This window comes from Peromyscus maniculatus, chromosome 7 (assembly GCF_049852395.1).
Source record: "Peromyscus maniculatus bairdii isolate BWxNUB_F1_BW_parent chromosome 7, HU_Pman_BW_mat_3.1, whole genome shotgun sequence".
Lineage (NCBI taxonomy): Eukaryota > Metazoa > Chordata > Mammalia > Rodentia > Cricetidae > Peromyscus > Peromyscus maniculatus.
Genome location: NC_134858.1, coordinates 15,863,056 through 15,935,144, shown reverse-complemented (window position 1 = coordinate 15,935,144; position 72,089 = coordinate 15,863,056). Strand labels below are relative to the sequence as shown.

At 36.5% G+C, this 72,089-nt stretch overlaps 3 protein-coding genes and 1 pseudogene across 3 annotated transcripts; 1 reads left to right on the top strand and 3 right to left on the bottom strand.

Moving 5' to 3' along the window:
- Positions 1-17,030: 17,030 nt before the first annotated feature.
- Positions 17,031-18,765, bottom strand: LOC102925295 (tyrosine-protein kinase Yes-like). The gene is given in 1 exon segment (XM_016005591.3): positions 17,031-18,765. A coding segment is annotated over 1 exon segment (1,446 nt). The 5' UTR covers positions 18,616-18,765; the 3' UTR covers positions 17,031-17,169.
- Positions 18,766-34,370: 15,605 nt separating this feature from the next.
- On the bottom strand, positions 34,371-35,366 carry LOC102918808 (olfactory receptor 7D11). Its single transcript, XM_006987051.1, has one exon. The coding sequence runs from the start codon at positions 35,364-35,366 to the stop codon at positions 34,371-34,373; it is 996 nt and encodes a 331-aa protein (XP_006987113.1).
- Positions 35,367-55,551: 20,185 nt separating this feature from the next.
- LOC102925614 (protein BEX3-like) lies at positions 55,552-59,926 on the top strand (annotated as a pseudogene).
- Positions 59,927-60,176: 250 nt separating this feature from the next.
- LOC102919113 (olfactory receptor 7E178-like) lies at positions 60,177-61,215 on the bottom strand. Its single transcript, XM_006987052.2, has one exon. It carries the CDS (start codon positions 61,198-61,200, stop codon positions 60,274-60,276), a length of 927 nt encoding a protein of 308 aa, XP_006987114.1. The 5' UTR covers positions 61,201-61,215; the 3' UTR covers positions 60,177-60,273.
- Between the last annotated feature and the right edge of the window lie 10,874 nt (positions 61,216-72,089).

Here is a 72,089-nt window from a genome sequence, read left to right as displayed (position 1 = left end):
TGTTTTTACCAAGTGGGGTTTGATACTATATGGCTTCAATTCTCTGTCCCTCTACCTTTCTCTCCCTCCCTCTTAGATACGTTCTCATGCAGCCCAGGCTGGCCATGAACTCATTATATACACAAGATTGACCTTTACCTCCTGCTTTTCCTGCTGCTACCTTCTAGATGCTGGGATTACAGATATGGGCCATCATTCCCACTACAATTCTTTATAGTCTGTTTTTTTAAAACTCTGACGAGCATTCATGCTTTGAGATACTCTAACTCACTTAAAATCAAAATTGACAATGTTTACACAGAGCATAAAGCTGAGCAGCCCCCCACAAGAGCACCAAAACAAAATAACAAAAGCATCAACTGTGCAGGTCCCCCGATGGTTATGAATGTGGCCTCATACTTTTATAGCTGACAGTATCATGCACTAGGTTAGAAAAACTGGACATCCCTGGGAGAGTGATTGTGAAGCATTGTATGATCCAGAATATAACAGGCAATTTATTTTCTCCTGTCACATGGCCACTAATTTTTGAGTTTAAAACCTTTTCTTACCTTGGAGTTTCTGGGTCATAAGTGCCATCAGAGCACAAACAGATTTTCTGCTCCGGATTTTAAAGTTTTAGTCAGGCCTTTAATCTGTATTTTATCTGAAATTCCTCTCATATGTGAATCACATTTATTATTACAGAATAGAACTGAGGTCCCCATTTTCTTGCTGAGCAGATGACTGATAAGAGGGCCTGAGTCTACCTCAAGGGTGCCCTTCATCTGGTATGGGTCACAACCACACTGTGTGTTATCTAGATCAGCAAGGGGTCTGCTCTATATCTTTCTTAAGTCTTGGCCTGATTAGGACTGATTAGGCAATTTCCTTTGATAGATTCATAATCATCTCATAAGATAACTACATCTTTGGTTAAATAACATGCCCTTGGTAGGAAAGGTTATCCTATTATGGTCACAGGTTCTGTCTGTCTTCAGGTGACATTATCACATGGGCAATAGGAATTTTGGGAGCTAACTTAGATTTCTCATTACTACAGTTTTGCTTGAGTGATTGACATTGTCTGAATTGGTTTGGAACTGGCTTGAACTGGCTTGAACTGGTCTGAACAGGTTTGCAACTTATCTGAACTGGTCTGAACCAGATTGAACCTGCCTCAACTGTTCTGAACCAGATTGAACTGGTATGAACCGGATTGAACCAGTCTGTACTGGTTTGGAACTTGTCTGAACCAGATTGAACTGGTTGGAACTAGTATGAACCGGATTGAACCAGTCTGAACTGGTCTGAACCAGATTGAACCATTCTCAGGCTGGTTAATATATAACAGTCCAGTCTCTCTCTCCTGCTCCTTTCTCTTTCTTGTTCCTCGCTCCTGCTCTCCTCTCTCTCCTGCTCTACTCTGTCTCCTTTACTCTCTCCTGCTCTCTCTCCTCTTTCTCTCCCATTCTTCACTCTCTTTCCTATCTCTCTCCTGCTCCTTTCTCCTCCTCCTCCTCTCTCTCTCCTGCTCCTTTCTCCTCCTCCTCTCTCTCTCTCCTGCTCTTCTCTCACTCCTGCTCCTCCCTCACTACTGCTCCTCTCTCCTCCTCCTCTCTCTTCCTCCTCCTCTCTCTCCTGCTTCTCTCTCTCCTGCTCCTCTCTCTCCTCCCCCTCTTTCTCCTGTTCCTCCCTCTCTTCTGCTCCTCTCTTTTCTCCTCCTCTCTTACTCTCTTCTGCTTCTCTCTCACTCTTCTGCTCCTCTCTCTCTCCTGCTCCTCTCTCTCCTTCTCCTCTCCTGCTCTTCTCTCTCTCCCTTCTGCTCCTCTCCTTCTCTCCTTCCTGGCCTGAATTCACATAGATCCACCTGCCTCTTCCTCTCAAATGCTGAGATCAAAGGCCACTGCAGCACAGCTGAACCTAGGTCTTTTGCAAGAACAGTTAGTGCTCTTCACTGCTGTGCCGTCTCTCCCACCCTCTACTTCATTTTGCGACACAGTGTCTCAATGAACCTAGAGCTCATCAATTAGGTTAGCCTGGCTGGCCAGTGAGCCCCAGGGCTCCTCCTGTGTTCCCCTCCCCTGGGCTTATGGGGTGCTGGGGATTGAACCCAGGAAGACATGAAGTTGGGAAGACGGTGTGTGGAAAGGAATTTGGAGAGAAGAAATGGAACTAGATATGATCATATTTCATTGTATACATGTGTGAAATTCTCAGAAATAATGGAGAAAAATAGTGATGATTAGGGCATAGTGATAATTAGGGATGGTGAGAAGACACTTGCCACCTGTTAGCATTTATACATATTAGGGTCCTAACAGACTATATTGTTGCTGGAGGGCTTCTCTCCAGGTTCCACCAAACCCCGCAGTCCCACAATCCACATATGAAATAATCACTCAGACGCTTATATTACTTATAAACTGTATGGCCGAAGCAGGCTTCTTGCTAACTGTTCTTATATCTTAAATTAACTCATTTTTATAAATCTATACCTTGCCACGTGGCTTGTGGCTTACCGGCATCTTTACATGCTGCTTGTCCTGGCCGTGGCTGCAGTGTCTCTCCCCTTCTTTCTGTTTCCCCAATTCTCCTCTCTCCTTGTCCCACCTATACTTCCTGTCTGGTCACTGGCCATCAGTGTTTTATTTATATAGAGCGATATCCACAGCACTTCCCCTTTTCTTCTTCTTTTTTTTTTTAAAAAAGGAAGGTTTTAACTTTAACATGGTAAAATTACATGTAACAAAACAATTATCGAGCAAGAATTACAGTTACAATATTAAAGAAGATGTCCTATCTATCTTATATTTGTGAGTTTAAGGTTTTATATCTAATTTATCTTTTATGATAACTGAGGAAATTACAACTATCTAGTCTTTAACCACATCAAAGACCTGAGAAGGAACATAATGGTACCTGAGAAATGGTAGATGGATATAAGCAACTTTTGGGAATCTTGTAAGAGTAGACCAAGACAGCTGGCAGCCTGGACAGTCACCTAATGTTTCTCAGCATTGTTGGTGCATTCAAATTGGCTACAGGCCTAGAGTATATGGCAGACCATTTTCATAAGCAGGAATTCTGAAAGACCATCTTACCCTGTCTTTGCAGAGTATGGTGGTCACTTTCCTTGGGTCCTGCTTGTCCATAAAGGACAGCATTGTCTTCGTACTGTCAGGGGTCAAGGCAAGGGAAGTTCTTTGTCCAATAGGCCATTTTGTGCCAAGAAGACAAACTTCCAAATGGAAATGTCTTAGAAGCCCAACATTCTCTCGGGATCAAATTGGTGCAGCCAGGAGCAATTGTGTCTCATGTCAACAGAATTCTAAGTTATTTAAATGCCATATTCTCTAGGTCTATGAAGTGTTTGAAGATTACCTATCTATCTGAAATATATCTATGTATACCTAGAAGACTTAACTAACATGGCTACAATTATGATCTCATAGATGACTAATTATTAATCTATTTCTTAATTATCCATTACAATTTTAAATGAGTTACATAAACATAATACCTCAAACAAGAATAGAAATATATATATATATTTATATATATATTATATAGTAAAAATATATATATAGTATAACAAAATTAACTTCAAGTTTGTATCAATAAACTAAAATTTATACCAATGTAAAACATTTTAAACATAAACTAAAATCTATACCAATGTAAAACATTTTTTTTTAATATATTTTTTTTGGTTTTATTATTATTATTATTATTATTATTATTATTATTATTATTATTATTATTATTTTACAACACCATTCAGTTCAACATAATAGCCACAGAATCCCCTGTTCTCCCCCTCTCGCCCACCCCTCCCCCCAGCCCACCCCCCATTCCCACCTCCTCCAGATCAAGGTCTCCCCCGAGGACCGGGGTTGACCTGGTAGACTCAGTCCAGGCAGGTCCATTCCCCCCTCCCAGACCGAGCCAAGTGTCCCTGCATAAGTCCCAGGATTCAAACAGCCAACTCATGCAACGAGCCCAGGACCTGGCACCAACATTTTAAACAAGTTGTTGTTCTTTAAAAGTAGGTTCATTGCTGGTCGGTGGTGGTGCACGCCTTTAATCCCAGCACTCGGGAGGCAGAGCCAGGCGGATCTCTGTGAGTTCGAGGCCAGCCTGGGCTACCAAGTGAGCTCCAGGAAAGGCACAAAGCTATGCAGAGAAACCCTGTCTCAAAAAAACCAAAAAAAAAAGTAGATTCATTAATCTACCCTTTTTCTTATCATCTCTATATCCTATATATCTATATCATATCCCCTTTTCTTTTTTAGAAAGAGATCGCATTTATAATCAACCTGTTTTAAATAAAAATATTGGTTTTTCTCTGTCCCACACTAGAGGGCTCTTTTGATTTGGGACAAAAGAATCTCAACCATTTTATTTTAAATATGTCTGGTTTTAGAGGGGGAGTGAGCCAATTCCACCTCTAAAGCCAGCATGGTATATTTGGGAATTTGGGCGTAGCATCTCTTACTACTTCTGCTGGAGGGGGGCACTGTATCTTATGGGGACGCAAAGAAAATTTTAGGCCTATGGGGTAGTCCGTGAGGCTGTATTGTGTGAACCAGTTGCCTTGAAACTGCTCTGGATGTTAGATTATCTGGGCCATGGTGTCATTGGAGACCTTTCAGGGGGTCTTGGCTGGTGAAACCTGATGTATCTTAATCTGAAACAAATCCATAGCCTCTGGCTTTCTGTGGAAACAAAAGCAGAACCTCTTTTTAAAAGCAACATAACCTCAAATCCAAATTTTGAAATCAAGGTACCTTTAAAATATACATATTGGTTTAATTCAACATCTTTTTCGATCAAAATTTTTTTTTGCAGTTAAAAATCCCAAAGACAACACAAGCCAGATTCTCTGTGTAATATTTATCTTTATGTGGCTTTTTTATATTAATTTATCTTTTTTTGTCTCTTTCAAGCCTATGTATATTTTACACACATTGTAAACGATTTTATCTGAATCAGTCTTATTATGAATCTATTGGTTTAAACTGTATCATTCTAAGACTGAAACAGTGGTATGGCTGCTGGCTCCGCCCATTTCAGCTTACCAACATGGCGTTTTCTGCCAGTTCTGTGAGTCATCAAGTCTAAGCTTTTATCAAAGCAGTGTGTAGCCCAGAAACCTTTTTTTTTTATTTATTTTTTTTTTAGTACTAGTAAAGAGTAAATCTACCACACAGCGTAATGTGCCACTGGCAGACACCTCATTACCACCATACTGTCGGTCAAACGCAAATGCCAGGAACCTGCCAGTAGTTTAAACCTGCTTTTTGCGGCATCTAGCTGCCCGTATGAGACATGAAGCAGGAACCTGGTTTTGGCTCTGTTTAGAATTGGTTATTAAATATTTTTAGGTTAAGGTGGAAACTCGTGCCCCACATTGGGCGCCATTTGTTGCTGGAGGGCTTCTCTCCAGGTTCCACCAAGCCATGCAGTCCCACAACCCATGTATAAAATAATCACTCAGACGCTTATATTACTTATAAACTGTATGGCCGAAGCAGGCTTCTTGCTAACTGTTCTTATATCTTAAATTAACCCATTTTTATAAATCTATACCTTGCCACGTGGCTTGTGGCTTACCGGCGTCTTTACATGCTGCTTGTCCTGGCCGTGGCTGCAGTGTCTCTCCCCTTCGTCCTGTTTCCCCAATTTTCCTCTCTCCTTGTCCCGCCTATACTTCCTGTCTGATCACTGGCCAATCAGTGTTTTATTTATATAGAGAGATATCCACAGCACTTCCCCTTTTCTTCTTTTTTTTTAAAAAGGAAGGTTTTAACTTAAACATAGTAAAATTACATATAACAAAACAATTATCAAGCAAGATTTACAGTTACAATATTAAAGAAGATATCCTATCTATCTTATATTTGTGTTTAAGGTTTTATATCTAACTTATCTTTTATTATAGCTGAGGAAATTACAACTATCTAGTCTTCAACCACATCAAAGACCTCAGAAGGATATAATATTACCTGAGAAATGGGAGAAGGATGTAAGCAACTTTCACGAGTCTTGCAGGGTAGACAAAGACAGCTGACAGCCTGGACAGTCACCTAATGTTCCTTTGTAAAGTTGGGGCATCTGTCTTCAGCTCACAGGGCTAGAGTCTCTCCATCATTTTTTTTAGTGTCCTGTAGAATGTCTGGCAGTTTTCTCTGTGAAGCAGGAACCTGAAGGACCATCTTGTCAAGCAAAGTTCAGTGGTCATCCTTCCATGGGTCTTGCATGTCCATTCAATCAAGCAGTCTAGGCAAGAACAGTTTCTTGCCAGAATGGCTATCTTTGCCAAGGTGAAGATAAACTCTATATGGAGTATCTTTGATGCCCATCTTCCTCTCCAAAGTAAATCCAGTGCTGTCAGGAGCAGACATGTCTTACTGTCCCAAATGTCTAAATTTTAAAAACATTTTAAATGCCATATTCTGTAGGTCTTTGAAGTGTTTGAAGATTACCTATCTATCTGAAATATATCTAAGTATACCTAGAAGACTTAACTAACATGGCTACAAATGTGATTATCATAGATGACTAATTATTAATCTATTTTTAATTATCCATTACAATTTTAAATGAGTTACATAAACATAATACCTCAAACAAGAATAAAAATATACATACAGTATAAGAAAATTAAGTTTAAACTTGTATCAATAAACTAAAATCCATAGCAATTTAAACATTTTAAACAAGTTGTTACTCTTTAAAAGTAGGTTCACTAATCTACCCTTTAATCTTATCATATCTTTATCATATCCCTTTTTGTTTTTTAGAAAGAGATCGCATTTATAATCAACCTATTTTAAATAAAAATATTGGTTTTTCTCTGTCCCACACCAGAGGGCTTTTCTGATTTGGGACACAAGAATCTCTTAACCTTTTCACTTTAGGAATATGTCTGGGTTTAGAGAGGGAGTGAGCCCATTCTATCTCCAAAGCCAGCTTGGTATATTTGGGAATTTGTGTGTAGATTCTCTTACTACTTCCTGCTGGAGGGAGTGCTATATCTTATGGGGACACAAAGAAAATTTTAGGCTTAGGGGTAGTCCATGAAGCTGTATTGTGTGAGCCAGTTGCCTTGAAATGGTTCTGTATGTTGTCTCATCTGGGCCTTGGTGTCATTGGAGACCTTTCAGGGGGTCTTGGCTGGTCAGATCTGATGTATCTTAATCTGGAACAAATCCATAGCTGCTGGCTTTCTGTGGAAACAAAATCAGAACCTCTTTTCCAAAGCAACATATCCTTATATACAAATTTTGAAATCAAGGTACCTTTAAAATATACATTTTGGCATAACTCAACAGCTTTTACAATCAAATGTTTTTCTTTAGTCATGAATATCAAAGACAACATAATCCAGATTCTCTGTGTGGTAGCCATCTTTACGTGGCATATAACCTTTACTGTTTGTTTAAGACCTTATTTTTAAAATCTATCTATTTGTTTATATAACTGTATATATTCCTTTCTTTGTCTCTTTTAAGCCTACATACATTTTTACATACATTGTAAACTATTTTATCTGAATCGGTCTTATTGTGAAGCTATTGCTTTAAACGGCAGCCTTCTAAGCCTGAAACTGCACTGTGGCTGCTGGCTCTGCCCACTTCAGTTTCCCAACATGGTGGTGGTACATTTTCTGCCAGATCTGGGAGGTTTCAACTGTCAGAAATAGTGGGTCTATGCATCTATCAAAGTAGCGTGTAGCCCACAAAAGTCTCTCTCTCTCTTTTTGTTTTTTAATACTAGTAAAGACTAAATCTACCACACAGCATAATGTGCCACTGGCAGATGCCTCATTCCCACCATACTGCCAGTCAAACGTGTACGCCAGGAACCTGCCAGTGTTCAAACCCACATTTTGCAGTGTCTAGCTGCCTGTATGAGACATGAAGCAGTGTTTTATTTATATAGAGCGATATCCACAGCATTATATGTGATATACCAATAGACTAATTTACTCCTTTTCTTGGGACAATTTTTTTCTAGATGATTTGTTCTTTTTCTTCAGATGTCTTGTTGGCCCAGTTGAAGAAGTTCTGAAGAAGTTGGCCCTTCTTCAGATTACTTAGCCTTCATTCTCCTGAAAGACAAAAAGCAAACCTTTCCCCAAGCCTAGCTTTGGGAGGTGCCCCTTTGGCAAGTTAAATGAAAAGCATTTGTAAGTGGTATAAGTTAATTTAAATTAGATGGTCATGCTGGTTAATAAACTATCACCTCTTCTAATTAAGAAGTCTCTCTTGTTCAAATCAAACCTTTATCAATTTTGATGGTATCCATAGGTTTTCTTCTCCTGAAGAAACAAGAGCAAAACCTTGTCCTCAATGTAACACATATCCTGGTTTCCATTCTGAGGTCAGCATATCTTTAAAGTATATAGGCTGATTTAATTCTGTAGTTTTTTCTATTATCCAACATTTCTCCACAGCTATTCCTTTGTCATTGGCATTGAGAAAATTCAAAGTTAATAGAGTATTATGTAACCTATTTCTAGGGGGTTTTGTTAACACTTTCTGTTTATTTAACATATCTTTTAGAGCTCGTTTTGATCTTTCTATAACTGCTTGGCCTATAGGATTATGTGGTATATTTGTAATTTGCTTTATATTGTAATAAGCAAAAAACTGCTTTATTTTACCAGAGAAATATGCTGGAGCATTGTAAGTTTTAATTTGTGCCACTATCCTCATGATGGCCATGACTTCTAGCAAATGTGTGATTACCAAATCAGCTTTTTAGAAATCAGAGCAGTTGCCCATTGAAATCCTGAGTTAATATCAATTGTGTGGTGTACACATTTCAATTTTCCAAAACTGCAAAGTGAAACACATTCATCTGCCAGATTTCAATACTCTGAGTACCTTTTGGGTTATATCTTGCTGGTAGTGGAGTCTGATTGTAAAAAGAACAAGTAGGACATTTCCTTACAATTTCCTTGGCTTGTTGCCATGTTATGGAAACATCCTTTACTATTGACTAAAGATTTTCATGAAATTCTGAGTCCTCCAGCACATTACCTATCAATAGTTTATCTATCTTGTCATTACCTTGTATTAGTGGTCTTTGCAGACCTGTATGGGATCAGAAGTGAGCTATGTATAAAGGATGCTTCCTATCCCTGATAAAATCTTGTAACTGAAAAAATAACAAAGTTATTTCTGACTTATCAGGGATAAATTCTGTAGTCTCAATATGTAAGACCACTCTTTCAGCATACTGAGAGTCAGTAACTATGTTGAGAGGTTCAGAAATATCCATTAATACCAACAGAATAGCATATAATTAAAAAATTTGAACTGAATTATACGGACTTTGAACCACTTTACTTAAATTTTCTGACTTGTAACCTCCCTATCCTTGTTTGTTTGCTAATGTATAAAAAAATGTACAGGCTCCAGATATGGGTGCTTCCTGAACAATGCTAGGCAGAATGCAATCAGCTCTCTTTATAAGTTGAATTCTATCATTTTTGGGATATTTGCTGTTAATCTCTCCCAAAAATTACTGCAAGATCTTTGCCAAGGTTCATTTTTCTGTCCATAATTTATCAGTTTCATCCTTCATTAAAGGTACTACAATTTCTGCTGGTCTGTTCCTGCTAATTGACAAAGTCTCAATTTTCCTTTTAAAATCAAGTCAGAAATCTCTTCCCCATAAATTTTTAATTTTTTACTCTGTTTATTTGGTAGAAATGTCCATTCCAATATAATATCTTCCCTCTGCATTAAGATTCTTATAGGAGAATGCTTAGAGGGTAAAATAACCAAAATGCAATCAAACTTTGGATCTACAGGAACCACATGTCCTTCTTTTACTTTCTTTTCCATCAGTGACAATTCTCTCTCAGCTTCAACTGATAATTCTCTTGGACTATTTAAGTCCTTGTCACCTTCTTAGGTTTTGAACAAATCACTCAGTTCATCATTTTTTACCCCAACAACAGTTTGTCCATGGGAAATGTCTCCAAATAATCTTTGAAAGCCATTAAGAGTCCATAATTGATCTCTCATAATTTGTACCTTTTGAGGTCTAATTTTCTGTAGAACTTTTAATATCCTAAATAATTAATAGAAACTGCTCTTTGTATCTTTTCATGATCAGTTTGTAATCCCCAACAAGGCAAAATTTTCTTTATTTCTTCAAACATTCTTTCTAAAGTATTAGTATTTGAGTCAGCTAGTAAAATATTATCCATGTAATGATAAATTATAGATTTAGGAAATTGTTTACATATTACTTCCAATGGTTGTTGTATAAAATATTGGCACAGGCTTGGGCGATTTAACATTCCTTGTGAGAGAACCCTCCATTGATATCTCTTGACCTGTTGAGAATTATTATAAGTAGGCACCATGAAGGCTAATCTTTCTCTGTCCTTTTCTTGTAAGGGTATTGAGAAGAAATAGTTTTTTAAATTGATTACTATAAGAGCTAATTAGGTAATGAAGTAGGGAAAGGAATTCCAGATTACAGAGAGGTCATTGGCTGAATTACTTTGTTAATTGCTCTTAGGTCTGTTACCATTCTCCATTTACCAGATTTCTTTTTAATAACAACTAAAGGAGAATTCCAAGGGCTGGTTGTAGCAGGAATCTTAAAAGTTCTTATTAATAAACTCAAACCCGAGGCCAGTTATTGGGGTGAATACTGGAAGGTCAGAGAGACAGAACAAGCCACAGCTATTTCACCTCACCAGTTCCTCAGCTGGTCCTGTTTCCTCAGATTGGAAGCCTCTGAGTCCTCATCCAGAATTAATCCCAGCTGAACTGTGCTGCTTCAAAGCCTGAAAGCTTAACCAGCCGAATGCTCAACCAGCCAAATGCTTCTAGTTTCTGGTCCTGGCCTTATATACCTTTCTGCTTTCTACCATCACTCCCTAGGATTAAAGGCTTGCTTCCTGGGATTAAAGGCATGAGTCACCATGCCTGGCTGTCTCCAATGTGGCCTTGAACTCACAGAGATCCCAGATGGATTTCTGCCTCTGGAATGCTAGGATTAAAGGTGTGTGCTATCACTGCCTAAAGAGTGGCTTTTCTCTTCTCTGACCCCAGATAAGTTTATTAAAGTACACAATATTTCGGGGAACACAATACCACCACGTTTCCCCTCTTTTTGTCTAAAATTAAAGAAAGCTTATAACTAATACAAGAAAAACTATCCAATAAGTATGTACAATATATACAACCAAAAATTACATTAATGATGTCTAGTCCATTAACATTTGGCAGATTCAGATAAAAACTCCATTATATATATCAACAATGTCCAGTCCAGTAACATCTGATAAACTCAGACCAAAAAATTTTCATTACTTAACTTATTTAAAACAAGTAGTTCCTTTTTAAAAGTAAATTCCATAATCTCCCTTTTTTTATCTTATTATATCCAGCTGGTTGATTCTTCAATATGCTGAGAATTTAACTGCTCTAGTAAAGCCTGCAGTTCCTCTGTTGTTAAAGGCCATTGCTGAACCTATACAGGCTTGTCTGTTAACCATTTTAAAGGTAGAGCTGTGGGTGTCTTTGGAAGATCATTAATTTTTGTGCCCTGTTCTTGTGCAATCTTGATGGCTCATGACTGTTCTTTATAATAATACCTCCTAATATTTCTCACAGAAACATGTGTTAGTTTATGGTTTGTTTCAGAGGTTGGAGGAATGTTAATCTGAGTATTTCACTGTTGTAATACATTATGGCCCCCTAAATTCAAAGCTATATTAGCCATATATGGCTTTAATTTTCCTCTCTGTCCTTCTGGTCCTATACAATCAAGCTGTCTTGTGCTCTGTTTCATTTGAGATAATGTTCCAATCATAACAGCTGAACATTTACTTCCAGAAGAGGTCAATTTGGATGCTAAAATTCTGGTGCAATTATTGTAACATCTGTACCTGTGTCAACCAAACCTTCCAAGAGAATGTCGTTTATTCTTATTTTTAATTTTGGTCTTTGTTCATTTATAAAAGTTTTCAAAAAATTATCTTTATATTTTCTCATGAATTTCCTGTTCTCTCTGCTATTGCTGTCCTATCACCCCAAGTAGCCTGATTTATTCCAATAGGCATTTGATTATTTAATTGCTCAGAGAAGTGGTTTCTTCTATGATGGCAGGAAAAATTTGAACTGAATTTGCCATGGAGGCCTGCATGAGGCCCCTCTGGAAGTTTCCCATAGCAGGTGCTAAGTATTACCTTGTCTGTCCCTTGTTGATCTACACTTGTTTGTCTAATGTTTACCCTTACCACATCTTCTGCATAATTCAGAAGGGAGTTGCCATTGTTGCTTGAATAAACATTGTTTCTAGTGGTGCTCCGTTTACACTCTCTTTTCAAATGACCTTGTTTTTCCTCACATTATTTTTCCTCAAAGCTTTTGAAATCACCTCTTTTATCCACATATCATGGTCATGAGACTAAATATTAATCGTGTCCCTGATCCAATCCTCCAGGGGTGCTGATCTGGCCTTTAATGGCCTGATTATTCCTTTTCCTGCCACATTCACATTCTTAAAAGCCAAAGATTTGATTATTATCTGTCTAGCTTCTGAATTTGTTATCATTCTATTTACTGATGAAGACAGCCTTTGTAAGAAATCCATGAAGGATTCTTTTGGGCCTTGTATAACTTTCATAAATGATTCAATTTTCTTTCCTTTTTCCTCAATTCTGTCCCATGCATTCATGGCTGCCATGTGGCATAGAGTTAAGATTTGGTTATCATATAAACATTGTCTTTGTATATCAGCATAACTGCCTTCTCCAAGAAACTGATCTTGGGAAACTTCTACACCTCTAGTCCTACATTGTTATTCAATTGTTTTAGCTTCCTCTTTATATCAAGTTCTCCATTGTAATTGTGCTCTAGCCTCTAGGACTGTTGTAATTATTTCTTTCCAGTACTGAGGGACAATTCTTTTTTTTTAAATTTTTCTTTATTATGAAATTTTCTACTCATTCTACATACCACTCACAGATCCTCCCTCCTCCCTCCTCCCACCCCCAGCCCTCTTTCACAAGCCACCCTACATCCACACCTCTCCCCAATTTTATTGCAAGTTGACCAGAAGTTAAACATCTGCTTTACAAATGAAGAATGCATGCCATATGATACTATAGCTTCTTTAAATCTCCTTAAATCCAACATTTCCACTGGAGTCCAATTAGCTTGTATATACCCTAGAGCAGGTAGTTCCTTTAAGGTTACCATCTAGATTAAGTTTGGTTATTTGAAAACAGGCTGTCTCTCTGTAACCATATAGTTTTACCTTTAAATTCTTCTGTCTGAGTCTGAATTTCTATATGATTAATTTTAACAGGTTTTTCAACATTAATCCTGAGTTAGGTTCACCTTTAAATTTTCCTGAATGGATCTGAATTTCTCTATGATTCATTTTAACAGGTTTGTCTAAAGCTTTTATCTTGGCACATAAATTGACTAACCTTTTTAATGTTAAAATAAAGATGATCAAGCAAATAATATTCATAATTGATGTTACATACATCCCATCAACTTTAATTATCCTCTCATTTAATTGTTCCATTTTCAGACTGCCTAATTTGTTATCAAACAGACCAAACTCCTCTTGTAAAAATGTTTCCCATTTTTTAATGTGGGAAAATTTCTCTTTTAATTTTACCCTTTAAAATATCTTAATTGACTTCCCAAGTCTGTTGACTGCATAGAACAGTAGAAGTCCAAAGGAATTTCAAACAGCTACCTAGTATGTTGGCAGTCTGAGAAGGAAATCCAGAGACAGAGCCCACCTCCCACCAGGAGAAAGAAAGCCAAAGAGACTCTGGCCACATGCTCCAGGCTGAGCTGTACAACTGGCCTGAGCCAGGGGCTCTATAAGCCCACAAGCGGGTTTTTAATGAGTTCTTGCCATGTTCATTGGACACCAGTTGTAGATGAATTTCTAAAATGGTCTTATTAAATAAAAAACATGGAGCCAAATATAGGGATGAAAGCCTTAGAGAGATCAGAGAAATAGAGAAAGCCACCAGCCAACCTTACCTTACCAACTCTGCAGCTTCCAAAAGCAAGTTACTTCCTGTCTACCCACATTTATATGCCTTTTCTGTTCTGTTATCTCATTGGCTCTCTTAGCTCAGTCACATCACTTCCTCTTCCTACATAGCTCTGTCACTTTCTGTCTGTCTGTACAGACCACCAGACCTCTATGGTTGGTACTGGGATTAAAGTCATATGTCACCACACTTGGCTCTGTTCCCTAGTGTGGCCTTGAACACACAGAGATCCTGACTGCTAAATGGTAGGATTAAGAGCATGTGCTACCACTGCCTGACTACTTTGTTTACTTAAAATGCTTGCTATTTCTTCTGATCTCCAGGTAAACTTTATTAAAGCACAAATAAAATATCACCACATGGCAGAATAGACTTCAAACCAAAACTAATCAGAAGAGATATAGCACACTGCATACTAATTACAAAATTCACCAAAAGTATATTAGAGTCCTAAACATTTATGCATCAAACACAAGGATATACAAATTCATAAATTAAACACGACTACTACTATAGCTAAAATCACATGCTAACCCTTACACAGTGATATTGGATGATTCAATACCCCACTCTAGCCAATAGAAACTAAATAGAGAAATTTAGAATTTCAATAACATCATAAATGAAAAAGATCTCGTGATATTTACAGAATAATTCACTCAAACACAATTTAAGTTGTAGAACAGAGCTATAGTAATTAAAAATAACATGATATTCACACAAAAGCAGAAATGTTGATCAATATCTTCTCATTGAAGATCTAAACCTATGACCTATGGATAACTGACTTTTTTTGCATTCAACAAAGAATTTTATTTTAACTATCCACAAAACAATATTTCAACATTTTATAAAAATATTAAGTTTTAGGTTACCATTATTTATTTTAAAAAAGTGTGCTAGAAGGCTGCTTTTGCCAACTTTTCTTTTTTGGTAAGGGTTAAAGTTCCAAGTTAAGACAATAAAGATGAAACTGTTGGAAAAAAAATCTTCAAATGTACAAAACTGTTTTTCTTGACAATTCAAAAATACATAACATATTAAACTGAATACACATTAAGTTAGTGTTGTGTCCTTACTATACAAGTGTTAGTATAAGAACTGCTTCATCCAGTTTATTTAAAATCTAAAGAATTCCATCAACTTTTCCTGCCTTATTTTTTCTGATCAGAATTAGTACATAAACGTAATTTTATTACTCTTTAAAGAATCCTTAGGAAAACTACAATACCATAGTTCACATGAAGCCCTTTAAAACACTCATGTCACAAACTGTAGACATCAGGGTGAATAAGGACGACATTCTTATCAGGAGACCCTCTTGGCAAAGGATTCAGTACTGAATAGGTTAAGTAAAAAGAAAACAAACACAACTTTTAGTACCAGAACTTTTGCCAACTTGCATGAAGTTCACTTGTCACATTTAAAAAGGTTTAAATTTGAACATACTTTACCATGGCACAGATCTTTAAATTTCGTGATTAAAATGATGGTAGTTTAAAATTATATGCTGAAAATAAGAAAACTTGATATAACATTTTAAAGTGGAACTATAAAATACAGCATTTAAAAACATAAATATTATACTTTTATTTTATTTAGCAGACAGTTTTTCCTTGCTAGACCCTTAAACCATTAACACTACTCAATTCAAATTAATATTTCATAATATCTGAGTTAGAAAAGCTCTCATTTTGAATGTTTTACTTCTGCACTTTGAGTGGGCAAAAATTTCCCTCTTTAAATTACTGTTACTTAGAGTAAGTATTCTCCCTCAAATTAATTATATTATGAAAGAAAAATACGATAATCATCAAGTATATCTGAAATGTAAGTGAAATTTCAGAGATTTGAAAATTGGAGTTCTAAAAAGGTTCTGTATAAAAATGGGCCACTGAAATTAGTGTTAAGCCTTATCTTCACTATTTTGAGGATGTAGAACTGATTTAGTGTATATGTTAAGAAAATGAGTTTTACAGTCATACTTTACAGCTTTTAAAGTCTAAAAGTAGCTAATCAGCTCTGAGTGCCAGAAGAGCCATGTTGTCACTCCACAACACCAACATTCAACATTCCATCCTGTCCCAATACCTGTAAAACTTTCCCATTTTCTTCTCTCATATTTATTTAAATACATTTTCCTCTCTCCTATTCTATACTCAATACAAGCAAAGTGCATTCAAGTCCCTGATCTAGTGATGTTTTCTATTGTGGAGCCCATCACCATAAAAACATACTAGCAACACCTCATAGTATACCATCTATTTCTTAAAAATGGACTGCTTAAATGATGGGTTTTTATTTTTCATGCTATGCAAATATTAAAAGATTTTTCCCTTGGACTGGATAGTATAATTTCAATTGTACATTGTCTTTAAAAAATCAATACAACCTTACAAAAGATTAACTCACTTTCTGGTTATCTTATTATTCTAAGCTGAACAATTCAAGAAATGACTGAAGTAAAAAAACAACTGTTTTTCTACTTTCCAGTTCTATGAAGTAAATGTGAACACAGTGTATTATGCTTCCAAATTCCATGGCTGTGATCTAACACTTAATCAAGTTTTTGATGCTGTTTATAATCCATTTTTTTGCTTTTGGAAGACTTGGCCCGTTCCACCCAAAAGGAGATCTGTGTTAAGACTACATGCCAACTGTTAAATAGAAAAACAAAACAAAACAAAAACCTAACTTCTAAGGAAAAAAAATGCAAGATTTTTAAAAACTGGAATGGAATTATTTGGTCTCATGAAGTTCTTTGATTTTAGATTTTACAGCGGTATAACAGCCCAAGTTTCGTCCATATCAATAAATAGTTTTCTTTTAGCAATTCTGAGTTTTGGGAAGAAAAGAAAGTGACCAGTAAACAGTAGTCTTGTTGCTCTTTCTTACGATGCTATCACCCACAGTCACAATATCTTAGCTTTCTTTGGACCCTGAAGTAAGTTGTAAGATGTGTCATTGGTACTTTAGAGTTTAACACTTGGGGGAAAAAGTGGTTTTGTGCAACCATATCTGGAATTCCAGTTTACCACAAGAAACATGCAGAGTGAAGAGTATCTTCTCATTCCTGTGCATGAGGAACTCACACAAGTGTTTTGGCAGATCTGTGCACACAGCTACTTGGATTATAAATTTTCTCCTGGTTGGTACTGTGGCTCTGTAGCAGTGAAGTAGTCTTCCAAGAAGGACTGAATATATTCAAATGTTGGTCTCTCATCAGGGTCCTTCTTCCAACAAAGATTCATAAATTCATGGAGGGATTCTGGACAGCCCTGAGGGCAAGGCATCCTGTATCCTCGTTCCACTTGTTCCAGAACTTCACGGTTTACCATACCTGGATATGGCACTCTCTCCTCTGTCTGTAGAATTCCAAATGACCACACATCGGACTTTATTGTAAACCGACCATACAGTGCAGCCTCAGGAGCTGTCCACTTGATTGGAAATTTTGCACCTTGTCTTGCTGTGTATTCATTGTCTTCAATTAATCTTGCTAAGCCAAAATCTGCTATTTTGCATACAAGATTTTCTCCTACAAGAATATTAGCAGCTCGGAGATCTCGGTGAATGTAGTTCATTCTTTCAATATACGCCATACCATCAGCAATCTGAGCAGCCATATCAACCAGCTGTGGAAGCTTCAAATATTTTCCATCTCCTTCTTTAAGGAAATCTCACAAGCTCCCTTTTGACATAAACTCAGTGACAATATAAATTGGCTCTTCAGAAACAACTGCATACAGCGGAACAAGTTTATCATGTCTTAATTTCTTCATTATCTGAGCTTCTTGAAGGAAAGATTCTGGCATCATTGTACCTGGCTTTAGTGTTTTGATTGCTACTTTTGTGGTTCCATTCCATGTTCCCATCCACACTTCACCAAAGCATCCTTGACCTAGTTTAACCTCTAGTCGCAACGATTCTCGAGGGATTTCCCAAGCATCTTTTGCTAGACCTTGAGTCTGGGGTTTCACAGTTGGACACACAGTTGTTAACTTGTGGCATAAACCATCAGCATGTTCTGTGTAGTGCTTCACCAGTTTCTGCAGAGTATCAAACTGAGCTCTGGTTGTGATGTAGTATCCACCATTGTCAAGTTTCCTAATTTTATAATGCTTCACGTTGTCACCCCTTACCTCATCCCAATCACGAATTGAGAGGGAATAAGCACCTTTAGTGGTTTCACTTTCTCTTACTAAGAATATACCTCGCTGATTCCCAGGATTCAGAAGTAATCTTTCGGCATCTTTTCTCCCCATTTTGCCAAAATACCATTCTTCTGCCTGAATGGAATCTGCAGGTGCTACATAATTGCTAGGGATATAACCATTCTTTCCGGTAGCAATTGATCTTGCTTCCCACCAGTCTCCTTCCGTATTGTTAATTATTTGAAATCTTTCACCCTTCTTAAAGGAAAGGTCTTCTGTAGTTCTAGCTTCATAATCGTATAAGGCCACAAATATAGTGACACCACCTGTTAAACTTGTAGGATATGAACTTGGCACCACTGAGAACGAGGAAGACGTGCCTCCAAAAGGAGTCACCCCAGAGGACCCTCCAAATGGTGTCATGGAAAGACTGTTAAAATTGACCGGTGCTCCCTTTGTGGAAGAGGTCGGGGCAACTGTGGTGTGTTCTGTTCCATAATGACTGGCACTTGTGCTTACAGGCTCTGGAGGGTTTTCCGGTGTGTATTTAATGGCTGGACTTTTGTTTTCTTTACTTTTTTTTTAATTTTTTTTTTAATTTTACAACACCATTCACTTCCACATAATAGCCACAGATTCCCCTGCTTCCCCCCCCCCCGCCCCCTCCCCTTCCCCCCAGTCCACCCCCCATTCCCACCTCCTCCAGATCAAGGTCTCCCCCGAGGATGCAGCCCATCATCATATCTGCCGTCCGGCCGCGCTCGGGCCCGGGTCGCTGCGGGAGGGGAGAAGAAGGTGGCCAGCCGAGGCCGGCGGACACCCGCGGGGGCCCTCTCCCATCTCCACCTCCGGCCGCCTCGCACGCCGCCGCCGCCGCCGCCGCCGCCCGGGCGCCGGGAGGAGGAGGAGGAGGCAGCGACGACCGCACAGCCTGCCACCGGGACGCGTTACTTGTGGAGGAGGGAAATCCTGGGCGCCAGCACCCCGCGGTCTCCCTCTCTCCTCTTCCCTCTCCTCCTCCCTCTCCTCCGCCTCTCGGATAACTGACTTTTTACAAGTAGCTAAAAATACACACTGGAGAAAAGACAGACATTTCAAAAAATGGTGTTGGTCAAGTTAAATGGCTGTATGTAGAAGAATGCAAATATATCTATATTTATCCTACTGCAAAAACTAAACTCCAGATGTATGAGGAACCACAACACAAGGCTTGATATCATAAATCTGATGGGAGAGAAATTGGGAAATTGTCTTGAACCCCTTGGGATATGAAAAAATATTTTGAAGAGGACAATAGTACAGGTGCTATGACCAACAATTAATAAATAGGACCTAATGAAACTAAAAATCCTTTGAACAGCAAAGAACATCATCATTCAAGCAAAATGGCAGTTTACAGGATGGGATAATTATTTACCAATTACACATCCAATAGAGGGTTCATATCTAAAATCCATAATAAACTAAAAAATCTGAACATAAAGAAATCAGCTAACAAATTAAAAAAATTGGTGCAGAACTAAAAGAGAGTTCTCAAAAGATGAAGCAGCACTGAGAAACATTTAAAGAAATGTGCACTGTCCTTAGACATCAGAGAAATGTAAATCAAAACTACTTTGAGACTTCATCTCACACCAGTCAGAATGGTCAATATCAATTAAAAAAATAACAGCTCATGCTGGTAAAAGTACAAACTTGAACAGCCACTACAGAAGTCCATGTAGTAGTTCTTCATTAAGCTGGGAATAGATCTCCTTGAAGATTCAGCTACACTACTCTTGGGTATATATGCAAATATATCTGTCTACATCCTAGTAAAGAGACATTTGTTTATCTATGTTCATTGGTGCCTTTTTGATAATAGTCAGAGAAACTGAAAGAAGCCTAGGGGGTCTATAAACTGATGAATGGATAAAGATAATGTGGTATATTTATACAATGGAATATATTTCAGCTGTTAAAAATGAAATTATAAAATTCACAGGTAAATGGATAGATCTGGAAAAACTCAACCTGATTCAGGAAATGCAGACCCCTAAAGACAAATATTGTACTTTTTATCTTATGCTAGATTTTAAGCATTTTAAAGAGGTATTATAATACATATAACTACAGAGGTTCAGTACAGAGTAGGCAACCACAGTGAGAAAAAAGGACATTTCAAGGAACGAAAAATTCTATATCAAGTTATGTAGTGACAGAGAAGATATTGGAGCTGTGGGATAAAATGGAGAGGGGTCTGGAAGAGAGGAGTAAGAGAAGGAATACAAGAGGTACAACTACAACTAACATTAAGGGCTCTTTGGTCATATGGAAACCTACTACTGTAGAAGCTTCTTAAAATATACACATGTGTGAACAGAATCTAAATGGAGTCACCATAATGGGGCAGACAATGCCACAACAAGATGTCTTTTATCACCAACTGAAACATCTTGTGCCAGGAATGGACAGCCCTAGTTGAACCTTGGCCAAAGGGGCCCTATGGAAACTTGCCAATATCTTAGAGTATTGTTAAACCTATTGGTTGCTTTCTACAAGTTGATGATAATGTCCTATTGCTGAAGACAACCCTTGTATATATCATTGAACATGGAGAAGAAGAGCTGTTACTTATTCAGAGCCTTAACCCCTATTGAATAGTGCTCATGGTATTGGAAGGTAATCTGCATATTACCAGAGGAGACATAACTTAAAATCCCACAATTTAAAATGGTACAACAGTGGCACAAACATTTTGGGGATAACCAACCACTTTCTGATTGAATTTAAGGCCCACTCCATGAGATGGAATCCTTACCTGACACTGCTTGGGTAGCAAAGAACTTGAGACTGACTAGGTAATGTGATTAGGGAAACTAATACTATTGTTCTTTGAACCTGTCTTTAAACTAGTACTACATTTTTAAAGAAATTGTGATTGCCAGTGTTTGTTACATACACACACACACACACACACACACACACACACACACACACACACACTTAGGATAATAATGTCTTCTTGGTTAACTGTTCCCTTGGAATGAAGTATCCCTCTTTATCTCTTATGACTAGTCTTAGTTTGTAGTCTATTTTCAAGATATTCAGATTAGTAATTTCTGTTTGCTTCCTAATTCCACTTGTTTGGAGCATATTTATTCATCATTTTACTCTAATGTGATAACTTCCTTTGAAACTAAGATATATTTCTTGTAGATAACCATAGATGGATTTTGCATTTTGTTCAGTTCAGTTACCCTGTACCCTTTGATTGGAGAATTGATGTCATTGATATTTAAAGTTAATATTAAAATGTGTGTTAATTGTGATTACCATGTTGTTATTTGTGCTGTCAGTGGTATCTTGTGTTTTAAATTTTATGGCTGCTTATTTCTATCTGCTATGCCCATTCTTCTCTTCTGTCCAAAGTGTTTCTTCCTGTATTTTCATTGGGTGTTGTTTGTTGTATCTAAATTTCTTTAGCTATTTAGTGGAATATCTTTCTTCCTCCTTCAACTATGGTGGACACTTTTGATTAGTATATTAGTTCAGGTTAGCCATCATACCTTTTAGGACTTGGGATGTATGGCTCTATACTATGCTGGTTTTCAAAGTTTCCATTGAGAAATAAACTCTTATTCTGATGGATTTTCCTTTTTACATAACTTATGTTATTTCTCTTGCAAGTTTCCACACACTCACTTATTATGTATAATCAGAGTTTAAATTATGATATGAGGTGAGAATTTTCTTTTCTGAGCTTATATATTTTCTGTTTTGTGTTATTCCTGTATATTTTTGTGTTTCTGCTTATTTTGGTAAAGTTTTCTTCTATGATCTTGTTGAAGCCCTTCTCTTGGGATTCTTCTACCACATTTGTGCCTATAATTCATTGGTTATTTTCATTTTGTTTCATATTTTCTGTTTGTTTCTTTCCTGTGTTTTTTCAAAATATCTTTTACCTTCCACCCTAAGTGCAGTGACATCCATGTGCTCACATGCATACACCAATAATTCATAAATGTAAAAAATGTACAACATAGTAAAAAATATTCTATCAGCATCATTAAAGGATTGTTTTGTTATTTCATAGAAATGGCACATTGAGGGAATGGAATTATTAAACTTAGTCATTGAGCATATACCAGTGATTCTCAAACTTTCTCATGCTGTGCCATTTCATATAGTTCCTCACATTGTTGTGACCCCCAACCACAAAATTATTTTAATTGATAGTTCATAACTGCAATTATCTACTGTTACAAATTGTAAGATAAATATCTATGTTTTCTAAATGTCTTAGGTGACCCCTGTGAAATGGATGTTTGATCCCCAAAGATTTCTTAAGCCACAGGTTGACAACCACTGGCAAACACTGTTAGCAGATGGTGGAGGTCAGGTAAGTGAAAAATAGGGTCCAGAAGAAACCTCCCTACCTGTAGGTTGGTTCAGGTTGTCAAGCCATTGTTTAGACATGCATTTCAGTTAATGTCTTAGGTTTTAAAGAATAAATCCCAGTGCCCAAAGGATATTAGAAGTAGCAAAAATAATCACTATAAATTTCCTGCTATTTTTTACAGCTATCTTCTGTGGTGGCCTTCGTTAATACTTGTACTAGCAGTATCCTGAACTGGAGTTGTGCATTGAAGAGGATGGATGAGGGAAGGGCTCTTTGTTAGTACCACAGCATCTAGAAGACAGTTTCCAGCTCTACCCAGGGGCCTATATGTGTGTTTCTGGTAAAGTACTTGTGTTTATTGTGGAAAAGATTCATTCCACATCTGAACTTTATAAATGACCTAAAGGATATAATATAGTTAAAAGTACAGCTAGTGAATATGTTAGAACTGACAGAGAAGGTTCCTCTTTAATACAATTGTTAAGCCATGTTTGGACAATATGAGTTAATTCATTTCTCTAGCTTGACTGTGGAAGGGCAGAAGGAGGCTTACAGCTGTGAGAACCACTCTGCTGTGTTGATATTGATATTCTGAGATCCCCTACCCTAGGTGCACCTTCCAGATACTCCATAAGGATATATTAGGCAAGAATATACACTATTCCTCAAATTTAGGTGTATAGATTTGATGATGAACTGTAGCTAGAGTTTTCTTGCCTTGCCAACAGTCAGGACAAATCTTTGTCACCCGCCAGTCCCACAGCCACTCAGACCCAACCAAGTAAACACAGAGACTTATATTGCTTACAAACTGTATGGCCGTGGCAGGCTTCTTGCTAACTGTTCTTATAGCTTAAATTAACCCATTTCTACAAATCTATACCCTGCCATGTGGCTCATGGCTTACTGGCATCTTTTCATGCTGCTTGTCAGGGTGGCGGCTGGCAGTGACTCCTTCTGCCTTCCTGTTCTTTTATTTCTCCTCTCTGTTAGTCCCGCCTATACTTCCTGCCTAGCCACAGGCCAATCAGTGTTTTATTTATTGACCAATCAGAGCAACCTTACATACAGACCATCCCACAGCACAGCCAAGTGCAGACCATCTCAGACACCTGCACTCAGGCCTGTGGTCCTAATCATCCTCTATGTGGACCTGCTGGGTAAAGCCATGAGGAAGCCAAGAACGGGCTCCCACAGGACATACAGAACATCCCACAGCAATGAACTTTGGAATGCTGTGCTCACTGTGGTTTCTTTATGTTTCCTTGTAAACTAATCATTGAGTAAATCCAAAATTTTAATTGTAATGTCATCATTACTTCTATGTAGAGACCTGCTGACATTTTTCTCTTCTATAAAATTTTTGTTGTCAAGAAAGAGAGTATTCCATTTTGTCTGGCAGACTGAGATGTCATGGTGTATTCTTGGTTGTCAAAATGCTCATGTACTGTGAGGGTTTTAGTTGGTAAATATCCACACTGTACATACTATACAATCCCAATTACCTAAGTGTATGTACAACTGCAGGATCTAGAGGGACAAATTAAGCTGAGCTGCTTGTGGCTGGATGACTTTGTTCATGGCTTATTGTGTTTTATTTCTTGTAATGCATGTACTAAAAATAAATCAAGTTTTGGATATTAGCTCTCTATTCGATGTGAAGTTGTTATAAATCTTCCACCATTCTTTAAGATAACATTTTGTCCTATTGATGGTGTCCTTTGCCTTACAGAAGCTTTTCAGAAGTCCCATTTATGAACTGTTTATCTTGGCACATGCACAATCAGTATTCTGTTTAGGAAATTGTCTCCCGTGTTGATATGTTCAGGGCTATTCCCTAGTTTATCTTCTATCAAGTTCAGTTATGACAGTTTTTATGTTGAGATGTTGGATCCACTTGGACTCAAATTTTGTGCAGGGTGAATATATGGATCACTTTTCATTCTTCTACATGCAGTCATCCAGTTTGACCAACATCATTTCTTGAACATGCTTTCCTTTTTCTATTGTGTTTTTCTGGCTTCTTTATCAAAAGTCAGGTGTCTATAGGTATGAGGATTTATGACTGGGTCTCTGATTCCAAAATATAAGAAGAATGTACCTGGAAGTTTACCTGTGTCCTGCCCAGTCCAATAGCCCCTAAGACCCAAATAAACACACAGAGGCTTATATTAATTAAAACTGCTTGGCCATTAGCTCAGGCTTACTACTGACTAGCTCTTACACTTAAACTCAGCCCATTTCTGTTAATCTATATGTTACCATGTTTTCTATGGCTTTACCTGTATGCCATTACATGCTGCTCCTTGGATTGTGGGCTGGCATCTTCTGACTCAGCCTTCCTCTTCCCAGAATTCTCCTTGTCTGCTTATCCTGCCTACACTTCCTGCCTGGCTACTGGCCAATCAGCATTTTATCTATCAACAATCAGAGCCACACATATTCACCTTATACAGAACATCCCACAGCAGAACTCAAGAAACTAGACATCAACAAACCAAACAATCTAAATAAAAATGGGGTACAGGTCTAAACAGAGAATTCTCATTAGAAGAATCTCAAATTGCTGAGAGACACTTAAAGAAATGCTCAACATTCTTAACCATCAGGTAAATGCAAATCAAATCTACTTTGAGTTTCCATCTTATACCTGTCAGAATTGCTAAGATCAAAACACAAGATACAGCTAGAGAAGATGTGGAACAAGTGGAATTCTCCTGTATTGCTTATAGGAACAGGAGGGATCAGGTGGGAGAGGGATGGAATTTGAGGAGAGATGACTAGAATAGGTGGGCATTTATGTATAATTTCTTGGATATGGTTGAGATCTAATGAGCTTTTATCCCATGAATTTGACATATCTATTGGTGTCATCCAGGTGTAGCTCACATTTGGCAGCCATACTTGTGAGAATTTTTGAGAGTAGCTTCTGAAATTACTAAGAGATCTGATCTTAGAGCAAACTCCTGGATTGTGTCTCCTATAATCTATCTATCACTTGTTCCACAGTGTTACTGAGCACTAGGTGTAGGAGTGTTTTGCCAGTGAGATTAGGCCCCACAATGTTTCCTTTTGATTTGTTGTAGTTTTCTATAAAGACAATTTCTGTTGTAAACAGAAGTTTCCTTGATGTGGGGTGAGGACTACACTTAGCTTCAGGTATTAGGATAAATATTTAGATTGTAAGATGTTATTCTGGTTAGAAAATTAGTGGTTATAATTCCTCTTCTAAAACCCATGAATTCACTGTGACTGAATAATTTACTGAGGTCCATTACTAGACATCAAGTCTCTCAAGTTGAGTAAATTTTCAGTCTAAAGAGTGAGCTGTTGTTATCATAAAGATACATCTGCCACTACTGTTCCCTCAGGATTATCATGCCATGGTGGTCATTGATGTGATTCATAGGTGTTATAGCTGAATAGGACTGTTGCCCCTCTCCTTTGAAAGCTTTCATGTGCCTTCTGGTAATAAAGCTAATCTTTACTGAGGGGTCAGTTAGGTCATTTCCTGGTCAGGGTCTCTGGGCCTTGTTTCTGAATTTCATTCTGAATTTCAATGCAGGCTTACTGTCCACTTCTAGAGGGTAAACAAGGCTGTTTGCTTTGGAAATCTGTTGGCCATCCCTGACCAATAACTCAAAAGAAGGATTTCTCCTTTCTGGTATTGGGTTATTTGGTAGTAGGTTTTCAACTCTTGAAGGAAGCACTATTATCCAAGATGATAAAATTTTGTCAAAACTGTATGTATATATTTTACAAGGAATTACATTTTTTTATCCAAATTTTGGATATTCACACTTTTATTTTCTCCTAATTTAATACTTGTTAAAAGTCATTTTCACTTTCTTCAGGGCACATTTCATAATACAAATTTGTGTTATTTGATTTTGATGTTTTTGTATATTTATCTGGATTTATACTTATTATCAGTTTTTTCAATTATGATATGATAACATTTCAGAAATCATTTTATTAGTTAATATTTGTTTTATGTCATAAAATATGATATATTTTAGAAGAAGTTCCATGGGATGACGTGTAGAATATATATCCAGATATTTGTATTGATCAAGTTCCTCTGATTTATGATGCAACTTAACTCTGAAAGCAGATCTTTTCTTTTTGATGTGGACAACCTATCCATTCATTGGTCAAAGTTGGGTATTGAATTCACCTAATATATTTGTACTGTTGCTTATCTGTCTGTTTATGCTGGCTAGCTAATATTTTATGAAATTGGGGAAAAATTAAAAGATCATGTGCTTAAATGATAAAAATATTTGATGTGTTGTTATTTTATTAATATACAGTTCCCTTTACCTCTTCTGACTTCTTGGTATAAAGTTCCATTTGTTGGATATGTTCTATTTGTTTCTGCTATATTTTATTGAAATATCTAAGTTCCAGCCATTTTCTTTCATCCTGTGCCTGTCCATGCCAGTAAGACACATTTCTTTCAGGCAGTACATAAGTAGATATTATTTTATTTGATTCAGTTAGTCTGATTATTTTGAGTGGAGTTAAGGTCATTATTTTGTAGGATCTTTATAGACCCTAGATCACTATGGACTCTATTGTTCATGGATACATGATGCTCTTTGAGTGTGTGTGTGTGTGTGTGTGTGTGTGTGTGTGTGTGTGTGTGTGTAGAATACTCATGCATATGCTGGTACATGTATTCACAAAAGCTCTGAACATTATAAACTTATGGGTAAATCAACTAAGCGAAAGCAAGCTCTGCTCTCAGTGATTCCATATAAAGTAATGTCTGTGGACAGATCGACAAGCTAAAGCACTTATTCTCTCTCTCCCATAATTTTAATAACTGATTTTAAATGGAAACTCATTTCACTCATAGCCACACAGATCCTGCTTCTCATTCTGTAAATTATGTCCAGGAACTTCTATCTGAGTCCCAGCTTTATTTACATACTTGGTTTCTTTTGTGTAGGAGAAGTGGCTTGCTCAGTGAAGAGAAGTTAATGAATACTGAATTTATACAAATTCCAAGGTTGTAGCTACTGCTAAATTAATTATACAGGGCAAGACCCTATTCAGATGCTTCTTATTAGAGACTATAAAACAAGCTAGATACTGAAGTACCTGCCCCCTCATATACAGCCTTTCTCTTTAAATCAAAGACTTAAACTACATTTTTGTAAAGTAGAAAATTATTCATATGCATTGCTTATTAGGAATTTCATCCCATTTTCTTGTTGCTGGATCAGGTTGGGCTTTGGCATTGAGAGCTTCTGTGTGTCTCTGACTTTGTCTTTGTAACTTAAGGAAATTTTTTAAATGTTTGAACTTGTATTGCTGCCAGCTGAATAGTTTGACATGTAACATTTCTTACATGGTTCTGACTACAGCTAAAATCAGCAAGCTAGGAAGAACAGGAGCTGCTCTTAGGTTATCTGCTTGATATTCAGATTGCATAATTCACATACTGTAGTACTGTGCTGAAATGGGCCAAATTTACAAACAAAAATTGATAGGACACTAGAATGAGGGGTACAAACAGAAGGTGATAATAAGGAAGGGATATTGGGGGTTAATATGATCAAAGTACATTGTATACATGTAATCATTAAATATTCTGAACAATTAATAAATATCAGTTTTGAAACTATGTTGAGGTTTCATCTTTCCTAGAATTTCTACTATAAAATACACATAAATTTAAAAGTATTAGAAGGACCTGGTCTCTTCCTGAAGCTGGAACTAGTAATTTTGGATAAACTGGCTGGCCAGCAAGGCCCTTGTCTCAAAAAAATGAGATAGAAAGAGCAAGACACTCAACATTGACCATTGCAAGCACATGAATACACACACACACACACACACACACACACACACACACACACACACACTCAAAATAAAACTAAACTACATTCCTGGCTATGTATCTGAAGGAGATGAAGTTTAGCATACAAAGAGATAAGTATAAAACTATGTTCATTCTGACACTCTTCAAAATAGCCAAGATATAAAATTCTAGATTACCACTAACATGTTTGTGGAAAGAAAATTATGACATATATTTGCACATTGGAGTCTAATTAGGCATAAAAAAGAATGAAATGCTAGAAAGTAAATGTAGAGATCATGATTTTAAGTATGCTTTAAAATAAGGCAGACAAATGGACAGGCATAGCATCTGTTCTCTCAACAGAAAAGTATAAAATCAGATAATGTCAAAGCAGGGTTATGAGAGAATGGGAATGCTGCTCAGGGAAAGAGGTGAAAGGACAAACAGGAAAAGGTAAGAAGGAAAATGGACATAACAAGTTTGTTATATATGTAATTATAAATTACTAAGTATGTAAATTAGATGTAAGCATAGAAATGTCACAATTAATTTATGTAATTATACATGTTAATTATTTAAAATGAAAAAATGTCACTAGTTACATATCTGGAGATACATTTATAAGTTAATTTGCCTATTTGATAGCTTTTTGACAGACATAGATATCAGGGACATATTGAGTAAAAGACAGTCTAATTAGTAAAGGTAATAGGAAACTAGGAAATCCACATGTGGAAGAATCAGATTATATTTCCCTACACCATTAAGAACAATATGGAAAGTATAGATTAAAGACAAATGTAAAACTAATAAAAGCACAAATGTGAGAATACTCTATGATGTTGGTTCAGGCAACTACTGAATGGCTGTTGGTGAGGGAGTTGAGTAGGAAGATAAGTGATAGATGTGATCAATTATATATATATATATATATATATATATATATATATATATATATATATATATATATATATATATGAGTGTGTACCAAAAGTGCAGACAGTAAAAGCACTCACAAACTGTGAATGGATAAAAGTAACATCTTCCTCACCTTCCACTCACAGATGAACAATTTGCAGAGAGAGGAGACAATCTACACCATGTTTCTGAAAGCTATGAGTCTCTGAAGTTACATTTGACCACTTGCAGACAGGTACTTCTCTCACCATGGATGACATATACATAATTGTATGGATATCAAGTCAGCCAATTAGAAGGTGGTTCGTCTGGCACAGAATGTTCATTTAGGAAAAAATGACAGCAGTAGCTTCCCCACTAGGTACTATGATTTCCCAGTCATGGAGTTTTCCTTCCTTCCTTCCTTCCTTCCTTCCTTCCTTCCTTCCTTCCTTCCTTCCTTCCTTCCTTCCTTCCTTCCTTCCTTCCTTCCCTCCCTCCCTCCCTCCCTCCCTCCCTCCTCCTCCTCCTCCTCCTCCTCCTCCTCCTCCTCCTCCTCCTCCTTCTTCTTCTTCTTCTCTCTCTCTCTCTCTCTCTCTCTCTCTCTCTCTCTCTCTCTCTCTCTCTCTCTCTCTCTCTTTCTTTCAAGGTTTACTATATCAGGTATGAACATCCAGCCATAAGTGGAACATCCATAATATCTGCCCCACACATACCTTAGAAAACATTCTCAAAGAAGGTGTAAAATAAATGTAAAAGCCAGAGAAAACTAAGAAGGGTGATGTGGAATGCTGGCTTCCAGACATGACATTGATATTGTACTCTTGAACTCATAGCAGATGAGATTAACTGCATAAGATCTCCACAAAGTTGAGCATGTCAAACATGCTTATGGATGCTAGAGAGGTTCAGAGGGCCCTACCCCTCTCTGAAGTTACAGCTAATGTGGGATAAAATATAATTTCAGTAGGATACTCATTTGTAAGGTACATGTTCTTGTAAACAATCTAAAGACACTTATCAGGTTATAAAAAATGACATAAAATAAAGAAGATTGTTGGAAAGAAGAAAGTGGATAAAGAGGATTATGGGGGAAATTTTCTCAAAGAACTGACTCTTTGTGTCATTGATTCTTTGTATTGCTTTCTTTGTTTCTATTTTATTGATTCAGTATGGCAGTTTTTAGGAAAATTGGGAATCAATCTTCCTCAAGACCCAGCTATACCACCCTTGGGCATATACCCAAGGAATATGCTCAATCATACCACAAGGACACATGTTCAACTATGTTCATACCAGCATTATTCATAATAGTCAGAACCTGGAAACAGCCTAGATGCCCCTCAACTAAAGAACAAATTAAGAAAATGTGGTACATATACACAATGGAGTACTACTAAGCAGAGAAAAAAGTGACATGAAGTTTTAAGACAAATGGATGGAACTAGAAAATACCATCCTGAGTGAGGTAACCCAGACTTAGAAGAACAAACATGGTATGTACTCACTCATATATGGATACTAGATGTAAAGCAAAGGATAACCAGACTACAACCAGACTCAAGAGAAGCTAGCTAACAAGGAGGACCCAAAGGGGGGACAAATGGATTACCATGGGAAGGGGAAATAGATGAGATCTCCACGAATAAACTGGGGATGAGGGGTGGGCAATGGAGGGTAGGGAATGAGGGATGAGAACATAAGGTAATTGGATGGTCGAGCTGGAACAGAAATGGAGTGGGAAAGCAATGAAAGATACCATAACAGAAGGAGACATCACGGCGATAGAGAGAAACCGGGTGCTAGGGAAGTTTCCAGGAATCCCCAAGGATGACCCCAGCTTAGACTACTGGCAATAGTGGAAAGGGTACCTGAACTGAACTTTCTTATCCCAGTGATCACATCGGTGAATACCTTAACTGTCATCATAGAGTTTTTCTCCAGTAATTGATGGAAGCAGATACAGAAATCCACAGCCAAACACTAGGCTGAGCTTCAGGAGTCCAATCAAACAGAGAGAAAAGGCTACGAACAAGGGCATCAAGATCATGATGGGAAAACCTGCAGAGACAACCAAACCAAACTAGTGGGAAATCATGAAATTTAGATCAATAGCTATAGAGCTTGCATGGGACTGGGATAGGCATTCTGCATAGTGAGACGGTTGTGTTACTCGATCTGCTTAAGAGGCCCCCTGGCAGTAGGATCAGAATCTATCCCTGTTACATGAGCAAGCTTTTTGGAGTTCACTACCTATGATAGGGCACCTCACACAGCCTTGAGGCAGGGGGAGGGACTTGGATCTCCCCATGGGAGGCCTTACCTTCTTGTTGGAGGAAATGGGAAATGGCTTGGGAGGGGGAGGCTGGAGGGGCGGGAGAGAGGAAGAGGGCGATCTTTGATTGGTATGTAAAATGAATAAAAAATTTTCTTAATAAAATGCTTTAAAAAAGAGAGTTATTGGGGGAATACATTAATCAAAATACATTTTGGACATCCATGAAAATTTCATAATGAAACACATTTTATCTATTATTAACATTATAATAAAACCATTAAAATATACTTTGAAATACTATAAGTACCTTTAAAAAAAGAAAATTAAACGAAAGAATATATTTAAAACCATTTATTAGTGGAGAATTCAATATAAAAATATTGAAAAATCACACAACCTAACTGTAAGAAAATAATCTGCTTAAAATCAATAAAGGTTCTGATCAGAAAATTCTCAAAAGAATATAGCTAAATATAAGTTATATAGAACATATTCACTAATTCACTAATCATAAAGGTAATACATATTATAAAACTGTAATAAAATAGTGTATGCTTCAAAAACTATGAACATAGTAAACAATAAATGTTTATCAAATATAGCAAATATTTGAATGATGTTGGCAACATAAATTAATATAATTATAGAAAACAACATATATAATTTTCTCAAAAAAGAGAATAACCATAAGATTTGGTAGTCTCATTTAAACATACCTATCCAATGGATATTAAATTGGTACATCAAGATTTCTGTATAATATCATTATCTTGACAGAATTACTTTAATTGCTTGTGGATTTATGTGTTTATTATAAGATACACAGATAAATGTGACACTTGTAAGGCAAAAATATACAGCTACACGAATCAAGTAATAGAGATAAAAATACAAATATAACATGAATTATCTTAAATGTGGATCTTAAGTAGTAGACTTCATGTGGAGTGAAGTAACTGTCAGAGTATAAGGGAAGGGTTTTAAACAGATGTTAGGGAGGAACAGGTTTCAGTTTTCCAGAAATAACTCCAAAAGATCTCTTCTATAGTACATGAATACTTAGTAATAAACAACTCTTTAAAAAAAACTATCATACTATAAAAAAACTTGCAAAAACATATCTGATAAACTCCAAATATCAAGATTATATAATGGATTAATGACAAGAAAAAGTACAATCTGTATAATTGGTAAAAACTTCTGGCAAAAAGTGAGCTGGGGATTGGATAACAGCTAAAGGAGTAGAGATTCTGTAGTGACACAATCTTCTGTGATAGTGCAAATTTCTAAGGAGCAGACTAACAAACTGTACAAAAAATTTAAAAAAGAATTATAGGAATGAAACTTCTTACAAAACAACTATATGGACATTTCCTGTTCAAACCCCAATCGTCATTGCATAAAGGAGCACAGTAAAAATAAGACTCACTGTCCAGCTTAAATTACAGAAATCTCAGGTTTCTCCATGATTAACCATAAAACTAAGAAATCATGACCACACTAACTATGTGTAGTAAGCTAGGTTTCCAGTGCCAGGCATGGTTTCTCTCTTGTTGGGAAGGTCTTAAGTCCAAGGAGTGAACTGTGTTTACTACAAAAATATGTGAACCACCTTTGTACTCTTAAGGTTACGATGATATGCTGGTCATCAATGTGGTTCCTAGGAGTCATAACTGGGTAGAACTATTGCTTGCCTATCTACATTGGGTGCTTGCATAGCACCTTTGAGTGCCATGATATTGGAGGAAAGTCTACAACCACTAATTTACTAAATCAGTATAACCTCTAACAACAATCTATAAACATTTGACCTTATAGTGACAGATAAGTATAGTTGTCATCACTCATCAAGGGAACTTCTCTTTGCAACCAACAGAGACCACTACAGAAAAGCACAATCAATCAAATTGCAGTTGTTGAGTCCAATCCCAATGGATACATCTGCAAAACAAATTGTAGAAGAAGGAAAGGAAATTATGAGAGCCAAAGTATCAGGAACTGTGAGATTGTGCCTCCTAGTAATAGCAGAAGCGACACCCATAAAGTCTCACAAACATGACTGCCCGAGTATGGGCTGAACTAGGATGGTACCAATAAATATACCAAACTACAAATAGTTTTCTGTAAGTACAGACAACTGAGAAAATCTGGACAGAGAAGAGGTGGTCTTTCCCAGGGAAGAGCACACTAGTGTTAAAACGATTAAACCCTGAAGACATACATACAAGCAGCATTAATTAGGCTGAAATGATTATATTTAGGAATACATATGGATATGCATATATGTATATACCTACAATAACAATATTAGTTAAAGAGGCCATGAATTTGAAGGACAAATGGGGGTATATAGATGAGATTTTGGAGGAAGGAAAGGAAGGGGAGAAATTTAATTAAGGTATAATCTCAAAAATAAAAAAATAAAAATGAAAAACAATACAACAATGTTTTCAGGATAAAATCATATATACTAAATAATAATAACAGAACTGATAAGATAAAAATGTTGATGTTAGTGTTTCCATATTCCCTTTAGGGAAAACAAGAATACTATCAAGTTAAGGTGAAGAACATTAACCTTACAATAATGGTTTATAATAAACTCATATGAATTGATGAGCCATAATTCACATCAAATTTAAAATATCAAAAAATACTATAAGAACACTTGTAAACATTAAATAACATGCATAGTGAATTAAAATCATTTCTGTAAAAAATACAAAAGCACAAAGTTACATATACTTTTAGAATAGTGTAAATTAGGCACATGGGGTATGATAGAAAAGGACCACCCAAGATAGGTGTGTTCATAAAATTTTCCTTAGAGTTCTCAATATGAATTTAGTTCTGATGTCAATAATCCAAGATGGACAAGAGGCAACTCTGATGAAAAGTTCTCCAAGGGCACCTTTCACATCCTTGTTTCTCAGGCTATAGATGAAGGGATTCAGCATGGGGCTGATCACAGTATACATCAATGAGGCAAGCATTCTTCTCTGGGAAGAATGGACAACAGAAGAACTGAAGTAAACTCCAAGTCCTGACCCATAGAACAAGGAGACTACACAGAGGTGAGACCCACAGGTAGAAAATGCTTTGTACTTACTCACAGTAGAGGACATCTTTAATAAGGATGAGACAATCTGTGAGTAAGACATAAGGATTCCAGTCATAGGAATCACACCTAGCAGGGAAGTCACCACATACATAAAAACAGTATTGATGTGAGTGTCAGAGTTGGCTACCTTGAGAACCTGAGCCAGTTCACAGAAGAAATGTGGAATTTCAGTGCCTCTGGAGAAGTTCAGTTCATTTATCAATAGAATATGAATCAGGGATACCCAAAACATAATGATCCAAAAAATCAGAACCAGAAGGGCACACACCCGAGAGTTCATGATAACAGTGTAATTGAGGGGGTGACAGATGGCTACAAATCGATCATAGGCCATTAAAGTGAGTAAAAAATTATCCATTCCAGAAAAAGTATTAAAAAAATATACTTGTGTAAGGCATTCTGTATAGGAGATGTCTTTTCTCTGTGACCATATGTTCATCAGCATCTTTGGAATTGTAGTTGAGATGAAACAGATGTCAATAAAGGACAGATTGGAGAGGAAGAAGTACATGGGGTTGTGGAGGTGGGAGTTGGAACAGACAGCCAGGATGATGAGCAGGTTCCCAAGCACTGTGACCAGATACATGGACAGGAACAGTCCAAAGAGAATGGGCTGCAGTTCAGGATCATCTGAGAAACCCAGGATGAGAAATTCTGATATCAGTGTGTGGTTCTCTGTTTCCATATGACTTTTGTATCTGCTGGAGATGAGATAAGTATAGTTTTAAAGTAATAGCCACTGTCAAGTCAAAAAATAACCTGGGGAAACTTGTCTTTCCTCAGGACAATTACTTAACCTCATTTACTTAACCAAGTGATTTTTTTGACCATTTGTAAATATTTGTAATTATTCTTATTTTTATTTGGCCATATATCTCTCTCCTTTATCATATATAACTGCTGTTAATAGAATTTTTCTACATAAACCCACATAGACAATTTATTCTTTAATTAAACCCTCCCCTTCAAAATGAAGTTATCTTATTACTTTCTCTATATAACTGTAGTAATATATTTCTCCTAATAGCTCAATAATGTTCATCAAATGAGATTTTCCCACTATAATCCTCATGTGTTTGTCACTGAGTTCTTGTTTTCTAACTTCATAATTGTTGCTATTGTTATATTTGATATTTAAAAGTACCTTGTGAACAGTATATTTCAATTGGTGTCATTGGCCATCTTAACATTATTATTGATAAAATTAATCTACTCCCTTATGATAATCATTTTCAGTACACAAAATTTCAAAAGTAAATTTTGAACGGTGATTTAGATGTTGAAATCTTTTGTCAGGTCTCTTTAATGTAATTTTGATTCATCCTTTGACATCTGTGTAAACTTGAGAAAACTATGTGAACTCTCCAATTTATCATGCATATTTATGTTGAGAATACTCTTTTAACTAGAGCAGCAGCAAATGATGATGTATTTATTATATAAATACAAGAGGTATGTTTCCTCTTTGAAAATTATGTACCACTTATCATTAATGAGGTTTTTTGCTTCTCCTTTTGAACAGTTGCTTCCCAGTGAATGTCTCTGGGAAGAGAAAGAAGCTATAGAGATGGGAGTAGGAAACAAGAAAGCACACCATCAGTATAAGAAAGCAGAGCGAGTATGTTTTTATATGTTCTTATATATCCATAGGCAGGAGTAGGAATATGTTATTCTGAAATCAGGAGTGTTAATGGTCAAATATATAACCAATGAATCTGATTACAGATATTGAAAGATAATTTAAGCTAAATTGTCATAGAAAAATAAAAGTCAGATTTATGACTTATATAAATTACTAAATTTTCCATGATAGAAAGTGTTGGCATTATGAATACCCGAGAATGCTATTTAATTTGGGACAAAATACCTGAAAAATGATAAAATAATTCTTCCTGTGAGATGGAGAGAGTGAATAGTAGCATCTTTTCTGAAATGGGAATATTTGAGCAAGGACCAAAAGACAAAACCCAAAGGAGCGAAGTATACAAAGCTGAGAGAACAGTATGTAGTTTCTCCATGAGATGGTGATCTGGCATACGGCAGGGAAACAATCAGAGGATGGGGGCATCAAGGACAAAGTATGTGGTTTTCATATTGCCTTCTCTCTTTTCTTTATGTCATTCTAGCATTGATTGAGTCACACTCTTTATTATTCTGAGATCCTGATTGTTTTGTCCCACCATTTGTAAATTGGGGGAATTGCATTTTGCTTATTAAATATTAAGACTTGAATAAATATAAACATTGGAAGTAAAATAAATATTGAAGAGAAATCACTTACAAAAGGAGGATCTTCCAATATTTTCTATAGCTAAATGTAAGTATAGTAAATTTAAACAAAAATGCATTAACAATTTTTAAAGAGAGTAACTCATGATGAACAGGAAATCATAGTTCTAGAAATAGATCTTGAATAAATAGTTATGGAATATGAAACTGGGCAAAGGAAGTCTTACAGGATTCTACAAATCTCAGAAAGAAGTGGTGAATGAATAGATATTCTAGGTAGTGATATTGGAAAAATAAACAATATTGCAAAGATGGAGACATGGAAACAGAATAAGATCGACAAAAGAGACTCAGTGAAACCTGAAGTGCCTCTCAAGTACAGGGTCTTTACAGTGATGGACTAACTAGGCACTTTCCAGTTTGCATTCTTCTAAGGATCTAGCCCAGTACACGCATCCTCACTGCTTCCCATGCCTACCCCACAAGCCCTGATGGGGGAACATCAGCTCTTCCAATGGTCGTTACTGAAGCTGTTTCCTCTTAACCATCTACTCACAGAAGGATCAGGTGAGTTTTCACAGCACAGAGATCAGAGATAGATAAGGAGAAGGAGCATTATTAAACTTTCATATGTCCCAGGGTTTGAATTCTCAAAACTCCTCATTAGTTAAATTGTTCTATTGTTTTTACAGTCTCTAAACTATTTAGTTCCCTTGGGGTACAAAGGAAAGTTGAAAACTGTTAAGTCAATTTTGTGTTTGTGTAGTTAATAGCAAAAGGAGATTGATTTATTTTCTTCAAGAAAGAACTCTCTATCTAGGTTTAATTAAAAATCATGTTATGTCCCCAAAGAAAATATCAATTCTACAACAAACAATGCAAGACAAACCTGTGACAATTCCTTTAATATTAATCTCAGGATTGAGATATATAATATCTGTGCTATCACAAAGGAAAGTAATACTGTTTTTTATTATAATATTCCATGGCTTATTTTTCAATTTTGTTAACCAAAGTAATTATTTAACTTGACAGATAAAATATTATGTATATAGTCCATAAAATATGATGTCTAAGAGTATTTTACATTAGTCATTAATTACAACTGAGAATTAACTTATACGTGAAATTATGATTTTAATATTAAACTATTCCACATGTGTCATGTTTCAGGAATATATCATCACTAATTATGTTTACTCTCCTGTTCAAACCATTATGTATTCCTCAAGCCTAAATAAATTTTGTCATCGTTGACAAGTTTTTGTCTCATATGACCCTTCAAGTGTCTGGACACTGATAATCCCCTCATTTACTTCTCTAGTGTAAACTGGATAAGTTCCAAATATCAATAAGATCGTATGGGATTTTCCTTACTCTACTTGGTTTATTTCAACACACACACACACACACACACACACACACACACACACACACACACACACACACACACACACCACACACACTTTTTTGACCTACTAATTTTTCTTCTAATTGTACCTTATAGATCACCAGCTAATACAATAATTTGGTATTTATTTGTTGTTTTCCTTTCTTATTTACAGTTCTAAAAATAGTGGTTAGCCTGAAAATGGTGGCCCACACCTTTAATCCCAGCACTTGGGAAGCAGAGACAGGTGAATCTCTGAGTTCGAGGCTAGCCTGGTCTATAGAGTAAGGTCCAGGACATCCAAGGCTACACAGAGAAGCCCTGTCTCTAAAACCAAACCAACTAAACCAACTAACCAACCAACCAACCAACCAACCAACCAACCAAACAAACAAACAAACTAAGAAAAGTGTTCAAGGAATCCCTTTTATCCATGGATCTCAATTTTTAAATATAATTATTGATGCACTTCAATGTTACATAATGATAATCATGACTTTTATATTTCTATGCTTGCCATTAAGTCAAATTTTCAGGAAAAGCTGGATCAACATTAAACATTCTACAAGGCTGATTAACACATAAATGACTGTCTAGAATAGGGCTTTTGTAAGCCCACAGTCAAATTTTCTTGGGCTTTTTTAGCTTCCTACAAAGCATTTATAGCCCACCTCTCTGTGTGATCTAACCTCCTTATGTTTATCAGATAAATCCTTTTTGAATACACAAATAAGTCCTTAGGTTCCACTAAAATCTATGAGTAATTTTAGGCAATATTAGAGGCCTAAGGCAGAGAGTTCCCATTTTTCTCAACCACCTACATTATGTTTTTACCAGTGTGTTTGAAAGTATCTTGATATATGATTTAAGACTGGATTTGCTCTCATACAACAAACACTTTACAAACTGTTACAACATTTAAACAGTATTTGAAGTAATGTAAACCTGCATTGGTAGGCTATGGTTATTTATAGCTGACTCCAGAATAAACTATCTCTTATATCCTTTGAGGTAGAGCGGTATTTTTTGTGTTAGTACACAAATCTTGCTTTGCTCATGTACACACCCTATCCTGTTCTCTCTACTACCTCCACTCTGATCCATCAGCCTGACTTCCATAGTTCTCTCTGCTCTATATCCATATCGTCCTTTTTCCATCTCATATTTATAGAAGTAACACATAATACCTTTCATTCTGTGTTTAATACACTTGGCTTGACATGATGCCCTGAGTTCCATCTACTGTTTTGTCTTCAACTCATATGATGTTATAATTTTCATGGCACAACAATATTCCACTGATCTGCAGTAAGATTTTTCTGAATGCACAACATCATTAGATATTATAAACTTTACAGCTTTTGCAATTTCAGTAGGTCATGGTGTGTTTCCATACACACACCAATTTCTTCCAGATTTTCCAATATAATGGATTATAATTTTGAAAATAAATCTTATGTTTCTATGGAATTTAATAGTCTGTTATAATATCCTGCTTTCAACTGAAATTATATCAACATGCTTCTTTTTTCTCTTCCTTTTGGTTATTTTTGGTAAGATTTCTCAATATGTCTTGAATTTTGTTTGTGTTTGATTGTTAGTAGTGTTGATATTCAAACCCAGGACTTTCCATACATCGTATAAGGATTCTCCAAATCTACACCCTCATTCATGATTTTTTTTTTAATGAAAACCTATGCCTTCCCTTTGAAACTTTGTAGTTTTCGGCAGTTTTTCTTCTCACAGCCATAAGACACATCATCTGTTTTCTTATTTGTATATATATATTTCAGTATAAACAGTCATAGTTATAAGGCATCCCATTAGAACAAACTGTCTTTTCTGTGTTCCATATATTCTTATTTCTTTAATTAAATCTGTTCTTTGACAATTTCACACTTATACATAATGTGTACTCAACAATTGTCTCCTCTTACTCTCTACTTCCTTCTCAACTTTCTTCCCTACAAATTATTTTTTCATAATTCTGTGTACATGTTTTGTTTTCTTACCCACTGTTATTAGCCAGGACCCTCCGTGTTGCCTAAGCTAGAAGTTATGTGTTGGAGACTAGTAGGCACAACAGTCGGTACATAACTACTTATTTCCTAGAATCTATCAATAACAAGTAGTTCAGTCGTAAGGGAGAGGACTCTAAGAGTCCTTCTCAATTCTGTCATATATTCTTATATGATGTGTTTTGATTTTCAACTTATTCTATGAAAATTTTAATTCTTGTTTCATTTTTAGTAACTCACATTTATTCATCAAATCTATGTTTGTAAAATTTCTGAAGTTTTCTTGCTGATGATTGTAGCTGAAGTTTTTCTTTGTTAAGCCTGGCCTGTGGTCAGGACAAATCTTTCCCACAGATGTCCTCCAATTAAACACACAGAGTCTTATAATAATTAAAACTATATGGCCTGGTGGCTCAAGCTTCTTGTAGGTAGATTTTACATCTTAAATTAACCCATTTCTATAAATCTATATCTTGCCATGTGGCTTGTGGCTTACCTGCATCTTTACATCTTGCTTCCTCTGTGTCTGGCTCAGGACTTCTGACTCAGCCTTCCTTTTCCCAGAATTCTCCTCTCCCTTTATACTGCCTATTCTTCCTGCCTGGCTACTGGCCAATCAGCACTTTATTTATTAACCAATCAGAGCAACACATTCATAGCATACAGAGTGACATGATTTCTAGTCTCATACCACTACAATCAAAGATGTAAGAAATTATCTCAATTTTTTATTTAACAGTTGTGCTATTGAATAAATTGTGATGTTTTTTGAGAAAGTTCCATGAGTCTCTGAAGAAAATACATATTCAAAAGTTGTAAAATGGAATGTTCTATAAAATCCTGTCTATTTAATTGATAGTCAATCATTCAATTTATATAGTTGAATGTGATATTAAGACAATTTGCATTCATCTAGTCTCAATAACTGTTTTAAAGCAAGGGCATTTGTAAGAAAATGAATATACCTGGAAATAACAATATTAAGAAAATTATCCAGTCTTAGAAATACTGATATCATATGTTTGTTTGTATTTGTGGTTACTGTAATTTATATACCCACATAAAATTCCATATTTATGAACATATAATTGAAATTGTCTAGGGACAAAAGGAAGGAAAAGAAAACGGTGTTTGCCTACATATATATATGTGTGTATAAAAAGTTATATATATGTATAAAAGTTATATATATGTATAAAAAGATATATATATATATATATATATATATATATATATATTTTTATTTTAAAAAATCAAACCAGTGAACATTCCAGCATGGAGCTTGAAAGGGCTCTCAAGTTCCCACACTCTAGCCAAGAACTGTTGATTGCCAATGGCTGCTGGGAGGGAACAGATTGATTCTGTTTTCTTTAAGAGCACGGCCCCTGATACGTCAACCACACTCCACTGGAGGTCTCACACCTGTGAGTATATGGGCAGTACAAATTGGACTCAGAAGAAAATGGAATTAAAAAAAGAGGACAAAAAGTTTGCAGTGGCATGCAGGGGAAGATCTTGGAGGAACTCGGGGAGAAGTGGGGTGATTATGATCAAAATATACTGTATGCATGTATGAAATTAATAAATATATTACATTTTAAAACTTTCTTTTTATTTATTCTTTGTGTCTTTTACGTCATGCCTCTCCACCTGATCCCACCCATCTCCCTCTATCCCCAAAATAAAACAAAATAAAATTTCAGAGCAAAAATGAAAAAGCATGAAGGGGAGAATCTTGTCATCGAGGCCACAGTACAACACAGTGAGTCACACAGTAAACCACATATATTTTTACCTGCAGATGCTCATCACAAAGTAGCATTGGTCTGGTTCAAGGCCCCTGGTGCCTGTTACACCATTGACCCTGGATGCCCAGTGGAACTCTTCCTGGACATCCCCTTGCTACCCTGTGTCAGGGAGATCCTCTAGCCCTGGGTCCACAGGACATGACACCTCCCCTGCCCCCACGCTCCAACAGATCACAGATGGGGCAAATGTGTGTGTGTGTGTGTGTGTGTGTGTGTGTGTGTGTGTGTGTGTGTGTGCGCGCGCGCACGTGCGTGTGTGAGAGAACACATAACTTGGTTCTGGGCCTGGGGAGTTGCAGGGTTGGTCAGCCTGTCAGCTCTTTCCTGTCTTCATCATCAGGGCGTGCTCTCCAGAGTTGCCTTGGTTAGTTCACCCCTTGCAGCAATGAACAAGTTCTCTGGATTTTACATCCTCAGGTCATTTCTCCCACACCTATATCTTCAGGGCACCTCTACTATTGTTGGCTGGGTCCTAACTCCTTCATGGGAGGGGCTGAAAAGGCGTGGCATCAATGGCACAGACATCAGGAGTCAGATAAGAGGCAAATAGCACATAGGTTTAGTCAGGAGTAGGGAGAGCCTTATATGCCTGCTCCCAGCACCCAGGTTGTGGCCCAATCCTGTAACATTGCTTGTAACATATTATTCTAAAATCTTATCCTTTGAATTTTCTTTGAGGAAATTGCTGCTATTCTGATTTGATTGCCTTTGTAAGTGCTTCTTTTTAAAAACATTTTCTATGCAATCAATATATTTTAAACATATTACCTCCCTTCCCTCAAGTTCTTCCTGTGCTTGGCTATGTATGTGCAATCTGATATTTGGGAACTATTGTATTATTTTACGCAGCAGATTTTCTATGGTCTTTAGTCTATACCTCAGTACTTTGTCTATATTAAAAAGTCATGAATTTTGTCTTTAAATGATGTTCCTTGGCTATTGCTTGCCTTGTTAGTAACTTCTATAGTTTTAATCTATTATTCTCAGAGTGTAACTATGCACCACTTATATCTTCAGGATCTAAAACAATCTCAACTTGATATACTCTGCTGATGAGAATTTCCTGAGGTTTCTTATTTTACTGAGAGAGCTTTTCATTTTAGTATTTCTGTTTTGTTTTCTTTCCCAAAATCTGTCTTTATTGAACTTATCATATATCTACACTGTGGTCTTCCTTAATGTATTCAGTTTTATGTTTTTTATCATTTGGTTGGAATTCACTGATGTTAAAAATAATTATTTCATTTTTTGGTATAGCAATACATATATTCCTTAAGAGCCTGTTCTTAAAGAATTATAAATTCTTTATTACTTTTATTGCCTTGTTTTTAGTAATTCTTAAATTATTTTTTTAATATTTTAAAAATTTTTATCACACTCCTATGTGTTCATGTGTGCACATGGTGGGCATGTGTGTGTGCACATGCACTGTATGTGTGAAGGTGCCTGTGTGGGCAAGAATAGGATTTTAGAATCTCTGATGTATAGATTGAATATACATATACAAGAGTGATATAGCTGGATCTTGAGGTAGATAGACTCCTGGCTTCATGAAGAACCTCTACACTGATTTCCATTGTGGTTATATCAGTTAATTATTAAGTATTCATCCATGTCAATGGATGTTATTTGTTTTATTGGTCGTGGCCAATCTCACTAGAGTAAAATAAAATTTCAAAGTAGTTTTAATATACATTTTCTAGATAGATAAGGATGTGGAATACTTCCTTAAATATTTCTCAGTCATTTGTATTTCATCATATGAGAATTCTCTGCTTAGTTCTCTACTTCATTTTTGCTTGTTTTTCCCCTTGGTGTTTTTGTATTTAATATGTTTCACATATTAACCCTCTACCAGATGTATAATTTTTAAGGTATTTTCCTATTCAGTAAGCTGACACTTTGCCAGAAAAAAAACATTGTCTTTTGATGTACAAAAGCTTCTCAGCAAAATGAGGTCCATTTACTAATTGTTACTCTTAATGTTTGGGCTATCAGTGTCATTTTCAGAAAAAAATTCCTGTATAAATACATTCAAACACATTCTCCACTTTCTCTTCTGTCAGATTCAGGGTATCTGGTCTCATGTCAAAGGCTTTGCTCAATATGCAATACAATTTTGTGCAGGGTGATTAATAGGAATCTATTTGCATTCCTCTGTATGAAGCCATCCTCTTTGATCAGTCTCATTTGTTTAAGATGTTGCCTTTCTTCAGTGTTTGTTTTTGGATTCTTTGTCAATAATCAGCTGACTGTAGCAATATTTCTCCCTTCCATCAATAATGAGTCTCTCCATCAATGCCAGATCAAGTCAAATTGAAAAAAGAATAACAATAGTTTTTTTTTTTTTTTTTGAGAACAACTCCTGGATGGGATTTGGGTTACAGAGATCAGGGCCAGAAAAAGTCCACTTCCAATGAAAGTAGGGAGATTTTATAGGTGGTAGGCAAGAGTTGATGATGTGTCTACCACAACCTTGGTTTGTGCCTAAGTATGGTAAAAAACTGAGTGCTTAGGTGGGGACTTGGGTGATTGGCAACTTCAGGTAAGGAATCTGCAATGACCAGAATGTGGAACTGGACTTTTTGGTGCCTTTCCTTTGTTTGGAGACTCTCTGAGTTGATTGAGTTTGGAGAAAGTGACAGGAATGGGGCACTCCGGGCCATGCAGAGGTGAGCCGGAGGTTCCAACTGAACACATAGGTATGTGTAGTTAAGGATGGGAACAATGTGTATCTTTTCATGTCAACACCAAAGTTATATCAAGATGAGAGCAAGTTAATTACTGTCATAAACCCCAGTGAAATATAAATCTGTCAACCAAAGGAGCCAAGGGTCAAGCCGGGCGGTAGTGGTTCATGCCTTTAATTCCAGCACTTGGGAAGCAGAGGCAGGTGGATATCTGTGAGTTCAAGACCAGCCTGGTTCCCAATGTGAGTTCCAGGAAAGGCACAAAGCTACACAGAGAAATCCTCTCTTGGAAAAAAAATCCAAGGGTCAGATAGCTTTGTTGAAGAAATCTACCATACCTTTAAAAAAGAACTAATGTAAATACTTCTGTAATTATACAAATCAGATACTAAAGGAACATTTACTAATTCTTTTTACAAAACCACCATTATCCCAGTACCAAAATGACACAAGGATCCCACCAAAAATTATAAATCAATATCCTTATGAATGTAGATATAAAAGTTCTCAAAAAATACTTGCAAACAAAGTCTAAGATCACCAAAAATATTATACATCATGACCCTGTTGGCTTCATCTCAGAGATTCAGGAATAGTTAAGCCTATGTAAATTAAAAAATGTAATCTGCCACATAAATAGAATGAAAGAAAAAACACACAATCATCTCATAATATAGAGAAAAAGCCTTTGGAAAATAATTGAACATCCCTTTATGATTAATGGCCTGTGGAGACCAGAGATACAAGAGGCATTCCTCAGCATAATAAGGGCAAATTAAAGCAATTTCACATTGAAGTCTTTAAAGAAAGAAATCGAAGGATATCAGAAGATGGAAAGATCTCCTATGTGCATGGATCAGAAGGATTAACATAGTAAAATGGCCATTTTACAAAAGCAGTTGACAGCTTCAATGCAATCCCTATCAAAATTCCAACACAATTATTTATAGACCTTGAAATAACAACACTCAACTTCACACGGAAAAACAAAAAAGGCAGGATAACCAACACAATCCTGAACTATAAAAGGCCTGTAGAAGGACTCACCCACCATTCCTGATTTCAAATTGTACTACAGAACTAGAGTAAGAAAAACCATGTAGTTTGGGCATGAAAATAAACATGCTGATCAATGGAACCAAATTGAAGACCTAGACACAAATCAACACACTTATGGACACCTGATTTTTTTTAATAAAGAAGGTGGAAATGCACTCTAAGAGAAAACAAACAAATAACAAACAATCAATCAATCAAACAAACAAAAACCAAAAAAATGTGCTGGCCAACTGGATGTCTGTATATAGAAGAATGCATATAGTGGATTAAAGATTTCAACACAAAACCAGAAATACTGAACCTGACAGAAGAGAAGGTAAGGAATAACTTCAAAAGAGTTGGTAGAGGAGACAGTTTTCTGAACAGAACATCATTATTATCAACAATTAATAAATGGGACTTCATGAAACTGAAAATCTTCTGTAAGGCAAAGGACACTGACAATCATACAAATAGGCAACTTACAGAATGGGAAAAAAATTATAAACTCCACACCCAATAGAGGATATCCAAAATATGTAAAGAACTCAAGAAACCAGATATAAAAAATGCAAATAATCCAATTAAAATTGAGGTTCAGATCTAAACAGAGAATTCTCAAAGAGGAATCTTAACTGGTTGAGAAACAAATAAATATTCAACAACCTCAGCCATTAGGGAAATGGAAGTGAAATCTACTTTGAGATTCCAGCTGACATCTGTCATAATGGCTCAGATCAATAACATAAATGACAGCTCATGCTAGACAGGATGTGGAGCAAGGGGAACACTCCTCTATTGTGAGTGGGTATGCAAACTTGACAGTCACTGTGGAAATCAATAGTGCAGTTCCTCAGACAACTGGAAATCAATCTACCTTAAGACCTAGTTGAGCATATACCCAAAGGACACTCTGTTCTACCACAAGGACAGTTGCTCAACTATTTTCAGTGCATCATTTTTAATAATAGTTGGGTACTGGAAACAACATATATGTGTTTCAACCAAAGAATGGATAGAGAATAATAAGTTACATCTACACAATGGAATATTACTACTAAAAAATGATGTCATGAAATTTGTGGGCAAATAAATGCAACTAAGAAAAAAATCATCCTGAGTGAGGTAACCCAGACCCAGAAAGACAAATATGGTATATATTCACTTGTACATAAATACTAGCTATTAAGTAAATGGTAACAAAGCTAAATTCACAGGCACAGAGAGGATAGGTAAAGAGGGGTACTCATGGATTTCCCTGGGAAGGGGAAATAAAATAGATTTTGCAAGTGGACTGGAGCAGGAAGGGATGGAAGCAGGAGGGATCATTTGTGGGTTAGAGATGGATGGAGAGGGTACATGAAGAGATGGCTGGAATTGGTGGTTATTTGGGAGGTGGCATGAAAACCAAGTTCTGTGGAAACTTCCTGGAATCTATGAGGGTGACTATAGTGAGGACTCCTAGTAATGGAGGATATGCAGTCTGAACTGGCCATCTTTTTCAGCCAGGTAAAACTTCCAGTGGTAGACGGGATTGCATTAAGTAGATTTGTTGCCTAAGGGGATCCCATGGAGATCCCCAAAAAGCCCAGGCTGATGCTAGGACAGAAGGTCACTCTCAGAAAACTGACAACAGGGCACCATTGCCAAGGACAATATTCATACAGGCAATTGAAGATAAGGAAGTAGAGCTGGTACCTGCACTGGAGACTTCCCTCCTGTATTCTAGCCTCTTTGGTGTTGGAAGCTACTCTGTATTCTACTGAAAGAAAAACCTGGACACATCTCAGGCATAAAACCTTTGACACACAAACTGCCCTAAATTCAAGATATGCTAGTTCAAGACTGGTGCAGAATTTGTGGTTGGCCAAGGAATGTCTGGTTTAGCTTGAGGTCCAGGCCATAAGAAGTAGCCCATGCCAGACTAGACCTTGCCTGGATGGTCAAATCAGAAATTGGATAGATCAGAGAGCTAGTGTAGAACCAAACACAACTGACCAAAAGGAAAAGAAAAGAAAACAATTAACAAAAAGATTCCTAATAATAGTGTTCTATACTCATAGATTGGTGTCTTAGCCAGTTATCATCAGAGAGGGTTCCCCCAGCAGCAGATGTGAACAGGTACAGAGACCTGTTGCTGAAGGGCTTCTCTCCAGGTTCCCCAAGCCCCGCAGTCCCACAATCCACTTATAAAGTAATCACTCAGACGCTTATATCACTTATAAACTGTATGGCCATGGCAGGCTTCTTGTTAACTGTTCTTTTATCTTAAATTAACCCATTTCTATAAATCTATACCTTGCCACGTGGCTGGTGGCTTACCAGCGTCTTCACATGCTGCTTGTCCTGGCGGTGGCTGCAGTGTCTCTCCTCCTTCTTCCTGTTTCCCCAATTCTCCTCTCTCTTTGTCCCACCTATACTTCCTGCCTGGTCACTGGCCATCAGTGTTTTATTTATATAGAGTGGTATCCACAGCACTTCCCCTTTTCTTTTATAGTTACAACTTAGTATATATAATATCTTAGATAGAACATATTAAGTATTAGATTCAGGTTCTTTAGGATAGGACACCTTTGAATGATCTTTATAACATGCCGTTTTAAAACCTATGCTCTATACTTCTCTGGATTTTAGAATGTGTTTCTTGCTTGATATTGTTTGCATTGGTTGTAGTTACATCTTATCTAGGTCATTATCCCTCATTATTTCTGGACAATATTTGATAACCATTCCTTTGTATATAGTCTTGTATTAGTTTAGAATCTTCTTATTTAGACAAAAAGGGGGAGATGTAGTGGGTAGCCATTCCAGCTTGGATCTGGAAGTTCCAACCCCCTTTGAGACTCTGGCAACTGTCACGCCTACGAGGCGGGGTGAGGGGAGGTGCTGGAAACCCGAGAGCTGGATGGGCGAGCACTCTCTCTGGGCGCGCTCTCTGCGCCTGGACCCTGGACGGTGGAGATTGACTGTGCAGAGCTCCAGAGAACACCGCTGGATTGCGATACACCTTCCCCAGACCCCCGCAACCTATCCATTCCTTCATTTGTAAGTCATCCACTAAATAAATCTTCCTTTTAACTACGTGGAGTGGCCTTTATAATTTTCCCCAATAGAGACCCGCAGTCAGACATTCAGAGATTCTAAATTGGAGGTCTCCATTGAGTTCTTCCTCTCAGAGTTCGGTGAACCACACAAAGGGGAAGGAATGATTGTAGGAGTTGGAGGGGATGGAGGACACAGGAGAATATGGTCCACTTAATCAACTCAGAAGGGCTCTTATGGGCTCACAGAGCCTGAAGTGTCAAGCAAAGGGCCTGCATGGGACTGCACCAGGTCATCTGCCTTTATGTTATGGCTTTTAGCTTAGTGTTTTTGTGGGACTCTTAACAATGGGAGTGAGTGTATCTCTGATTCTTTAGCCTACTGTTTAGATTCTTTTCCTCCTACAGGGTTTACTCATCCCACCTCAGTATGAAAGCTTTTGTTTTGTCCTATTGTATCTTGTTTTGTCATGTATGGTAGTTGTCTCTTGGAGGCCTGCTCCTTTCTGAAGGGAAATGGAGGGGGAGTGGATCTGGGTGAGAGGTGAGGTGGGGGGATCAGGGAAAAGTAGAAACTATGGCCAGGATATATGGTATGAGAAAAGAATTTATTTTCAATAAAAAATCAATAAATATAGATTTGGAGCTAAGTGACTCTCTCAGTCCCCATGGGGCTTTCTGTGACTCAAGAAAGACTTTCATAATTATGTGTTTTGTTTTGGGTAAAAAGGCTTTACCTCAAGAATATGTTTCAGCTGCAAAGACCCATTTCACTTTATCCACAGAACCCCTGGATAATGACAATGTTATAAATTAAATCTGAAATATCCCCACAGACTCATGTGTTTGAACACTTGTCCCCAAATTGTTAATAGTATGTTGGGAGGTTATAGAACCTTTATGCTTTATGGCCTGGGTGGTAAGGGCCATTGGACTTGGCCCTTTGAGGGTTATTTCCTTGCCCTGATTCCACTCCCATTCTCTGTTTCTTTTATCTAAGATTTAGATTTATTTTGAACTGTACATGTATGTGCGGGTGAATGGGGTATGGGTATGTACACATGAGGGCAGGTACCATAGAGGACAGAAAAAGACATCTGATTTCCTGGAGGTGGAGTTACAAGTGAATGTGAGCTGCCTATTGCTGTGGGATGGTCTGTATGTCAAATTACTCTGATTGGTCAATAAATAAAATACTGATTGGCCAGTGGTTAGGCAGGAAGTATAGCCAGGACTAACAGAGAGGAGAAAAGAAAGAACAGGAAGGAGTGAAGGAGTCACTGCCAGCTGCCACCATGACAAGCAGCATGTGAAAATGCCGGTAAGCCATGAGCCATGTGGCAAGGTACAGATTTATGGAAATGGATTAATTTAAGTTATAAGAACAGTTAGCAAGAAGCCTGCCACAGCCATACAGTTTGTAAGCAATATAAATCTCTGTGTTTACTTGGTTGGGTCTGAGCGGCTGTGGGACTGGCAGGTGACAGAGATTTGTCCTGACTGTGGGCAAGGCAGGAAAACTCTAGCTACAGCCTATCATGGGTACTGGGAACTGAACTCATGTGTTTATAAGAGCATTGCGCATTTTTAACATCTTTGTCTTTTTTCTAGCCCCTCGTCCTCTAGTTCTTAATTTACCAGTAAGTATACAACTGACATCTAACACTCCCACCACCATATATTTTTACTATGATAGTATCTTAATAATCAGTTCTATTACTGTGATAAAACATCACGACCAAAAGCAACTTGTGAAGGAAGGGGTTTATTTTATTTACACTTCTGTATCACAGTTCATTATTAAATAAAGCATGTCAGAAACTCAAATGAGCCTGGAGGCAGGAGTGGATGCAGAGGTCAGAGAGGAGTGTTGCTTACTGGCTTGCTCCTCATGGCTTGCTCAGCCTGCTTTGTAATAGCACTCAATACCATCAGCCCAGATGTACCATGTCATAAAAAAGTACTGGATCCTTCCAAATAATCATTAATTAAGAACATGTTGCATAGGTTTGTCTAGATCTCAATCTTAGGGGGGCATTTTTTTTCAATTGAATTTCTCTCCTCTCAGATGACTACAGCTTGTGTCAAGTTCACATAAAAACTTCCCAGCACAGATGGTCTGACATATCCTGTCCCCAAATAAAAGCTAATCCTTCATCCCTGGAAATGCTTCTATCAGGACTTTGGCAGCAGAAACCAACATATTAACAAGAAGACTAAAATAGATATATATCTGTCTCAAGTAACTCCTTATAAGTATTGGCTATGAAAATAACAAGATGCAAAGCAAGAGCAGAAATGTCAGTAAGTATCTATATGCTTAGAATGCTCCATTTGAACAACTATAATTCTTTGACATAAATTCCAGCATACCAGTTGCAAAATTTATATGGAATTGGACATGATGAACCACTGGTTTCTAACAGCCTCCTGACCTATTTTCAGCTGTCTCTGTTACCAAATTAGCTGAAATACAGAGAAAGAATATTGAAATTAATAAAAGTAGAGATAAAAATGGAGACATTACAACAGACACGGGGGAATCCAAAGAATCATAAGAAGATACTTTAAAAACTCTGTATTCTATCAAATGGGAACATCTAAAATAAATGAATTAATTTCTTCATATATGTGATATATTGACATTAAATGCAGATAAAATAAGCAAGTTAAACATATCTGTAACTCCTAGTAAAAAGAAGCAGTAATTAAATATCTTCCAAACAAAAAGCCTTAGGACCAAATGAATTCAGTACAGAATTCTATCAGCTCTTCAAAAAAGAATTAACACCAATACTTCTCAAATTACTTCACAAAATAGAAACTGGAGGAATGTTTCCTAATTTGTCTTATAAGGCCACTATTACCTTGATGCCAAAACTATACAAATACCCCAACAAATGAAATATATCAACCAGTATCTCTTATGAACATGGATGCAAATATTCTCTATAAAATACTTCCAAATCAAATCCAAGAACATATCAAAAAGACCAGACACTATCTTCAAATAGGCTTCATCCTGGAGATACAGGAATAACTTAACAAACATAAATCAAACTCACTACATAAAGAGACTGAATGACACACCCTATGATCTTCTCATTAAATGCAAAACTTTGACAAAATCCAACATCCCTTCATTTTAAAAGTTCTGGGGAATCTAAGGATACAAGGGCCATTCTTCAGCATAATAAAGGCAATTATGGCAAATCTACAACCAACAACAACCTAAAAGTACAGAGACTCAAAATATTCCATTATATCATGAAAAAGAGACAGATGTTCTCTCTCTCCATACCTATTCAATATAGTACTTGAAATCTTAGCCAGAGAAGTAGGACAACTGAAAGAGATCAATGGGCTACAAACAGGAAATAAAGAAGTCAAAATATTTTTATTTGCAGATGATATGATTATGTGCATAAGTGATCTAAAACCTCTACCAGGAAACTTCTCCTTCTGTTAAACACTTTCAGAAAAGTAGCAGGATAAAAAAATTAACACAAAAATCAGTAGATTTACTTTATAAAAATTACAAATAAACTGTGATGTTTGAATAAGAATGGACCATACAAACTCATATATTTGAAACCGTAGTCATCAGGGAGTAGAATAACTGCCTGAGAAGGATTTGAAAGATTAAGAGGTGTGGTCTTATTGGATGAAGTTTTGTCACTGGGGGTGGGCTTTAAGGATTCAAAAGCTCACACTAGGATTAGTCTCTTTTCCTTCCCTTCCTCTCTCTCTGCCTGTTGCTTGCAAGACAATGATGTAAAGCTCTCAGCTATTGCTCCATTGTATGTGTGCTTCCTGTTATGACCATCAACTAATCCTCCAAAACTATAAGTAAGCCTTCAATTAAATGCTTTCATCATTAACATTTTCCTTGGTCATGGTGTCTCTTCACAGCAATCAAAATATAACTAAGGCACGGATTCAGAAAGAAATAAAGGGAATAGTACCTTTCAAATGAGTATGCTAATTACACTTCATGGTAGGTTCCATGCCCAGGATAGTTGGCCAACATAAAATGAACTAAACAGTATTTTTTCTAGATTAATTGTTGTACTTTGCTTTGTTTGGGCATTTTTAACTTTTTGGTCTTTTGATTGTATAATTTAGTTTTGTCTTTGTGTTTTTGTGGATTTTTAAAATGTATTTCTTTTTCTTCAAGACAGGGTTTCTCCGTGTAGCTTTCTGCCTTTCCTGGAACTCACTTGGTAGCCTGGGCTGGCCTCGAACTCACAGAGATCCGCCTGGCTCTGCCTTCTGAGTTCTGGGATTAAAGGCAATGTGCAAACATTGCCTGGCATATTTCTTGTATTTTGTTTGTTTGTTCTTGTTTTTAAGAAAGATTTTGAGAAAAAGAGCATAAAATCACATGGATAGGGAAATGGGAAGGATCTTGTACAAATTGAGGGATATAATCATAAATATATTGTATGATAAAAGTTTTCAATAAAAGAAAAGGATGCTATCATTGTCAATGATTTTCTGAATAAGAATCCAGTCAGTCAGAAAATCATGAAAATTGTCAAATGAGACCTAATGAAATGAAAATTCTTATGCACATCAAAGGAAACAGTTGAAGAAAGTTAAACCCTACAAGAATTGGATAACATCTTTGTTTACTATACATTTGATAGCAGATTAATGTCTATTACATACAAAGAACAACAACAAAAAACAACCCAGTTGATAAATGTGCCAATGTAATGAACAGTTTTCTTTTTTTTTTGTTGTATTTTTTATTTTATAATTTAACTTAATTTTACATATCAGCCACAGATTCTCTTGTTCTCCCTCCTCCTGCCCACACCACCCCCCACCTCTCACCCGTCACCCCCCCAATCCCATCTCCTCCAGGGCAATGACTCCCCTGGGGATTGAGTTCAACCCAGTAGATTCAGTCCAAACAGGTCCAGTCCCCTCCTCCCAGGCTAAGCAAAGTGTTCCTGCATAAGCCCCAGGTTCCAAACAGCCAGCTCATGCACTGAGGACAGGTCCTGGTCCAACTGCCTGGATGCCTCCCAAACAGATCAAGCTAATCAACTGTTTCATTTATCCAGAGGGCCTGATCCAGTTGGGGGCTCCTCAGCTATTGGTTCATAGTTCATGTATTTCCATTAGTTTGGCTATTTGTCCCTGTGCTTTTTCCAATCCTGGTCTCAACAATTCTCGATCATACAAACCCTCCTCTTTCTCGCTGATTGGATTTCTGGAGCTCCACCTGGGGCCTGGCAGTGGATCTCTGCATCCGGTTCCCTTAGTCATTGGATGAGATTTCCAGCATGACAATTAGGGTGTTTGGCCATCCTATCACCAGAGTAGGTCAGTTTGGGCTTACTCTCATCCATTGCCAGTAGCCTTTTGTGGAGGTATCTTTGTGGATTTCTGGGGACCTCTCTAGCACTTTGCTTCTTTCTGTTCTCATGTGGTCTTCATTTATCATGGTCTCTTATTTCTTGTTCTCCCTCTCTGTTCTTGATCCAGCTGGGATCTCCTGCTCCCCTAAGCTCTCTTTTCCTTAAACCTTACCCTTCATTACCCCACTCACGTCCAGGTTGTTCATGTAGATCTCATCCATTTCTCTGTCATTGAGCGATCCCTGTGTCTTTCTTAGGGTCCAAACAGACAGTTTTCAAGAGAAGAAATACAAATGGACATGGATGATCTCCGTGAAAAAAATGATAAATCTCATTAACTGTCACATAAATGCCAACTGAAGCTACATTTAAATTCCACTTCTCCTAGGCAAAATAGTAGTCATTAAGAAACAAATAATGATCAACTTTGGCCTTTTTCAAACATGGATTGGTCTTGGGTTTCTTTCTGTGAGTTATCAGCCATTTTTATCCCATAGGCCTTTAAGGATATAATAATAATAATTATTATATATTATTATTGTTATTGCAAATTATTGTGGTTATCATCTAAAACTTGGTGGTAGGACCCCATTTCTGAAGATGCCACATACTAGACTCATAGAACATGGAAATATCAGCTGGTATTGATCTGAAATATTCATCCCTAGGCTAGCTTTCATAGTGCTGGAATATGATATCCACATTACTTGGAGGTGGGAGTAATAATCAGCCTCATCCAGCTGAGAACACTGCGAGCTACAACACAAGTAGCCTGACAATATTGCTCATTAGTGCAAAAGCATGGATAGTATGAGAGTACCCAACCAGATTTTTATGAGACCTAATGCCTACTTTGTGAGTTTAAATCAATTCCTTGCACTTGTTAATAAGTCCAAGAACCTGAGGATAGGTCATATGTCCAAGGGGAAAACTTAATTGATGCTGATAAGTGAGCATAGTATACTAAAACAATCATACTGACATCTTGCTATACTCACAGACAAATGCATCTCTCACCCCTCATCTGAGATGCTTCTTCTTGCAGTTGATGGCTATTAACATATATAATCTGAATGGTCAATACTGCAGAGAATAAGTGACCATAGATTGGTCAGCCGTATTTGGAATGTATATATCACACCTATTCCCCAAGTTTCAGGGAACTTCAAAGAAGAATGCACTTAAAGTTGTAAGATCAAAGGATAGGGAATGATTTCAAGAAAAACAGTTTTCCAGACAAAACAAAAGGGCAATTACACATAGGAATTTACAATGATTTTTGACAGCATGCAAGAGACTTATAAAAGCTCAAGCAAGGCCAAGTCCAGCATGGCGTGGCCATGGGTAAGAATGAAATCTCATTACTGACAGCTGTTGGCATTTTCTAACTGTAGGAGAGGGAAAGTCAAGGATCAAGTTGCGTTGTTTTACATGTAGCCATCCACTTTTACTAGTACCAGTTTGCTGTGGGATATGTGTACACTGTGTGAAGATACATTGCTGCGATTAGTTTAATAAAGAGCTGAATGGCCAATAGCTAGGCAGGAGGTGTAGGCGCAACATCTGGGGACAGAAAGGACTCTGGGGAGAAGAGAAGCAGACTCACTAACCAGATGCAGAGGAAGCAGCATAGGCAGTACAGAGAGATGAGATAACGATCCAAGTGACAGAACATAGATCAAAAAAATATGGGTTAATTTAAGTCATAAGAGCTAGTGGGACAAGTCTAAGCTAAGGCTGAGTGTTGTGGGAATTCTTTCTAGTCATTGGCTAAATGGAATGAATCCCCACAACAGCTGAACTTTCATAATTAATAAGTCTCTGTGTCATTATTTGTGAGTTGGTGGCCTAAAGGAAAGTCTGATTATACCAGTTGTTGAAAATGCTGTCTCTTCTCCAATGTCTATTGTTGGATTCTGTCAAAAATCAGGTGGATGTGTATGGATTTCTATGTGTGTCCTCAATTTTATCATATTCAAGCATGAGTTGATTTTTTTCATGAGTATCAGGCTGTTTTTATTACTTAAGCCCTATAATTTCACTTGAAATATGGGATGGTGATAATTTTGGTAGCTTTTGCTTTTGTTGTTGTTTCTTGGGATTGTTTGGTTACCATGGACCATTCTTATTTCCATGTGAAATTTTTCAAATTTCTGTAAAAAACAGCAATGAATTTTAATAAAGATTAAATTGAATCTGCACATTACTTTTGTTAAGATGGCCATTTTTACAATATTTATACTTCCAAACTGTGAGAATGGGAGGTCTGTCTATCTTCTGGTATCTTCTTCAATTTCATTTTCAGTGTTTTTAGCTTTTCTTGGATGCTATTGTCACTTCCATGGATAAATTTACTCACAGATTATTTTTTCCAATATTTTTCCTTTTATTTTATTTTATATTACCATTCAGTTCTACATAACAGCCACAGATTCCCTTGTTCTCCCCCTTCCTGCCCCCTACCAGGTCCTGTGCTCATTGCATGAGTTAGCCGTTTGAAACCTGGGACTTATGCAGGGACACTTGGCTCAATCTGGGAGGAGGGGACTGGACCTGCCTGGACTGAGTCTACCAGGTCGAACTCAGTCCTTGGGGGAGGCTTTGCCCTGGAGGAGGTGGGAATGGGGGGGGGGTGGGCTACCTGGAAAATAGGATCCCAAGAAAGACACAAGGATTGCCCAATGACAGAGAAATGGCTGAGATCTACATGAACAACCTGGACATGAGTGGGAGCAATGAAGGGCGAGGGTCGAGGGAAAGAGACAGTTGATTGGCTCATAGATTATTTTTAAGGCTACTGTGAATGGTATTGTTCCTTTAATTAATTTGTTGGTGTGTTTATTTGTAAATATGAAGTCTAATTTTTTGTTTTAATTTTGTGTCCTACTACTTTGTTGAATGTGTTTATAAGCTGTGGGAACTTTCTGGTGGAATCTTTAGGGTGTTTTATGTATAGTCATATCACCTTCAAACGAAGATGCTTTGACTTCTTTCTTATTTGTATCCCCTTGATCTCCTTCAGTTGTCTCACTGTTCTGGTTAAGACATCAAGTACTGAATAGGTAGGAAGACAGAAGACATACTTGTTCCTGATTTTAGTGAAAATGCATTGAGTTCCCCTCTGTTTATGGTGATGTTCACTATGGGATTTCTGCAAACTGCCTTTACTATTTCAGATGTTATTCTAATTAACCTGCCTTAATGTTACTGGGTGTTTTTCCCTTGCAGCTTATAATATCTTTTCTTTGTTCTGTATGCTACATGTTTTCATTATTAGGTATTGTGGGGTGCTTTTTTCTGCTCCTGCCTATTTGATACTCTGCATGCCTATTTGTTCTTGACAGGCATCTCTTTCTTTATATTACAGAAGTTTTTCTCTATAATTTTGTTAAAGATAGTTTCTGTGACTTTGATCTGAGTCTCTTCTTCTATAACTATTATGTTTTTATAGTATTCAAGAGTTCCTGCAAGTTCCATTCTTGAGTTCTTTGGGTTTGACGTTTTCTGTGACTGAATGACCTAAGTATTCTACCTGGTCTTCAAGCCTTGATACTCACTTCCAGTTGACACAATCTGTTGGCGAGCCTTTCCTTCAATATTTCTTTTACTTGAATTATACTCAGCTAATGGAAATGTATACTATTCTAGCCAGTGTGGAAATCAGCATAAAGAACTCTCAAACAACAAAGATAAATGTGTCATATATCCTAAGTATATCATTCCTGGGCATTTGTCCAGAGGACTCCAAGATGATATATCACAGAGACATTTGCACAACACTATTTTAGCAACACTTTTTTATGATATCAAAGCCATGAAACCAACCTAGGTCTCCAACAACAGAGGAATGGATAAATAAAACGTGTCATATGCAATATGGAACTGTTTTTGTTTTTGTTTCTTTGTGTTTTTTCTTGTTGCTGTTGTTTTCTGAAGACAGGTTTTCTCTGTGTAGCTCTTTACTGTCTTGGAACTCACTCTGTAGACCAGGCTGGCCTCAAATTCACAGAGATCCATTTGTCTCTGCCTTTCTGAGTGCTGGGATTAAAGGCATATACCACCACCACCAGGCCTGTTTTTTATCTGTAAAATAGAATGTTACTATGAGGGAAAATAAACATAATGGGGAATAACCATTTTAAGTGAATTAAGTCTGTCTCTACAAGATGAATATAGCACATGATGGGAAAAGGGGGGATGATAGTAAAGTCTAAGGAAAAATGTGCTCAAAATATCTGATGATCTTGTATGAAAATATTATTATGTAATACAATATCAAGTACAATGCAAAATATTGATACAGCATAACAATAAAAATTCTTCATCATGAATAAAAATTTAGTATTTATTAAAAATTAAAAAGAAAAATTTGCATAATTATTATTTAGATGTAGGAGTTTAAGTTTTTCATAAAGAAAACCATGTCTGAATATGTTATATATCAGAATGTATAACTTCTCATTGTGTTTTCATACTTTATTAATATTTTGGGTAAAGACATTACTACAGAGGTATATGAGTTAGGTAAGTACATAGTACAAAAATGGCTGGAGTACATTCAAGGCCATTTCAGAAATTGTTGCAAATTTTGCCTTAATATCAAGTTAAAATTCTTTTAGTGATTTAAATTTTTTCTTTATATTTGAGAGGTTCACACATGTTTACAAGCATATTAATCCCTCATTTCCATCTCCCCCAATTCTTCAAATATCCTTCATTTCATATTCTTTACCCAATTTCATGTCTCTTTTCTCATAGTCCATTGATTTCCATTAGTGTTGGCCATATATGATTTAGTTTGGGGCAAACCCTGGAGTATGGGAATGCTATCAGTGGCCACATAATCAAAAGAGAATGATTATCTTTTTCTGGGAATCCATACCCTGCAAATAGCTATTGTATGAACCTCAAGTCAGTAACAGAAACTTCAGTTTTTAAAATTAAACATTCTTGCACAACACAGTCAAAATATATTAATATTACATTTACATGCTGATAAGTTATGTTAGAAAAATATTGAATATCTTCTTCTAATTAAACCATTAATTTCCATCTGTACATATGGTAAAAGCATAGCAATTCTTGTCAAATCTAACAGTCAAATCTAATACAGTCCAAGGAGGACCACCCTTTGGGAGGAGGTGATGGCCACCAGCCTGCAGCAAACAACCACCACCGAAGAGGACAGGCTCGCCGACTTCCCCTAACTCTCAATGGGCCATACCCAATAGGCAGATTAATGATGGGTTGGGTGGAGATGGAGATGATATGGAAATGTTTATGGAAGAGATGAGAGAAATCAGGAGGAAACTTAGGGAGCTACAGTTGAGAAATTGTCTGCGTATTCTTATGGGGGAGTTCTCTAATCACCATGATCATCATAATGAATTCTGCCTTATGCCTTGACTTCAGCCATTTTTATGAGATTCATACTGTGATTCCTGATGTATTCCTTTTCCTTGCATTTTCCTGCCGTGCCTTTACTGATCTGTTTGTAGTGAGCCTTATGTTATTTCCATGTGCCAGGTGAGGCTTGTGTTGCCAACTTCTAATTGGAGATTGCCTTCCCACTCAGTGTGAGTTTCTGTCAACAGTACAGTGCTGCCCATTTGCACGGAAAAACTGTAAAGTAAATAAAGCAACTGAAAAGCAAAAAAAAAAAAAAAAAAAAAAAAAAAAAAAGAAAAGAAAGAAAGAAAAAGAAAAAAAAGAAAAAAAAAGAGAAAAAAGTATTTCTGTCTACATTCTTTGATTTTTTTGTTGTATGAAAACATATGCAGTATGAATTTTTAATGTTAAATGTTCAGAAATAAGGCCACAGTGAACCTAAAATATCTAACTTGGATAAGCACAGCAAGATATATCTTGATTCACTACATGTATGCATTAAGTTTTGATAATTTTGTGTCCAAAAATTTTTACAGTTGCTACATTTTTCATGGCACCCAATCAGTTATTTGAACCACAGTTTAAAAATCTATGTATTTTAGGGTCATACAGGTAATTAATTTAGGTTATTTTGACTATTTTCTGGAGGGCTTTCTTGATGTCTCTATTTCTCAGACTGTAGATGAAGGGGTTAATCATGGGAACTAGCACGGTATACATTATTGAAGCCACCATACATTCTCTGGAAGAACTAGAAACAGATGAACTAAGGTACACACCAAGGCCTGTTCCATAAAATAAGCAAACAACTGACAGGTGTGATCCACAGGTAGAAAAGGCTTTATATTTCCCATGCAATGATGGAACTCTAAAAATGGAGGAAATAATTTTATAGTAGGAGTAAAAGATTCCTGAGACAGGGAGAAAACCACCAATGATACCTATAATAAATATAACTATGTTATTGGTAGAGGTATCAGAACAGGCAAGTTTTAGAAGCGCTGGAACATCACAGAAGAAATGAGGGATTTCTTTATTAGTGCAAAATGTTAGTTGTGACACCATCAACCAGTGTACCTGTGAATCCATAAGACTAAAGAAAAATGACACCAGGACCAAACGTCTACACAGACCAGGATTCAGGATGACTTGGTAGTGTAGAGGGTGACAAATGGCTACCCATCGGTCATACGCCATCACAGTCAGCAGTAGGTTGTCCATACACCCAAAGAGAAAGAAGAAGGACACCTGACTTAGGCAGGCTGCGTAAGTTATAGTTTTGCTATGGGTCTGCATGTTTATCAACATTTTGGGGACTGTGGTGCTGCTGAAGCCCATGTCAGACAAGGAAAGATTGTAGAGGAAGAAATACATGGGGCTGTGGAGGTGGGAATCAGAGCTGATGGCCAGGATGATGAACATATTTCCAAGCACTGTGAGCAGGTATATGAGCAGGAATAGTACAAATAAGATGGGCTGCAGTTCAGGATCATCTGAGAGTCCAAGGAGGAGGAATTCCAAGGCCCCTGTTAAATTATATGGCTCCATGGGGTTAGGATATCTTTTGAAAAGAAAAAGACTGTTATAGTGAATTAAGTTCTATAAAAGCAACTGGCTACAAGCCTGTATTTTTGTAATCCAGCAATCATAAGAAAGCATTCAGACATAAGAACTACTAAGGTTTAGACATTATTGATTTAGAATGAAGGTTCATGGGCTAGGATCTTTGTTGTTTATTTGGTAGATACTTGAAACATTTAAGAGGAATCCATGATTTAAATATAGATCAGTGGTACAGTCCTTGTCTAGTAAATGTAAGGTCACAAATTCAATCTCTCCAGAAAGGAGGGTATAGACAGTAGTGGGGGGAGGGAAGAGGGAAGAAAGGAAGGATGAAAGAAAGGAGGGAAGGAAAAGAAAATAAAAGAAGAAAGAAAGAAAGAAAGAAAGAAGGAAAGAAAGAAAGAAAGAAAGAAAGGAAGGAAGAAAGAAAGAAAAAAGGAAATAAAAAGAATCTGGTGAGAACTTCACCAAATAAGATATGCCCTTGATAGAGATTGAGAGATGTCAGCCTCTCTGGAGGCCTCTTTATTATGACTTCCTCTCTAATACATTTTCACTTCTGCCATTCACTAGGAGACCACAGAGCCAGTGCAGCATAGGTTGAATTTCTAGACCACAAAGCTTTGAGCTACATAAATTCTTTTTCTAATAAAGCTTACCTGTCTTAGGTATTTTGATAAAATGATGCAAAACAGATTAACTCAATGGTAATGTACCTTTGGTGATATTTCTTAGTTGTGGCAAACTCTTACAACCCTTTCTTCAATAGCCTGTGTGACAATCACTTGTTTCTACAAATATCATCTTCAGAAACTTGAGGCAAAAATATATTAGAAATAGTTGCTATGTGGCTGGGAATGCACTATCCAGTAACCAGGCAGGAGGCTTGGGCATCCTGAGGCCTTACTCCTACATATCCTGGAGTCTTACGTCCTACATAATCTGTGAGCTGTGTGGTCAGATAATTTGCACACAGCATGATCATGCAATCTATGCACATGCGTGGCATAGTTATGTGAGCCTATAGACACATGTGCAGGGGAATCCATAAAAAGTGGGTCACAGACTCCTCCCCGTCTCCTTCTTATTCCTCCCTCTTTTGCACATGTCTTTCAAATAGGCTCAAGCACATTCTCTTCTGAATCCTTCCCCTAATAAACTCTCATAGTGGGTTTTGTCGTACCTCATGGCTTTTCTCTCACAGTAAACAGTGCCACTTAAGGAATAACACAGAGCGGCATAAAACTAACAGAGAGGATTGTTTTGAAATCACCATTCCATGAACAATTTACTTTGGGGAAAAATCATTCTAATAAAGAATACTATGAAGAAATTATGTATATGTTATCTCTTAAAAGTGCACTAAGTTCACTTCCTTGGATTTATATTGCAAGTACACAAGCTAAAAGAAGTAAAATCTGGCATGCAGAAATGACTCAGCAGTTAAAAGAACTTCCTGCTCTTCCAGAGGACCCAAGTTTTGTTCCCACTACCCACATCAGGTGGCTCACAATGGCCTGTAACTCTAACACAGGGGGAACCCACTCTATTTACTGGCCTCCTTGGGTACCTAAACACAACTGGCTTGTACACAAAAAATGAAGACATATATTCAAACATTTTCAATATTAAGGAAAAAAACCTAGATTCTAGTCTGTCAAATGTTGTTAGTCAAATAGAATTTTTATATTGTCCAGGTTTCAGATAGTTTCTTCATTTTTTTCATTTTCTGATTTTGTAACTCATATTCAGTTGAGATTTAGTTCTTGAGAAAGTGTGAAAATTATCAGGTAAATGTATTTTCAAATGTACCTGAATGGGTAAATATTTACCATTGTCTTCTAAGTTTGGTAAACACTTATTATTTTTATTGATTGTTGTATCTGGAGTTTTCTCTGGTCCTGCCCCGGACTGCAGCTACTTAGACCCAAATAAACACACAGAGACTTATGTTAATTAAAACTGTATGGCCTAATGGCTCAGGATATGTGCCTATTCTATATATTTGATTCTGAAGGTAGTATTAATTGATAAAGTACAATGGTTAAACAATATTTTTTTGTTTTTCCTTTTAGTTGATGTACAAAAAATAAGATTGATTACACAATATTCTAAAATATGTATTATTGTACTTTGCATATATCCATTCTCAACTGCTTTCCCCAGTCCTCCTTCCCAACAGCTTCTTCCAGTTCTCTTCCTCATAGTCTTCTCCTTTCTTCATTTAAATTTAGTGTTACATATATGAGAATATGTGGTATTTTGTTTTTAATATTTCTCATTGCCATCCATCTTGCAACCCTGTCTCAGTATCTGAAGTCCAGTCCTGGTAATACAGGTAGGCATATGGTATCACACTTAGCTACAAAAATTCCTTTCCTTTCCCCCAATAATTATTTTCTAATGGTTACTCTATATATTTTTCATTTTCTCTTTCTTTCTTTCTTTCTTTCTTTCTTTCTTTCTTTCTTTCTTTCTTTCTTTCTTTCTTTCTCTCTCTCTCTTTCTCTCTCTCTCTCTTTCTTCTTCTTCTTCTTCTTCTTCTTCTTCTTCTTCTTCTTCTTCTTCTTCTTCTTCTTCTTCTTTCTTCTTCTTCTTCTTCTTCTTCTTCTTCTTCTTCTTCTTCTTCTTCTTCTTCTTCTTCTTCTTCTTCTTCTTCTTCTTGTTATGTGTAAATTCTGATGGCAGATTCCAAATCTTTGCACATGCTAGACAGGTATATTAATTATGTAGCTATATCCATCCCTCACCTTGAATCATCATATTACATAAATTCTACAGGGTCTCTAGGGAAGATCTAAGTTTGAATTCACATTTTGTTCTTTTGTTGTTGTTTGTTATAATCTTATACAAACTTTTATTTCTTACATATATCTCTAACCAAAGATTTCATGATAGATTTTTTTAAACAAATGCAACCACTCAAGTGCATTTGAAGAATATAGGACCACCCTGGAACCAAAGCTTTACTTTAGTTTGGCCTTCTTAAGACATTTTAAGATCTTTTCAATTCAAACATTTTTTCTTAGGATTATTGCATTTCCTTTAAAATAAGGTATCTTAATTTTAAAACTTTGAGTGTTTCTTTCTTCTAACATGTCAAAACATGATTTAATTTCTCAGTGAAACTCAGTAATATATACAACTAATATAGAGTAATTATTTTAAGTTTCCAAAATATTTAATTTTGATAAGAATTCAAGTGAGAATGAATAGAAAATCACATGTGAGTAATTTGATTATTTATGAAATAGATATACTGATTAGACCTTCTAAATAGTAACAGGTCTGTTACTGTTACAAAATACATTCAATTCATTTAAGATAAAGAGAGTTTAATGTAAAGATTGTTGAAATGAATCTTACATGACAGATATTATCTGTTTTTTATGTGTTTGCACAAATTTTTATGATGTACTTTTTGCATTTCTACCCAGGAGCTAGGGAGGACTCCATTGATCAAATAATTTCAGGTATTCTTCATTGATAAGATGTTACAGAAGGTAACTTTACAAACCTTAACACCTAGCTCACGGAGACTCTTTCTCCTGTTTGCCTTCCCTCATTTTGTAGCACCTAGAATCTTAAATATTTTTAAAGTTCTAGTCTAGACCCCCTTTAAGACTTTTTGTTCTTCTTGGGTCTTAAGCTGCTATACAACCCTAACACTTTTGTATTTTTTATTGTGTATTTTGTCATTATTATCATTGTTCCTGTCTGGATGTGGTAATGAAGGAGTATGATTCTACCACATAGGAAAGTGATGTAAGGGAATCATGACCTCCAGGTCAGCCTCAGTGATACAGTGAGAATTTATCTCAAACATACAAAGGCAAAAAGTACACACAAGAAAAATGTACTCCTATAAAAACATGAATAAAATTGTCTTGGCTAAAGGTGTAATTCAACCATTGAAGATTTGCATAGTATGCATGCAGCATGAGATTTGAGCCTAAGTCCAGCAAATAAGAATAATAAAAGCAACAGCAAAATTAAAAGTTTTGTCAGGAATCCAGATCAAATTGAGGCTTCAAATGACAATATTTTGCTTAATGAAATACTTTCAATTCCAAATATATGCCTCTATTTAATTTCATTTGTGATTTGTTTAGTCATGGGCTCATTACCATGATTTTTAACAGTTATAACATCTGGAGTCAACTAAGATGATTAAACTGTTGTTATAATAATGATTTGCCTGGTGTCACACTGGTAACATATAACATATGAGATTCAAAATTATACTTTATTTAATTAATCTGATTAAATTAAATTGTTAGCTAATAAATTAAACTATTAGATTAAACTAGTTCAATTAATTAAAATTTAAGGTCTAAACAAAGAACTTACTCTGTTTCTTCAAATTCATATGTTTTAAGTAGATGTTTGAGATATATTCTGAAATTACAAGTATACTAGGACTTTTTTAGTTTGATGGTGGTTGTTTTTGTGTGAAAATATGTGTAGGTGAGAGGTAAACTTTGCTTACTTTCCATCTTATTTTTTGAGACAGAGTCTCTCTTAACTCACTTGGGCTACTTTGACTGGCTGCTCAACCCCTAAGAACTGTCTATGTCCATCTACCTAGTTCTAAGGTTACAGACATTCCCCACCATATTGAGATTTTGGGTATGGATGCTGGTAATTGAACTCAGGTCCTCATGTGTGTGCAGCAAACACCTCTCCTAACGAGTCCTCTCTTTAGATCACTCTAACAGTTTTCTGTCCCTTCAGTATTGAACCCAACACTGTGATTTTATAGTTCTCCTAGAGTTGAAACGTGTGTGTGTGATGGGGTCAAGAATAAATGACACAATAAACAATGGAAGTAAAAATAAGAAATGAGGACAAGTTATGGATTTGGTGTGAGTTATTCTGTTTTAACACTCTCTGATTTCCCTTGTGTTAGAGCCGTCCTCATTGTAACTCATAGGTCAAAGGTGCCTACAGCTCTATTGCATATTATATCAGTGACACAGAGGGAAGAAAATAGTGGCTACAGGTTTTGCCATGGATTGCAGGGAAGAGAAATTTTGGGTTGGACTGGTAGAATTAACAACTCATAGGTACACAAGGGATAGAGTCTGACCATCTGTATTCAACCTGCTGTCATGCTCTTGTACTTCAAGTCATGGTAAAAATGACATAAAACAGCCTTGAAAATACACATACAAGTAACATCGTATAGACTGAACAGGTAATATTTAGGAATAAATGTGTGTATGTGTATACATATATGCATGCAATGACAATTAGCAAAAAAATGAGATCATTAATTTGAAGGAGAATGAAGAGGGCTTTATGTGAGGATTTGGAGGGAAGAAAAGCAAGGGAGAAATGTAAGTAAATTTTAAAAAATTGCAAATGGTACATAAAATATACTTCTAACTTCAAATTAACATGGTGATAGTACATATGTGTTTTCTAGGGAAATATTGAACATATATAAAGGTACAGCCTCAATGAAAATACATAAGTTGGTATTTGAAAGCTCTGGGTAAAGTTTTCTGTATTCATTCATTTTTGTCTTTTATTTTCTGGCTTTTATTTTATGTCTGTCTATGCAGTCCAGGTAGGCTTTGAAATTGATATTTATCTTAAGATTCTAGACTGACCTCAAACTCAAAATCTTCCTATCTCAGCTTGCTAAATACTGGAATGGCATGTGTGCTACAATACTGTACTCACTGGTTCTTGGTATTTTGGTTCCTATGATCATTTTCATCACCAACTTTATGACATTTTTTAATGAATAGCAGACAGTTTAGAGAGGTATCTATTTCACGTTCTGGTTGAAGAGATTCTTCCAAAATTTAGAATCCACAAGAGTAGAAAAACTAAATAGAATATGAGAATTCTCATATTAATTAATAAAATTAACAATAAGCTTAATCAATAAAATAAACTTCATAGCACTTTGAGATAAAACTATGCTAATTGGTACATTTCCCTCTTCAATTATTCCACATATCTTTCTGGTACCAATGATGAAAATGCTGTCACCTCTCCTTTGTATATTGCATAGATTAGTACTTACTAGGCTGTATTGTAGCTCCACATGAGAATGACCAACAGTGACTTAGACACTATTGCAGTCTTGCTGGGTATGTGATCATGGCCTGGGTTCTGTGTTCAGGATTAGTAGAAAGTCAATTAGGACACTTCCCATGCAGCTGATGAAGTTGGGAGAAGGAGAAGGAAACATGTATAAGGCATTCTGGATCAGAACTGCTAAAATCTAGATCTAGGACACAGAGTGGATATTTATGAGACTTGTGAGGCTTAATTCACAGAGCTAATAATTAGGCAAAGTGTGCCTTCCATGCTATGCAAATCTCTAAGGATCTATTAATAGTAATGTACAAGAGAAAGGGCAAAAGTGAATATATCAGGAAATGTATAGGCCTTACTAGCTCAGTAAGAAGCTTAATTTTACTGTTCTGACCTCCAAATTATTGATATCTTAGAATACTAAAACACATACTTTCAGTTAATAGCAGTATGAGATTTGATATATGATTTTTATTGAATGATTAATATAATTTTCAGAGAATTAAATTAAATATATATAATTAAATATAATTATTTAAATATAATTTATATATAATTTAAATATAATTTTCTGTACATAGACTCTGATACAATTTTCATTTTCCCAATTGATATCTCTGAGAAGAAATTGGTTTGATACATGTTGTAGTCATGTATTAGAGTTTCAGATTTTATGCTATGAAGTTGTATGTTTTTTTTATTATTTTTGTGTGACATTCGGGTTCTTTTTTGTTCAAATTGTGGATGTTCATATTTTAGGCAGTGATTTATTTTTTTCTTTTCTTTTTGTGATTATATCACATGAATTCTTCCTTCCCTTTCCTCTCTCCAAACCCTTCTATATGTTCCCCTTTTCTCTCTTTCAAATTCATAGCCTCCTTTTACACTAATAGTTATTACATTCAAAGATGTATATACATCTATATTTCTAAATATAAACTTACTAATGGAAGCTTGATAATCTGCAAAAATATTTCACAGAGTCTTGGAGATGTCCAAATTTAACATATAGGTCAAGGCTGTAACCATCACAATCATTGTCTAGAAGAATTACAAACTAATTTGCATGGCTATTACAAAGATTTATTTTCTTGAGGTTCAAACAATTCTCTTGGTTTCTTGAGACATGGATTTTCCCCCATTAAGCAGCTGACAGTATGGCAACTGCTTCCATTACAGCAATCTTGTCTAACGACCAGCAGGTGGTTGGCAAGAGAATGCTGAGTATTTTGTTCTGTCATTGTTTGAAAAGACACTCTAATATTTACTGGAAGGCAGTCATTAGGTTAAACCCATATTCATTGAGATTGAAACATACCAGTTCATGAAAAAGGTAGGCATGAACCATTGGAATATTTTGAGGTTATCCACCATGCATTTTGCAACATCTCGGGTATAAAGCAAGAATATTAGCTATAACAAAATCTTTGAGAGTTATCTTCTTTGTGTCTTAAGGCATTCTCTAATCATTTTCACCATCGTATTCTCAACCAATTTACTTGAAGAATTGAAACATAGACTAATTTACCCTGTTTTGAATCTTCTCAGATTCTACCATGCTACTTTCTAATTTCTCTTCCACCAACTTATTTCCTTCAGCAATGTCAAGAAAAGACATTTTGTCAATTCAGCCATGGGCTATTCTGAATGTTATTCAACCATAATTCATCTCCCCTCTGAAACATTCTCTGTGTCTTTCTCATTATCTCTCTGTCACTCCTTTCTTCCTCATCAGAGTCTCATTATGTAGAAAAGTATCATTTCCTGTGTGATGTGAAGCCACCTTACCTAGTGTCTTTAATAATCTTTATGTTGACCTCTTCAGTCTTTATTGAAATGACTTTAGTATATACAGTGTGATAATGGAGACTCTATAAAACTTATCTTCTACTGCATATTTCAGTTCTTATTTTATGATTTGCTCTGAGTTAAATAAAATTCAATGTGTGAATAACTGACAGGTTGAGTTTTCATTTACATTTTTCATGACATGAAAAAATCAGATATCAATTGATTTGTACATGGGAAAATGATAGTGATCCAGGTACAGATAATTTTGAGGGAGACCAAATGGCAGACACACACAGACACACACAGACATACAGCATACACACACACACACACACACACACACACACACACACACACACACACACATGAAAAATAAAGGTGAAAAATTGAGACTTTTTTAGTGGTTATATAATAGGAACACATGATACTGAAACAGTCATTTGTGCTGAGAACTGGGATCAGATACTGTATGACTGCTAAATTGAGTCTAGATCGAAAATATGGGAGAGAAACAATTAGGTGTGTCAGTGACTTATCCTGCTTTTTAACACTTTCCCATATCACTGTATGGGAAAACATGCCCATAGCCATCCTTTATCCCAAATTCCTCTCAAGGGAAACAGAAAGTTCAGTACCTTTTCCATGTCTCCTATAAATGGCCAGTTTGGACAGTTTCTACTTTCTTGCCCTTCCCTTCCCCCTTTTTGTTGTTTTTTTAAAAGAACAAATAAACTGATATTGTTAGTTCTGGTGACATTTAACTATAGAGATACTATTAAGGGGACATGAATCCATCCTACTGAAGATTCATTTTGACAGAAAAACAAAACTATATATATATTTCTCCCAAGAGTTTATAAAACACACAGTACAAAGTCTATTGGCCCTGGTCTAAAAACATGCAAACCTCTGTGAAAAATAACTCCATACACTCAGGAAAATAAGTAAAAGGCTGTTTACTGGTAACACACATTGGGCTTTAGCTAATGCCATGAATAGAAAATATTATTAATTTACATATGTAAGCAAAGATACAGTGAAACCACTTCATTGGACAACTCTATGGGTAGAAAGGTTAATTGGAAATCAAACTGACATTGCTATCTCTCAGGAGACTGATGTAGCATGAATCTTAAAAGTTCTTATTAATAAAATCAAACCTGAGCCATGTATTGGGGTGAACACTGGAAGATCAGAGAGACAGAACAGGCCACAGCCACCTCACCTCGCTGATCCTGTTTCCTCAGACTGGAAGCCTCTGAGTCCTCATCCAGAATGAATCTCAGCTGAACTACTGCTCCAAAGCCTGAAACTTAACTAGCTTAAAGCTTCTAGTTTCTGGTCCTCACACCTTATATATCTTTCTCTTTTTGCCATCACTCCCTGGGATTAAAGGCATGTGTCACCATGCCTGGCTGTTTCCAATGTGGCCTTGAACTCACAGAGATTCCGAGGGATTTCTACCTCTGGAATGGATTAAAGGTGTGGGTGCCAACATTTTCTAGCCTTTGTATCTAGTGGCTGTTCTGTCTCTGATTCTAGATAAGTTTATTAGGGTGCACAATATTTTGGGGAACACAATACCACCACATTTCCCCTTATTTTGTCTAAAATTTAAAAAAAGCTTATAACTAATACAAGAAACACTATCCAATAAGTATATACAATATACTTATTGTATATCCATTAACATTTGACAGATTTAGACCCAAAACTCCATTATATATATTAACAATGTCCAGTCCAGTAACATTTGATAAACTCAAACAAAAAATTTCATTACTTATCTTATTTAAAATATGTAGTTCCTTTCTAAAAGTAGATTCAAAAATTGACCTTTTTATCTTATCATATTCATATTCTCTCTTTTTTCTTTTCATAAAAGTTTCAATAATCTACCTTTTGTCATTTTTATATATTCCCCATTTTTCTTTTTAGAGTAGATTCAATCATCTACCCATTTATCCTATTATTTCTCTATCTTTTTTTCTCACAGTAGATTCAGTGGTCTACTTCATATCTATATTCTCTTTTTTCTTTTTCTTTTTTTTAAACAAAACCTCTGAATATAATCTCCTTGTTCAGCTTTTTTTCTGACCATTAACAATTAACAGCTTATAACCAACAACTGTAAACAATGACAGTATCCAAAACTCAAACCTCCCATCCCACCTCTTGGGAATGTGGGCATTGTTTTCTTAAAATTACTTCCTGCTTTCTGGGGGTGAACATATCTTTAGGAAATCCTGAAAAGAAAATTTTTGAGTTAATTGTCAAGTCCTGTACCATTTGTCCAGTCTCTGCATAATGAGAAAATGCAGGGCTTGTTTCAAGTCCTTGTTCAAGTAGTCTGTCAGGTTGGATCATCTCAGCTAGCCATCTTGAAATTGTCCTAAACAGTTTGTGGTCCAAAGTCAATCTTTTTGTGGTGTTAATGGCTTTAGCATAGTCCATGTGGAATCATCATTGTGGGATCCCATCACCTTTTGAAGATTTCAAAGTTGCTGTTAGTCGTGGTCATGTTTTTTTTTTTTTTGTTTGTTTGTTTTGTTTTTGTTTTTGTGCCTCCTCTGTGGTTTGGAGCAATCACAGTCTGATAAATGTCTGTCTCTCAGAACCATGAAAGTTCTTCCCTAGAAGAGAAAATCTTCACAGCAATTTCTCCCCATTTGTCTCGCCAAACTTTTCCAAACTGACCTTTGTCAATGCTTTCTTGTAACATGATTGTCCTGGCAATTCTTCTCTAAACAAGCAACAGTAAACCCTTCGTCCCAGGTAGCAGCATCACCACAGGCACCAACATGATAAGAAGGAGCCAGCAATTTGGAGTAGCAGCTGCTGCCTCCATTGTCCTGCTGCCACCGTTTGTGCCTGGGCCCTGACTGAAGCTTCTCCTTAGCAAGCCTCCTAGGCCGCCCTCAAACTTGGGATCCTTCTGCCTCTGCCTCCTTCAGCAAATCCAACCAGTGTGCTTCACCACAACTGGCTGAGGGTAGCTCGGGTCTGGGCAGGGGCCTGCAAGGCCACAGGCA

Coding starts and splice junctions, on each gene's coding strand:
- LOC102919113 (XM_006987052.2), bottom strand. CDS start 61,200: ATGGAGCCATATAATTTAACAGGGGCCTTGGAATTCCTCCTCCTTGGA.
- LOC102918808 (XM_006987051.1), bottom strand. CDS start 35,366: ATGGAAACAGAGAACCACACACTGATATCAGAATTTCTCATCCTGGGT.